The following is a 72,089-nucleotide window of genomic DNA, read 5'->3' as shown; positions in this document are numbered from 1 at the left end:
TAAACGGAATTATAGTAGTAAAATATCATTTGTTTGTATGTTTAACAGAATTTTTATAAAAAATTGTTTAAATTCCATTATTTATACTATAAATCTATTCAAAGTTTGTGAGATTTAATATTTTATAAAGTGTAATTTAGCTACGTAGTTAGATAAAATTGTAAAAAGTATAATGTCAGATTTTATTTAAAGCTTTGTGAACTTTTGTTCAAACTATACCAATTTCAAATCAAAAAAAATAGTTTCCAAAAACTATCTTAAAGCTTAGCCATAAACTTTAAAACTTTTGATTTTTTACTAAAAAACAACTTTATCATGCATATTTTGTATAAAGACTAATATATTAAATAGATTAAACAAAAAAGTAGCAAAATACTATTTTTTAATCAAGTCTCAATATGAAAAAAAAGGTTAAACGTACTTAAAAAAATTTATTTCGAATCTACCTTGGAGTATATTCGATTAAAAATTTATTAGAAAAAATTTATGCACATGCATTTATTTAATGACAACATATGTGTTTCCCTTTAATGTATAACTAAGCTCTCATAAAAGCTTCTGCTATGACATTATTCAGAAATATAATATTTCTATTTATTTCAGTAATGACATTTTAGTTTAATAAAAGTTATATAAGAAGAATGCATCTTATTCAACTTTAAAAAAGTTAATTTTGTATTATAACCTTACTTTTTGTACAGAAATTTATTGATTATTTATTTTGCATAGTCGTTGTGGAAACGTAATTTTTATTCAAAAGTATAGCAGAAATATCGATAAAATACTTGATTAAAAAACTAAAATTGTTTTCACTTTTCATATAACTTTACGTGTAGTAATATTCATTTTAAAATTAATTAAATGAGCAATAACGAGTTTATTTCCTTACTAAACGTAAATTGAGCTAAATTAGTGGTTAAAAACCTAAGAAACGTATAATAAAAAACTTGTCCTCGGTTATTTTTAATGGATAAAATTGAATTAAATAGTAATAAGTCTTTTATATTTATGTTTTGTGTTAAGAGTTATTTTTACTTCATAATTTTTAGAATTATTTTAAATTAATAAACTTTCTTAATAGAAAAGTTAGCTTGTTACATTATAGCGTAAGACACTATAATATGTACTAAATTTAATGTTCTTCATAAAATGTTTGAACTTAACTTTTTTAAGTAGTTATATATAATTAGAGTTTATCTTTTTTATACTGTGTTTTTTTTTATTTGTACTTATTGCTATTAACATTTATTACCTTCACTTTTTTGTTTGCAAAGAAAAAAATGTTTTTTGTTTGAGATATTTAAAAAAATACAAGCATATCATGTAGGATTTAAAAACGGCGGATTCCTGAAAACAAGCAAGTTTATGAGTTATTAAATTATGCTTAGAAAATACTTTGTCTCGTCATCACTTCGACTAATTTACTAATAGAAAAATAAACAACAACAAAAAAATCATAATCATTGTTACAAAGTCTTTTATTCAATAATGCTGACTGAACAATCTAACTCAGCAATTTCAAGTTTTTGAAAAGCAACTGCTAACAGCTGTTTAGACATGGTGATATAGTTGACAAGGCCGGAAAATGATAAATTTATTTTTGTATTGTTTATTTTTAAAAGAAAACGGGAGACTAATTAAAATAACTTCTACGATCAAGAACTTTTAGGACCAGTTGTCATTAAAAATGGAGGATTAAGTGTGGAGATAATTAACTGCTAATGTATACATTATTTGACATTTGAATATTTTTCAGACCTAATCTCAAGAGAATTAAAGTAGCGAGTTTCAAATGACTCTTCATGAAAAATATATTTTTTTATCAAATATTTTTTGTTTATGTATACTTGCAGTTGTTTAAAAGTCTAAAACTTTAAACATTAATCAAAAACATAAACAGAATGTTAGTATTAGTTTAATTATGAAACTTGAAATAGGTACAAGCAGTAATCCAAATCCAATAACTTTAAATGCTACTATATCAACAATAAAAATATTTTAATCTTTTATTACTATTTCTCTGTATTATTTAAGTGAAAAAAAAAATTATAAACATGATGCATAAGTGCATATATTTACAAAAATAATTGCATAAGTTAAGTGAGTAAGCTATAATTAAATATAAGCAATATGAAATTTATAAGTCTCGGTAAAAAAAAAACAAAAACAAAAATGAAATATAGATGACATAAGTTTTCTTATATTAATACTACGTAAAAAGAACGAGTTTTGGTAAATCAGTTTTAAAATTGATTTTTAATTTTAAAATAATTTTTCTTACTTTTTCTGTTTTTATACTAAACAATCTTTTTTGTAGTCTTAAAAAGTGACAACACATCTTCAAGTTTTTTTTTAATTTGTTTATTAAATGTAGTTTATTTAGGCTGTCTTAATAGAATAAATGATATCTTAAAATACTAATAGGTTTTCTTCACTTTGAAAACTTTGGTATCAACAAGTTGTTTTTATACTATTAACCTGCTTGATTTTTATTTTAATATCTTTATAATAAAAGAGACAGATAGTAGCAGTAATTTTGCTATCTTGCAAAAGTTGACTAGCTTTTAAAAAGCTTACTCGAGTGACAAAATAAACTTAGTTATGTTGATACTGTTGCACATAAAGTAATTTTAAAACTAAGTTTTTCTATGAGTAAGCTCCAATATTTTAAAAGGTAAAATTACTAACATGCTTTTAATCTTTTTTATAACTTTACTTATAAAGTTAAATTAGTAAAACATAAAATATTTAAAAAGCATTAGTAAGTGTGATAAAAATCAATTTATAAATAATTTTATACTATGTAAATAATAGGTGTTGTCTATAAACTTTATAAAACAGTTTTTATACATTTATAAAAACAGTTAGTGTATGTTTAATGAATATTTTATAACTACTAACTTATTAATAAGCTCTTAAACAGAACTATTTTTTATGTTTTTATTATTTGTTTAAATTCTCAGCTTAATTCTAATTGAACAACTTTAAAGACTGATATGGGCATACTTTGTAACGGTTTTTAAAACTAACCGGTTTCTTTGCCCATGATTATAATGAAAAACACTACCATGTTAGCGATAATTCCAACAACAGCGATAATGAAGTAAACTGCAGCGAGTGAAACATCCATCGGTCGAGGATTGTATGTAGTATTTGTAACATTCAGCTCTTCCAACAAACCATGCATTTTTAACTTGTTTATTGTTTCAATACCGGTTGCGTAGTACTAAAGTCAAAGCAAGTGTTAAGCAGCAGTTAAGTTAGTTAAACAATAACTAAAAAAACTAATACTAACTACAGAGAACATGTTGTCAAACATTATAATAAATATTGTTCATTCATATGTGTTTTTAGAGTATTTGAGAAACGTTGAATCAAATCTACTTGTTTAAGAAATAAAAAAATAGACTAAAATATATTTTAAAGTTCAAACAAAAAAAATTAATAAAACTGATTGCATTTCTAAAACACCTTAAGTTTAAACGATATTATTAAACCAGTGGACAAAAAAAATGACTTTTCGGATTTAAAAAAGTTCTTGCTTTTTATACTTTTTACGTGTTGTATTCATATACAATGCCTTAACAGTCTTGTCAATAGAACACTATATTTTCACAGTGGCACTTTTTTCTGATTTATGCAACACTCTCATATTAGCATGAAAACTTTCATGCTGCGAATTCGCAACCCCGTGATACAAAGTTCAGGTCACTAGGTTAGTAGCTTTTCGCCGCTGCGACCTTTTCATTAATTATTTAGTTTGTTATTCTTAGTTAACTTCTTAATTAAGTTAATTTATTTATTTTAACTTCTTTTAAGCACCTCTCATTTCCTAAGTTGGGTTATCTTAATCATATATCATGAGTTCTTGTAAAAAATATCTTATTTCTTTCGTGAACAACTTTGTTTTTTTTTTTGCTTTTGACCTTTTGTAAGTTTGTTTTTAACTCTTGAGTTAAAACCGTACTCAAACTACTGGTTGGTCAGAAAAACACTATTTTACGAAAATATAAGTTTAAAGTAGCGTTTGTGATGTGCAAGTTAATTTTTATCTTTAAAACAATTTAAACACAATTTATAAATTCTTTCTAACAGTAGTGTAATTATGATTTTAATTTCTTCGAACTTTAATTATTTTAATGCTTGTTAGAAACTCAAAAACATAACATTTAAAAGTAAGATAAAAAAGAATATACATCTGATTAGATAACATTAATTTTTTTATTAATTTCTATTGACTAAGCAAAATATATTTTTCCATTGAAAATTATTTAGGAAAACTGATTAACATACTAAATACTTAACTAAATAGATGACTTGTATTAATACAAAAAGCAAGATATTTTTTATCTGCCATTTTTAGTATCTATACTTTGAAAAAAATTGTGCAATCTTATTAAAATTCATAATAAACAGGCTTTAAAGTTGTGATAAAAAAAGTTATCTGAAATTTAAACAGTTAAAGTATTTATTCTCTTTGGATATTATTTAAAAATATTTTAGGAAACAAATTACTACAAAAACCATTTGTTGTAACAAAGATACATTATCACTGTCAAAGACCTAGCTGTTAAAAAAAGTTAAATAACAGTTTTTGTTGTGGCAAGGATCAATAAAAATAATATTTATAATACAAAACTGAAATACAACGGAGTTTGATGAATAAGAACTGTATTTTGATTGGATATAAATAAATTAATGAGTAGTTTGTATATTTGTAAGTTTAAAGCTAATCAAATTAACAATAGTAAAAAATGTTTAGATAAAAAAAAAATTAATAGTATAGCTTAAATGTAATATATTTTTTCCGCTTAAAGACTTAAAAATTTGTTTTAAATGAAAAAACTCATAACTTATTATTATTTTTTATACATTTTTTAATGTTTAAAATCATTCTATAAACCATATTATTCAGTTAAGTTCGAAACGTTCAAATATTAAGCCCTACAGATGTCATTAAAAACTTTAAAAGATGAATAAAGTCATATGCTTTTTTTTTTTGATGTTCAGCTTCTTTGATTCATTTCTTTTAAGCATTGACGTGAATTAAACTTTCTCAAATATCCAGGTTAGGCAAACTTTAAAGAGTCATTTGTTCTTAAATTTGTTTGATTAAGCATATGCTTGTTAAAATAATTATTGCATAACTTCTTAATAATTGATTAAAAGAAACAAAATCTGCTGTGAAAACCTGTTGTAAAATTTCAAAGGCGCATCGCACATTGCAAGTTTGTGAAAGTCTTACTAACAAAAATTTATAATTTCCGAATCAGGCACAGAAAAAAAAACTTCTTTTATCTCTTGTATCAATTATAAAGCCTTTAACTAAGCTAATAAAAACTATTTACAGTTTAGGTTGCTAAAAAAAAACAAGTATTTAGTTATGTTTACCCACATAAACTTTTTAGATATAATTCCAAAATAAAGTTTTTTAAATTTGACAAAAGGATCATTTTATACCATACTTTTAAATAAGATATTCTTGTTTATAGTTTAAAACATATATAAGTGCTTCTCATATCCTTAGACTTCTTTCATAAACAAAATGATTTTCTAATTTCGATTCTCATAACTAATAAAACATGCTACGCTAGTTAGTTAGTTCTGGGGCGTGTCTAGAGTCTAGACTTTTTTCGAAGGGGGTTCACAATTTTTGTTACTTCTTAATTTCCCGCTTAAGTACGCATTTCTTAGGTATGCACTGCCAGTAAGTACGCAATATTTAGCCGAAAAAGTGTTTGTTAAAAACGCATTTTTCTGCTTAGAAATAAGAAAAAACATTTAAGTAGTAATGGGAAAATATTATATATTTTTATTTTTTATACTGTACTAAATATAAATAAATTAAAACTAAAAGAGCCGGAAACTTATATTTATAATAAAAAATTTTTTTAAGTAATTTAAACTATAAATATTTAAAATTAAGTAAAAAAAAGGTAATTACCTAGGATGATATCACACCAATATCCAGCTGAAATTATATTAAACTCAATGTTGTTTTTTTACCATAATTATAGGTCTAAAACTTATATTTTATAAAAACATAAATAAAACTTATTTATTATAAACCAATAAAACTTAAATATTTAACTCCTTTTTATTTTAAAACAAAGCAAATGATACTTAACTTATATACATTACTATACTGTAAAATTAAATCAATTAAGTATTTTAATTTATAACAAATAAGTTTAATTCTAACTATGTATTTATATAGCTTGTTTAAAACGAAGTATAATTCTAGATCAAACATACAAGGCTTAAAATATTGATTTTAAGCCTGAAATCATGATTCAAAAAAAAATTAAACACAATATAATTTCAGCTTGATATTGGTGCGACATTATCCTAGGTAATTACCAAAAAATGTATAGACTTTTACAACTAAATTGAAATATCTTTAAATGATAATTAAATGTTTGCCTGATGGTGCAGTAATTCTAATAATAATTTTGAAATCTCTCTGAGTTAAAAATTTCAAAAAATCAAGAATAACATTTGTGGCTAACACATATACAAAAATAAAACAACTTAAATAAAAAAATATTAAAATAGCAATAAATGATAAAAGAATAAATTGGAAGGTCTAAAGATAATTTTGAAACCTCTATAAATTAAACTTTTCAAGGTTTAAACCCAGTTGGTTGACACATCAACAAAACTATAAATTTTAAAGTACAAAAGCTTCACACAACATTATTATATACAACCAAATAAGTAAACTTAAATTCTAATGATTATATTGGACATTTTTAAGTAAAAATGTACTTACTAGCTCAAAAACAATACTGTATTAAAAGTTATTTACACTAATTACCAATTTTTAGTGGAAACTAAGAGCATCATAGTAAAAAGTTTCTTAGAAAGAAAATGCTACTTTTAAACTTTTAACTATTATGACGTCACGATTGAAATTTTATTTGAAATCTATTTCAGCTGGGCAAAAAAGAGCATTTTTTGTTAAGGAAGCATTTTTATCTTTCAGTGTTATAAATTCAACATTCATTATTCAAAGTTTATCAAATAACCAAAACAAAGTCAATAAACAACGTTTTTAATGATATTCTAAGAACTTTTTTTTTCTTTTTTCTTTTCTTTTTTTTCATGGGGTTCACAGGAAACAGGAAACCAGTCAAAACACGCCCCTGAGTTAGTTAGTTAGTTAAAGTAAACAAGAATATATTTGAGAGAAAACGTTAATACCAAATAGTTTAACACACTACCATTTGTACACAGTTTGAAATTCTTAATATTTTGTTTTATAATTATTTTACTGTGACAAACGCAGTATAAAATTTATAAGTTTTTTAATGAAATTATGGAAGCTCAAACAAGTTAAAAACATTAATTATAAATAAGTAAAATGGCACATTTTGGTATTTGACGTTATTTTATAATTCCAGTTGAAAAGTTCTACATTTTTTGTATTATATAAACTTTAATTTATGTATGTTTACTTATATGAAATAAAAACTTTAATGATAGTTCAAAGCAATAACTCTTTTTTGAGGTTAGATTTGATCATAAATTTATTTTAGTAGTACTAACTATTAATCGATTCAAAAAAATGTGTTTGACTATAACCATATATACATGAAAAAATTTAAAAAGCTATTTAGGTTTCAAAAATTTAATTGGTATAAAGTTTTTACCAAAATAAAGAATAAAAACTTGTTTTACATAATATTAAGCCTTTAGTTTTTACTATCAAAATACACTTGATTTTCATGCAAACAGACTTTTGATACATGCATAAGCAAAGATTAACTTCAATAAAAAAACTACAAAAGCCATTTGCAAAGTAATCATGTTTAACATCAATAAAAACAGGAAAGGGCATGTAATGTGCAGAAATGTTTCATTTGGCTTACTAGTAACATTCATGTAGATTTGTTGTAAAATTTCGCAGCAATCGATCGATCACCCCGCATTTAACTTTCGTTTTCAAAGTTACGTAACAAATATTATTGTTTTAATAATTAACTTTGTCTAGCCTTTTTTTATTGATTCTTATTGTTTATGTAAAATTAAGCAAAAACAATAAATTATATATGAAGCTTTTTGAGAATTTTTTTTATCTTGAGTTAAGAGCTGTAAGCAAAGAATGGATTTAAAATGCTTGTACTTACTTTTTCTTACTTACGATTGATAAAATAAAATATCAAAAACTAACTATGCAAAATCAATTCACTTAAAGACCTGTAATTATAAAATTACAAAAATGAGAAAACTGTTTATGATTTTTAGTTAGTGTGCGATTAAAAACCAATTTTCAACTAAACTATATAAAATATTTCTAAAGCTTTAATGTTTTTGTAAATCAACTTTGCAAAAAATACTTGTTTACCGACTAAATTTAATTTAGAAAAGAAAGCACAATAGACCTAGAATCGACATTTTGAAAGTATTATTATTATTATTGAAATTTTAACTTAGATTGTTTTTATATTTGCTCTTCTTTTTAGCTAAGAAAAGCTATATTAGCTATATCTATCATATCCACTGATTATATAAAATACTAATTTTGTTTTCAATTTTCACTAATTTTAAAAATATTTATTTATTAAATATTTTTTTCATAAGTTTTAGGTGTATTAATAGCTTGTAAAAGCTGTAATCTTTAAAAGCTGAATAGCAATTACTTATTAACTATTTTATTATTTTGAATTACAAAAAAATTGTAATAATTTCTTCCCAAGCTAATTTTAATAGAATTATGAACTAAAAATTATTTGAGTAGTATTTAAATTAAATTACTCTTCTTTATAGCCGGTTTTGTGCTAGAGTTTTATTTTTACGTAACTAATTTTTTTAGCACGTATTACTGAAATTATTTAAAGTTTAAAATTTATTACGGACCTTAAAAAGTCATAGTCTTTCAAATGCAAGTCATATTTTAAGAAACTGCTTTAGTTTTTTTATGTTATTCTATATCAATAAGTATAACAGGAAGCTTTATCCTAAAAATAAATCGATTTTATTTTAGTTATAAAAGCTACATAGAATTTAAAAAAAAAAAAAAAAAAACATTTTTTAATACCTTTTTTTAACAAATAATTATAGTAAATAAGTATTACATAAAAAGTATTGTAAAAAAAGATGTACTACGTTTAAACTAACAAAATTATAGAAAATAATATGTATAAATCAGTACAAGTTTAACAACCAAAAAAACATACATTATCTTTTCTATTTTATAAATTTCGTGCAATTAAAAATTAATTTTACATAGAATAATGACTATAAACTTATCAACATCAGCTTAAAAGTAAAATGAAGTATGTTAAAGTAAAGTTCGACGTTAAATTATTTTAAACAACACATACTTTTCTTTTTTTGTAAATTTGTAATAACTTGACTTATTCAGTCTAAAAGGTATTAACCGTTTATAGAAAAATAGTGTTCAAGTTTTAGTAATATCTTTATTTTTGTTACTTTAAATTTAGTAGTGTTTGTTGATGTCTGTTTAATGATTAGTAAGTATATAATTATGAAGTTTTGTTATACTTTTAACTTATATAGTTTTTAACTGTTTAGAATATACAACTTTTTTTTTACTATGCACAAAACGATTTCAAAGTGTTATTTTTTAATCTATTATTTTAAAAATTTTAAGCATAATAAAATATTTAAAATTTAAACATCTAATGCATGCTCGTATTTAAAAGAAGGTGTATATATTATTATTAATGCTTAAAACTTATTTTTGTTCTATTAGTTTAAAAATAGTTTAAGTTCCTTTAGTTAGTTTTTCAGATTTAAAGTGTATAATATAACATAACATTGTTGTTTAACAAAAATACTTTTCATTGCCGCATTAAAATCTTACAGCATGTGAACACAAAAATTAGATGTACGATAACCTTTAGTAGCAAATCAGCTTACAGAAAACTGTGTTATAATAAAACAATTTGAAGTAAAAGTAAGCTTTAGCGGTTTTACACTGTTATATAAAAAAACACCTAGTTTAAGTTTACAAAAGCTCAGAAAAATAATACTTAATCGGGTTATGAATTTCCTAATACAATTTTACTTAATCTAAACCAGCTCTATAAAATATCAATACACTTACAATTTTTCTCTAGAATTAACATAAACTTTTTTTAATAATTTACCAGATTTTTATATAGTTTTTTAGTAATCACATTTAATTCAAAAATTTTGTGAAAACTTAAAACAAGACTAAGTTATAAATGCTTATTATATGAACATATTTACAGTTTTTTATCAGATCAAAGGTTTTTTTCAAAAGATTCTTTTTCATATTAATGTTTAAACTTCAAAACAAGCACAACTTTTTCAATGATAACTATTCCTTTATAAGTAAAATAACTAATTGATAACTTATTATTTTGTCTAATGCTAACAAATAAAGTTTAATACGTTAAAAGCTCAAACAAGTTTACTACAAAACAGTAATTCAGCTTTTTCTAAAGTAAAACAATAAAAATAAATTTTACAAAACTTTAGAACATTTGTATACAATGTTTTAATGTCAGTACCAATTTAAACTGTAAATTTATGTAATCTTTAACGTTAAAGACTAATAAAAACAATTTAGGTGCTTAAAATAAGTTATAGTTTTAACTGTATGTTTTTTAAGTTATTTTTCAAATCATTTTATAGTTTTGTTTTATTCTGTATTATACGCAGTAAAACTGCATTTATATTTTAACAAACATTTACAACGACAATTTAAAATAAAAGTGAAATGGTATATTTAGAAAACTATTTTTTGTTTATACAAAAATTGCAAACAAAATTTGGTAAATAAAAAAATTACACTTTTTATTTTACACAACATTTTTTTTACACAACATAATTTTTTGTTTTACTTAATCTTTTTTATTATTGATACGAAAAAACTTAACTGCATCAAATCAAGGTCTTCATCTACAAAAAAATAATTACTATGAAAAAATTACGAGATAAAAGACGTGATATTTCAAACAACTGTGCACACAACCGACGGTTCTTCTTCAAATAACACCTTGGCGCCTTCTCACCTTTCATACTTTTCATTCACCTTCCACATACACACACACATTCACTTAACATATATTAATATAATTATATATCCTAATTATCCTAAATATCCTAATATTATATATTTTTACATTTGAACTAAATCTGCTTCCTAATTCTATATAACTTTGATTCAATCATTACAAACATTCAATATATAATATACATGTTACATCGAGTTTCTGTGACTTTTATTGCTTTTCGCGTCGTTAAGTTTTATTAAGTTTTATTGATTCACTAACTAATGGTTAATGTTCTATTTTTGTTCAAAATAGATTATATAAAAACTAAATTAATGCTCTTTGCAATACAAATTAAATAGTTTAAATAACCTCATTTACATTGTGACGTAATTATTAGTTGTAATGAATGCATTTTTCATTAGTTAATAACAATAAAGTTTGAATTAGTTATTTTTCCCATTAACGTGAGTTGTTTGTTTACATTATGTTTTGTTGTGTAATTTAGCTTACTTTACTTATTTTAGACTTAATAATCACAAATATTATACAGTTTTATAACAGTCGGATTTTATATTAAGTATTTCACCTATTAATAACTTTTATCTGTAGAAAATATTTTATTTTAATGAAAACATGTATAAACCTACTTTATTCTATGCTTCTATTCTCTCATTACAGTAATTATTTTTTTACAGAACCCAGTTGAAGTGTGTTGATTCGTTGACACACAGAAACATATGTTGGTAGAATAAAGGAAGATTACTGTATAATTTGTTTTTACTATGAAAATACCTTTTTTAAAAGGTAAAAAAAAGTTTTAAGTCTATTGAAAACACGGGAAAATAAATTAATACATAATTTCTTAGCTTAGTAGATTAAGGTAAAAAAATAACCTATTATAATAGCAATTAAACTTTTTTTAAAGTAGGAAGAAAATTATGTACTTAAACACATATTCATTTAATTATTTTCTGCTTCAGAAAGTTTTTCCACTGGTGTCATTTCAGTTTCAAATCCGTATAAATTAGAACCGGGTCGCTGTTATTTTGTTTACTATTTAATTTTTACTAATTACTTTTTACTGGGCAGATAAAATAAAAATCAAAAAAACTGGTTTACTTTAAAATTAGATGAGAAGTATTTTGTTTTTGAAACAATGTTTTGGTTCATGAATCTTTTGCAAACTTTTAATATAATTTTTTTACAGCGTTAAACAACAAGATAAACTTTTTTTCTTTGTAATTTATTTTCAATCTAAGTTAACTTTTAGAATTAAGAACTTAGAATGTTTTAAATCAATGAAAAAAATTTAAAATGTGTTAATTTTTCATAAATTCTTAAACACAAAAAAAATGATAAGTTTAAACATTTTGGAAACTAGTTTAGCTTAAAAACTAAAAAAAAGTATTGACAGTAATTGATCAAGAAAATTAAACTTAGGTAATTAACCAAATTTATTTGTAAACATTACTCATTATACATATTTAAAACTTTATATAATGCTCAGTACAAAAAGACATATGAAAGACATTAAAACTATATCATATACACGAATAACTTTCTTTAACTCTTTTAAAATCAAGTTTAACGTACAACAGTAACAAAATGTATGTTTTGTTGTTTTTTAAACGAATGCCAGGAGCTTTAGACGATTGTTTATCAAATCACATAATAAAACTTTATCAGTGTTTGTTGTTGTGTTAAGTTAGCCATAAGACCGTGCGGGAAGCACATCAATTTAAAAAAAATAAGAGACTATTGAAAATTAAGAACTTTTTAATGATGTTCATTTTATAAAATATTTATGTTTATTTATATTATTGTATTGTGCTCAGTTTCGCCACCGTTGTGCAAGAAGCACAACATATATTAAGACTTTTTATTATTAGTAAGATCAATATCTCTATTTAGTATCATAATAGCAATTAGAAAATAAAATTTTAAGAACATTATTAAGAACATTTTTATTTGTAGAATTTAGTGTTTACTTGTTTTGTTTTTTTTTGCAGTTTTGTTCTACTGATATGTTAGCTGCTTTATCACTTCTACTTTCTAGTTGCCACTTTAATATCACTTTTTAAATAAAACTACTTCATTAAAGAAATTATATAAATTAAGTTTATTACATATTTATTAATCCTAAGTTAAATATAATGATTAAGATAAATTCAGTAAAAGCCTTGAGAGCTAAACGCTAATAGCGTTTACTACAAAAAAGGGGACTTCCCCCAATTAAAGATAGTTCCAACCATAGACAAGGACTACATAACAACTGATTCGTAAAAGTCGTAGATATATATTTTATACACAATTGAACCAACTGTACTTGGTAACCTAATCATTTTAGAAAGTTTAAATAAAAATATCATAGACCAAAATTATGTTGTTTTTGTAGCACACTGTTTGAGTTTATTGCATTTTTTGTAAGCTTAAAACAAATAAAAACATAAATAAGAAAGTTTTAAAAATATAGTTCGATTAAAAATATTGTTAGTAAAAGTTAACAAATATTACAAACTAATTTAGAAGTTTTCATGAATGCTTAGGCTAATTTTGTTACTTTTCAAGTTAGATGCCAGAAATTTTTTTTTGTTGTAATTTGTTTTTTTAGAGCTTTCAATATAAAAGTAATTTCTGAATATATTTTTAGAAAACGAATCATGGTAAAAAGCTGCATCGTTTTTATGTTTTAATAGCTAAGAGCTAGTTTAGGAAGATATAATAATTCGTTTAAAATTTAAGTTCTAAATTGTTTAACTTGATTGTAACGTTGTTTACGATTTTTTATATTTTGAGACTAAATTTCAAGCTTTAAACTTAGAGAAAACTTTTTTTTTTCAGTTGTTGCATACTCAAAGTATAGAATACTAATACTTTTAGATTTAATAAAATAATTATTATAATAACTTATTAAGTTTTAGATTGCTTTACTAAATACTTTTTTTTGTATAATCTTTTGGATTTTGGAACAGCTGTTTATGTTTGAATTTTTCCAAAAGACTTTTCTCCACCATCATTAAATTTTTGTCTTGTCTTCGCAAAAGAGTTTAGAGACGAAGTCTATTTTTTGTTAAAATTCAAACCGAAAAATTTCGCATAAATAACTGTCGAGTAAACTTTTTTTTTTCAATTTTATTGTATAGTTTACAAAACAATAAAACCTAATATTAGTACCAATTAAAAAATAATAAAACAGTAAACACCTTAAAAGCTTTTAATTATTTTCAATAGTTTATTTCAGTAAATTTATTTTAAACGATTTTGTTATTCTACTAGAATATTAACTAAAACGATAAATTTTGTCTCAAGCTTTGAACTTACCAATAACATTTTAAAAAATTACAAAAGTTAATAAAACGTTAGTAATTAGTTGCTAAATTAAAAAACTACTAACTGACTTTTTGTAAAAATTGAATGCGTTGTGTAATGATAAGTATATAGATTATATTGATCTCTTTGCATTTTTAGTATGATTAGAAACAAATTTAATGCTATAAGAACTAAAAAAAAAAACTTACATACACTTTACTCTGGTAAAAAAACTTTATGATTTATTAAAATCAACTATTTAAGCGTTTTGTTTCAACAAAAAAAATATTCAAAACACAAAAATTTTAAATTTTCAACTTAAATATTTCTTTAAATAACATAAACAAATTTATAAATACAATTTTCATTAATCACTTTTACTTTCTATACAAAACTAAAAAAGACCTTAAATTAAAATAATTTTTTGATTTAATTTTCTCTAGTTGAAAATTATGTTTTTATGCACTAACAAATTATGCTGCCTTCATACCTGCCTAAACTCACATCAAATATTTTCAAGCCAATAAATAGTCAACGTTTTAATGTATATTTACTTAATTGCTATTCTGTATTTAAAAAAAAGTCTAGTTTTCAAAAAAGTTTATAAGTTTTTTGCCCGAGCATAGACTGTTATTTACAATTAATGGACTAAGCAAATTTATATTCTTCAGAGTCTGTACTTTCTGCATATATTCATTTTTCTTTTCGTTTTCTGAGGTTGTAAGGAATGTTTTTCTAGTTTTTTCATCGTATGTCTCTAAATTTTCCCGTGAGATGAAGGCTTTAACATTTTTGAGTAAAACTTTGTCGCATGGTCCATGATACAGTGAATTTAGTTTTCTTTTATTGACTCGTTTGAGCCACACTTTCTTACACGTGTACAGTGTCGGTTCATAGTAGACGTTATTGTTCTCATAACTTTTGCTCTTCTTGCAAATGTTTGTAATTTGTTAAGGAAAAGCCGCATATCGGCTTGTTAAAAGTTTACCATTTCACCATGGGTTTCGTTAATGACTAATTGTCCGGTTAGACTCACACACGCTCCAAGTGCGTATTGTGATGGTGTGAACGGTGTCCCCTCTATGGGCGTGTTGTTGATAGCTACTGTTATTAGCGGTAACCTTAATGATCAGTTTGTCTAAACTGTCTCTGAGCGAAGGGCTTGATTTAGTACACGATGCTGTCTTTCAATAAACCCATTGGACTGAGAACTATATGGCGCTACTAATCGATGTTCTATTCCCAACTACTCACAAGCTTCTTCTAGTGAGCCATTTTTGAATTCCCCTCCATTGTCGCTAATGATATCCTGTGGGATCCCAAAGTATCCGCACAAATATTGAATGAACGCGTTTCTTATTTTTTCTGCCCGTTTATTTAATATTGGAGCTGTGATTAAAAAACACGTGCCCCGATCTTTAATTGTGAGAATATATTTGTTGTTTCCTGAAGCCACATCCATTGGTCCAACGGTGTCTAAGTGAACAAACTGGAAACGTTCTGTCCGCTTGGGAAAGAAGCCGACTTTTGGTTTGTTATGACGAGTTACTTTTATAACTTGACTATCGATGCATGAACGGGTCCAATATTTCACATCTTTTTTTAAAGTGGGCCACCAGTAGTTTTGTGCAACTATTGTTGTAGATCTGTCTATTCCTAGATGTAGTAGTTGGTGTGCTAAATTAAAAGCCCCCAGTCGTAATTCCTTTGATAATATTATTTTGTTGTTATTTTCTTCAACTATAACAGCAAGGTTTTCTGGTTGAATAAATTCAACTTTTTTATTGAAATTTCGGGCTTTTCTACAAGGTTGGGCTCGTTTTCTTGTAGTAATGCAATAGATTCGTTATTAATGATCTCTGGAGAGATTATTTCCTCATTGTCGTCTGTTGATTCAGAAAGGAACTCTTTTTCAGCTCCTGATTCTAGATCAACCAAGTCTTCGTAATCTGAGTCCGATTCATAATGTTTGAGGTACATTGACGTTGCTTGGGGTGGTCGACTGAGTGCGTCAGCCACATAATTTTCAGTTCCTGGTATATGTACGATTTCAAGGTGGTAGTCTTTAATTCTTTGAAGATATCTTTGTTCTGAAGGTAGTTGGCCTTTTAGCTCGTTTTTTACGGCTTTTACCAACGCTGAAGAATCAGATCTAATGATGATTCTTCGACCCTATATCCTTGCATGAAAGTGTTTCATACTTAATGAAAGACCTCGTAGTTCTTTATAAAAGACTGAGCGTACTCTATTAAGTCTTGGTAGGCTTTTAAAAAAACCCCTAGTTAAACATTTTTTTCCTCTTCTTTGTCTTGTTCAAGGGTTTGTTGTGATCGTCATACTCTAAAGTTGCTGCTTCGGCAAGTGCAAACTTTGCTTTTCCAAAGGACTGTACATGTGCTTCATTTAGTTGAAGTACTGTCCTGTTAGTCTTTTTGGTGCCCCCGGAGATCTCGCTCAACGGTGCTGTTATTTCTGCCATTCTCGGGATGAACTTGTGGTAATAGTTCATCAACCCGAGAAGTCTCATCAGAACTCTACGGGTTATTGGCAAGGGGTACTCCCTAATAGTTTTTACTTTTGTGCTTAAAACGTCTATTCAATTTACACCGACGCAGTGACCAAGAAATTCAAGCTGCGGTTTGGCAAAGGTAGACTTTAATTTGTTGAGGAATAACCAATTTTTTTTAACTACTTTTAATACGTCTTTTACATGCATGATGTGCTCATTTTCAGTTTTGGATTAAATGAGGATATTGTCCAAGTATACATGCGTAAAGTTTTCACAACCTCGTAGTAGACTCTCTACAAGCGCATGGGGGGCATCTTTCAGCCCAAACTGACAACGTGACGGGATAAAAATCCCATTGTATGTTATTACGAAGCGTACTTTCTAGAGCTGACCTCAATAGGTAGGATAAAGTAAGCCTCCTTTAGGTCTAGATTTGTAAAGAAGCTAGTTCCTCCTGGGATGATAGCTGATAACTTATATATCTTTGGAAGTTGGTCGTGTGAAAGAGTTTAGTCGGGTATAATCCACGCAAACCCGGATATTCTTATCTTTCTTTTTCACACAAGTGACAGGAGAAGCACATGTGTCTCCACTACCTCGCTTAACAACCCGTCTTTTTCCAATTAATACGTAGGTAAGGTTCTAAAGTTTCTGTCTTTAGGCGCTGTGCATAGAATATAGGCCGACATGTTATTGTTTAGCCAGAATTCGCGTAAAACCCAGTGTTTTTCTGCGTTATCAACTATGCCACGATCGGCCACGCGTTCTTCAAAGTAAAGAAAATTGTGCTTTTGCGTCATCAAATGTCAAATTTATATGACTTCAGCCACTTTAGTCTACTGTCACCTAAATTGATAAATTCTGGGTAAGATTTGATTTCCTTATTGAGTCTTTCTGTCTGAGTTATTGTTTGTTTCAATGTTTGGCTGTCTCTAGGGCTAGTTGAGTACCTTGGCGTTTCTGTGTGGCGAAAGGTTTTTCTTGCAGGGATGTACTGTGGTGACTCTATGTCATACCTAAATATATCCTGATTTCTCCTGAGTTTTTCTCTTTCGTAACGAATTCGGGCTTGTATGGCCTGTCTGTTAAATTCCTAATTTTGACACCTAAGCTCTCGTAGTTCGGCTACTAAGCTCGTAAGTTCACTAGTAATAGGAACTTCGTCCCTTACCGTGTTGAAAGATGGTAATCCTCTTCCTAACATTTGACTGTCACCTTGTTGTTCAGTTAAGGGGGGCCTATCAATACTATTTGAGCTAGCGTTGTTTGGCAGTGCCATGGCATCTAGGTTAACCTCTGTTGTATTACAAAGTCGTGTGTCCGGTCGTGTGTCAAGGTCACCAATAGTAGTACTAAGGGGCCTAAGGGAGCTACTGTTAATATCTACGGGGGTTGCGAGTCTAAGTTAGGGGGTAGTGAGCTAGGACTTGTAGGTTCTATGTGGGAGCTACTAGGTAAATAAGATGCTCTGCCTGCGTCTCTTTTTTCTGCTAAGTGTTTGAACCTTTTTAAACCTGGTGTCAGTAGGTTAATTACAATATTAGGAAATGGGTTTCCTGAGTTTCCTAAACTCATATTATTATTTATAGTTTTAATAAATTTATTAATAAACTTAATTAATCTAGTTTAAATGTGTTGTGAATTAATTCAAGTTAAAAAACACAGCTAAATCTGTTAGTGAATAAAAAAAACTGCGAATAAACGACAACAAACTAATAAATTCTGATGACAAAAATAGATTTTATTGTGACGACTAGAAAGTAGAAGTGAACTGCATTTTTAAAAGTTGTTTAAATTTTTAGTAAGAGATTACGTGGCCAAGTTAATATTGACCCTCTCGCGCCACCTGGCAGAGATTTTAATAACAAGAAATACAAATTTTGTTACAAGTAAATAGTTGCTAAATTAAAAAACTATCAACTAAATTTTTGTAAAAATTTAATGTGATATGTAATAAAAAGTATTAAAAAAATTGTTGGAATCCTAGTATAAAAAGTTACTAAGAAAATTTATAAAACAACAGTCTTGTTATTACTTGTTACTCTTACTATTTTAGAGTTTCTTTTAAAACAAAAAAAAAGTGTTCGTTCTAAAATAGTTTTATATCTGGAAGTTTCCACGTATCTATACGGAATGCATAAACATTTAAACACATAAAAATTTTTGCACCCCTTAAAGGAAAACCCAGTAACTTTTCATATGGCTCTAAATGTAGGTATAACACGTTTAAAGTTTTTCACGCTTTCTTGCAATCTCTCTTTGAAATTGTGGCCTGGGAAAGTGTACAGCAAAGGATTAATAGCAGAATTGGCATATGCCATGGCAGTGAAAACTTGTATTAAGTAGTCGCATGTTTTTAGGCTTAAATGTATTTTCAATATTTAATCATATAAACTTATTAATTAATTCTTTATATTCTAAGCTAACAATTATATTTTGTCTTTTTATATATCTTAGCAGCGTTTTTTACTTTAACAGTTTGTAACAAATATTTTAGTTATACAAAGAATCTGCTTTCATCTTTTATGTTTCTATCAGTAAAAACTTTATGAAGTTTAATCAAGCGTAACAAAGAACTTTCCTATCTATTACAACTTTTATAAGCAAAATATTTTTTTAGTTCAAAAGGTTTTTTTTTTGTTTTACCTTGTATTTGTATTTATTCTTTTTAGTACAGATAGTCAATGAAATAACAATTTATTATACTTTAAAGAATCATATTTTTAACTTAATAAATAGTACTTGTTATAGGTTGAAATCCAAACAGTTTTGATAGTTTATCTTTCTAAAATCTTTTACGATTTATAATATGTATGAAGACTTAAAAAAAGACTACAACTTTTTTCTTCAATAAATGTAAGTTTCATAAGCACAATTGTTTTCGCGCTTCTGTGTTAAAATTCTTTAACTCATGTTATTAAATAAAACTTTTTTTTTTTTTGCTCAAAAAATCACAAATAGTTTTAACAATATTTTTGCAATTTTATGAAAGCTTAACCCAGGTTTTTATAAAAAAATCTCATTACTCAAGAGAATAAATCTTTTAGTATTTTTACATATAATACATCCATCATTATTTCGTCTTACCTTTCAAACGCATTATGTCCAATACCGAGTATGGGAACCAGCAAACCAAAAAACAAACGACCAACACTGCTACCTTTCGTGTCACCCTTTTTCTCACAATTTTTGATTTTCCTCCGCTAGTTGTCGTATTTTGCGAAAATTTCCCCTCACTTACACGCAGTTTGTAAAGAATTGATAAGTAAGTGATTGCTGTCAAGTATTTTTATTAAGATTAGGAACAATTTAACACTAAATTATCCTAAAATAATTATAATTTTGGTTATGATTTATAGTTTCTAAACAAAACATGCTTGAGGTGATGGGTAAGTTTTAAATTTTTATTAAAAAAAAGTTTTTGATCAGGAGGCCCGCAGTGTACTTTTAATTGTTTTAGCTAAAAAGCTAACATACATCGCTTTAAAATAGCTATGAACTATCCTGGAACGGGTCTAATATGCACGAAGACAAAATTGCGCGAAGGGACAAATTTGCACGAGAACAAAATTACACGAGTGCACAAAATTACACGAAGCCAAATTTGCACAAAGTCAAATTTGAACGAGTTACACTTTTGCAGGAAAGTAAAAAATATATAGCAAAAAGAGAAAAATAAAAATAGTGGCAGTAAAATGAAGAATAAAGAAACAAATAATTAAAATTATTAAAATAAAAAAAATTTAATTAAAAATGTTTTCGACCGATGGTAAGGGTTAGGGGTAACACTGATAGTAAAAAAAATAATAAATATATAAAAAATTTAATAATTAAAATAAAAAAATAAAAAAAAATAAAAAAAAGCTACCAATCGAGGTATAGGTTAGGAGTAACAGTGATAGTAAAAACATTTTTTTTTTAAATTAAAAAAGAAAATATTATAAAAAAAAAAAATTATATATATTTAAGGGTTATTGGTAACAGTGAAAATAATCAAAAGGAAAATAATTAATAAAAAAATGAAATTATATATATAATAAAAGTTAACCCGTGCAAAAATGTGTCCGTGCAAAAGTGCCTCGTGCAAAAGTGACCCTTCGTACAATTTTATCTTCGTGCTATTTTGTCCCCTCGTGCAATTTTGTACGCTCGTGCAAATTTGACAGCTACCTGAACCATCTAATACACAAATAAGTTCATATTTCTTGTTGTATAATAAAAAACTGGATATGTTCAAAAATGTTGATAACATATTTAATTTTTGATTGTATTATTAATAGAAAACATAAAAATAGTGTGCATAGCGAAATACTTCTTGTTAAAATTAAAGTTTATAATCTTTGTTATAAACTAAATTAAAAATAGCGCTAAGTATTAATTTTAAAAATACAAAGGTCGTTTAGTTTGATTAGTAAAACAAACTGTTATTTTAAAACTTTGTGAAATTTTGCAAATTGTAGTTTTAAAAAAGCTTTTAAAAATTTGACAAAATTTATATAATTCTATAAAACATGTCAATTACTAATATTTTATTACAATTTGTTATTGAAAGATTTTTGTCACTAAAATTCTAAGCTTTTAATGATGTCTTTTTTAATAGAATAAATTTTTAAAATAAAGCGAAAAAGTGTTGCATGTTATGTGCAAGCATTTTGAACCGTGTTCAAAAACATTAAAACTAAATGTTTATGTTCTTTTTTTTCTCTGGCAAACTATCTTATTAAACAGTTTTATTTCTTAACCATAATTTTTTACATGTCGTTTGTAAAGTTTTATATCAAAGAGGTTAGCAAACATGTTGTCTATAAAAAATAGTGGCTCACATAATCAGGGAATTAAAGTTATTAAAAAACTAGCTACATAATTTTTAAACATTAAATTAAAAAACCATTCAAAGTTTTTATTAGTATTAATTTAATAGAAACAATTTAAAAAGAAGTTTGTAGTATCATTTTGTAATGTAAACATCCATTATACAAGGATTCTTAAAATCCTATTGATATGAAGAAAATTAACATAATGTTCGTGTTAAGATACTTTAAGTTTAAGGAATAGAATATGTTAATAATATTCCCTTTTATAAAATGTTTAGTTTTTATTTATCTTATATATGCTTTTGTATTCAATTTTTTTTAATTATTTTTAACAATAAATTTTGAAAGATTGACAAAACTTTTTGAAATTATAATATAGGTCATTTGAAAAAAACAAAAAACAAATTTAGTTCTAAAAATTGCTTTTGTACATCATTTACCTTTAAAACAAATCTTTTTAAAACAAGTTAGCGAAGTAAAGATGTTTATTAATTGTTTCAGCTGATGTCTGTTTTATTATTGTTTTTATAATCCAAAGTAAGGTATACTTAAATTATCTTTTAAAGCAAAAAGCTCTTACTAACTGCAATACACAATATTTTTTTAAACTTCCTTAATTTTAGTTCTCAAAGAACTAACCTGCATGTGTATTGTGACTTTATGCGATTTTAAAATAATAAAAAAGGAGTATCATTCTAACTTTCAAGTGGAAAGACAAAATTTTAAGCTTATACACCACTTTTTAATAAAATCAAATTCAATAAAGCTTTACACCCGTAAGTAAGGGTCAAACGAACAAGCTTGATAGTTAAAAAAATCATGTTTACTTATAACTGCGAAGGGAATGATGAAGGAAATAATGAACTTGATGACTTTCCAAACTTTTTCTGTTTCACTTATTTTAGCATGTTGACATAATTTGCCCTCCAAATCAAAATCATCATTTAAATTTTGATATAAAACTGTTTTGAATTTTAGACAGTTACTTTAAGATTTTTATAACAGAGTTTAATACAAAATAACAAATAAAAACTTAGTAAGTAAACTACTAGCAAGTAAACTACATTTTATTTTTTTTAGATTCAAGTATTACACAACAAAGCGTATTATCAATAACATTTTCTCTTTAACTTTGTTAAGAAAATACAGTGGTCAAAGTGCTTAAATTTTTGACAACATACTGTTTTTGTTCACAGTAAAAAAATAGTAAAAGTTTTTAGTAAGTAAATTTAGATTGTTTCTTTTTTTTTTGTTTTAATGTATCTAAAACATAGTTTTATTAATATTTTATATAAATATTTATCGCATTTAAAATTTATTTCTTCAAAATTGAACGTTAAAATACTTTCAAATTTTATGAAAACAAAATATAGTTTTCATACAAATTTAAAACTAGTTTTTCTAAATTGTTTTAATGCCAAGTTTAGTTTTTATATCGTCTAAAATGTAAAATATAATTGAAATTCAGCTTTCCAACGTTGTAGTAATAATCGGTATTCGTAAAGTTTGGTGTAAGGTCTGTATGAAAAAAAAAACTAGGTAGAACTCTCAGAGGACTAAGTACAAAGCATGACTTTATTAAAGGTGGCGCGTTCTAATTCAAGTTTAATAATTTTCAAAACGATGAACTGCTACTATTATTATAAACTACGAAGGTTAACTAGTAGATTAATCTAACTTTAATCTTTTTAATTAGTATGTGAAATAAAGAAAACTAAACATAAATATGCTTTTTCAGACAATAATACAAAAACTAGCTATTAAATATTAAAATAAATTTTAACTAACCTGTAGATTCTTCATACAGATAGTTATAATTTTCATAAAAGGTGTTGTTTTGTGAGTCACTGAGTTGAATAAAAAAGTATATCGATTTTGTTTAGATATAAAAAGTTTAAAACTGTGCTTTTTTGAAACTAACAACTTACTTAGAAAAAGTTATAAAAGCTTAGCTACTATTTACAAAAAAAAGATAGTTAAGTAATGTCGAAGTAACAAAAAATTATCAAGTTTCCAAAAAAAGTTAAATACTAATACTTTTCTTTAAAATTAATAGTTTGTGCAAACATAATAATATTAGCAATTTCAAAACAAGCTGGAATGTTGATAAATTACTTAAATTACAACTTAACAGTAAATGTTTATAAGTCTCAGTATTTAAGTTCATCGCCTATCTAAATAACGGAATGGAAATTATTTGTCCTTTTCTAAAATTCAAAACAATTTTTTTCATTAAACTATTAAAAAACCAGAAAGTCAAAGTAACTAAACAATAAGATATATTTTTATTAAAACTCTTAATGTCTGTAGTTGACTAAATAAAAGGAATGTTCGCTTTTTATGAACCTGATACAAGTTTCGATGGTTTTCATAACCTTTACATATAAATCAGATTTGATTTTGTATCATATTTTTGTAAAACACTTTTTAAATTGTTCAAAAACTTAAAAAAATAACATATCTACTTACTAATCACCAAAAATTTTAATTTCATTCAGTACATCAGACTCTGTGTTTCCATCTGGAAATGCTATATCACACAAAATAGTGTTTTGACCAAGAACTTCAGTTCTTGTATATAAAATTTGAGGTAAAGTCATCAATATCGATATAATCCAAATAAAAACACAGATAAACTTCGTTCTTTTTCTTGTTCTTACCTGCTTGTTACTTAACTGTATAAATAATAGTTATAAGTATTTGTTTCTATAATTTTTTAAATTAAATTAATTTCTACTTAAAATTAAAAGCTTTAAACTATCTAAAAGTTGGCATATTATTTTTTTGTCTATGTAACTAAATTTGATTTTTTTTTGTTATTACATTTATGTAACATTTATGTAACATTTATAAATTTTATTTATAGCATATTATGTACAGGTTGAATTATAAAGCTTTGTAATCTATATAAAAAACGAACTACAACTACTTTAGTCTGTTTACTAGCTGATAATCATAGTATACATTATATTTAAAATTGAAAAGCCTTTATTGTTATTATAGATTAAAATACATTAATTCTGATTTTGAGTTAATTGCTGCTATTTATTAAGATATGAAAAAGTTTTTTATTTCTTTATGTTTGCTAAATAATAAAATATGAAAGTCAATGAAACTTTAAAGCTCTACAATTATTTTTACTGAAGATCAACCTTATATCAAAAAAATTCCTTTAACAATAATAATAAAAAAAATATTTTATCATACAACATTAACTATGAAAAATGAACTTTTTTTAATTTGTTTAAATTTATTACTTTTTCATGCAATAAGATAAAATGTTTACCTTTCTCCATAGTTAAAAAAAGTCATTAAGTATAGAAATTATTTTTAAACTTTTGCAAAAAAAACAAATTTAGGTTTAAATCGAACTTTATTACTTTAAACTTTATTTTTAAGTTTTTTTTACTCAAGATAGCTTTTTAACTCTACTATAAAAAGTAATGGTAAAAAGGCATTAATTACTAACGATTGTATAAACACTTACTAGGGACTAGTTTGTAGTATATATTATCGGAAACTATAACTCACATCATTAAAAATATTTAACCAAAAACTAATTTTATCTTTGTTCAAGTTGAAAAAAGTAAAAATAGTCTATTTTCAAATTTTGATGAACTTAGATAAAAACCAATTGAAAGTATATTTAAGTAAAGATATACTACACTAACGAATTTAATTATTAACTTATTAAGTTTAACAAAGCTTGATATAAAGTTTATTTCTAATGCTATTTCTTAACAATATGCTACTTTGGATTTTTAATTAAAAAAACTGAAATTTACTGTGGAAAACAAAAAGTCAAAATATGAATTAAATGATCAACATTTTATTGGCTAGTTTACTATTATGATTTAATATTTGATTGTTTATTGTTAAAAACATCATTTTTAACTTATTTAATTACAGTTTGTGTTTACTCTTTAATCTTAAATACTCTACTTGGATTTAAATTAAAGATAAAAGGTAAGAAAATATACCTTAAAACTCGTATTAAAGTTTAAAAGAAGGCAACTAAATAAATTGTATATGGGTATGATAAAAAAATGTTATAACTATATTATAAATAATACTTAGTTTATGTAACTTTTACAAATATAGATAATAAAAAAATAATTGTAAATAAAAAATATTTAAATGTATCTTTTTCAGGCTAATCATGTAACTTATTTATTCAATTTTTAACGTTTAAGATAGGCATAGTGAAAAATTATTTATTTTGAAAGTATTTTCAAGAAAAAGTAATTTAAAAATAGTTCAATGAATCATAAGAGCTTTCCAAAATCTACGCAAATTCATAATTGACTGTTTATTACAATAACTATAGTTTTAAATATTTCTATGTGAACTAATTTTAAGACTAAAATGTCAATGCTGTTTTTTATCATAATGTACTTCATAAAACAATGTTGCAACAAAAATGTTTGGTACATAATTATTTGTTCGTTAGTATTAATAATTTATTTTTCAAATATTGTTATATAGTTTCTATAAAAATGTTGCAAATAAATACTTAAACAAGATTCGAATTTTAGCTTTAAATTCAACTTTACTAAAAAATAAAGTTTTTTTAACGGGTTTTATTGTATTAGTATGCATAAGCATTTTTTTAGTTCAAACTTTATTTTTTATATCAGAAAAAATACTCTATCATACTATTGAAATATCTAATCCATATGAATAACCTTTTTATTTTTATTTGTTATATTAAAAAGTTAAATGCTTTCTCCAAGTAGTACTGTGCTAGTTAACTAATGAAAACAAAGTGCATTATTTTTAAATACTTTTGCAAACTGTTTATAACGATTTTTTTAATGAATTATTTCGACTACGTAAAATTTTATAACTGGAATAATAATTACTATTAAATAAACTTACTGTTAAATAAACACATGTTATATATTTTAAGACCGAGAAAGTTGTTTAATTTAAAGTAAGTAAACTTTATTTTATAAAACAATTAAACTTTCTACGAAAAAAAAACTTTTATTTTTCTAGTTTTTATAATTATTAGTGAAACTTTTAGAACAGCCACTGCTCCGCAATTACTTTTTTATAGTTTACTTTAATTTAAAAAAAAAAAAACTTTACAAAACTACATAAATATAAAAATACATTTTACCTGTCGAGCTCTAGTAGTGTAAGCAACAGCTATGTACCGGTCAATACTCATTGCTGTAAGAAAAAACACGCTTGCTGTGTAATTAAGTGTTTGAAAAGTTCTTGCAGCTTTACAAAACCCTTAAAAGATAAAAAAACGTTTTCAAAAGTCTGCAGGTTGTTCTATAAAATAAGGAAAAAAATGCTAAAAAAACATAAGTATTTGTATTTTGAATGATTGTTAAAGTTTTTTAATCGTAATGTGTTAAAGTAAAAGTTAAAGTTTTTTTCAAAAATGTACCTAGTATATTGTTACAAAACTGATAAAAATATTAATCATCTATATGATATTGTTTATTGAACGAAAAAAAAAAGCGCTCAAAAATTTGGTCCAAGGAACTAGTGTACAAAAAAACCTTTCGGTTATCAAGTCATACACCAGGATACAGTTTAAAGTTATGTACAGGACAACTACTAACAAAACAATCAGTTAAATAAAATAAAAAAATGAAAAAAAATAATATTACTAAAATAAAACTGAACGAAAACTAACTGAATTTTGTGTTTAATAATGTCTTTAAATCTTGTTTAGTAACATAGGAACAAAAAAAATATAACTTTTAATTAACTTTTAAAAGGAGATAAACAACACTAATAGCAAACGTGTTGATATTTTAATTACAGCTTACAACCTCTAAAAAGAAAGTAAAATGTAATACACTGAAAGATTTTAACGAAAAAAAATAATAAAGTATTTTGTGCTAAAAAGGTAATTTTTATTTTATTTGATAATTTAAGTTCAAAATTGAAAACATTTCACATTTGAATAGTTAAAAAAACTATTGTAAATTTTTTTAATAATTTTAAAGAAGTGATTTTTACAATAACTGAACATAACTTTTATAAATGAAATATAAAGATAAGTACTGTAAAACTTATGCTTTCAATAAGAAAAAAAAACAATGATAATATTAACAAAAATAATTTTAACAACAACAAATTTCTTTCAATTAAAAAAAAACTGTTTTTTTTAAAACACTTGTCTAAGTCTTAACTGTAATAATAGAATGAAAACAACATTTGAAAACATAAAAAAGAAGAATTTTTCCTTGATTTGCTCAAAAAGAGATTTTTTAACATAAATTTTGCTATAAATAACTTTAGAAAAAATTATGTCTAATTACCTAAGCCAAAATTCCAACTTTTAGAAAGTTTATACATTGCAAAAACCGGCAACATAAACAAAAATGAGCTATCTGCCAGAGTGAGTTGTAGAACGTACATTGAAGTAACTGTCTTTGCTGAAAATTTAATAATTATATTTGTATTGATTTAAATTTTGAAGTATATACATAATTCTCATAGTATATGCTCAAATAAAATCGGTATAAAATTTTATTACTTATTTCATATACAAAAATGTCTTTCTAAAATATCAAAACAAAATATGTTGAGCTTTATTTTAATGAAAGGCTACATATGTCTCGTTCAAAGTAAATTTACCTATAAGAATTTAATGATATTTTAACGAAAACTTATTAAAAAATATTGAATGTATAAGTTTGTATTATATTTTTTTTGCATTTTTTTTTTGATTAGAAAGTATGATTTTTTTAATAAGTTTATGAATTTTCGAAACGCTACATTATTGTCAAAGTAAAATCAAGGGATTTCTGTTTAGTATAAAATGAAGTAAAATTTCGTCCTTAAATTGGTAAAGGTTTACAAGGTTAAGGGGTTAAAGAAATATTGATTCGAAAGTTTAGAAACACTTTATTTAAATATTTTTTTTCTATAGTTAATAACAGGCAATGTTTAATATTAAAAAAACAGTAAAAGTTAGTGCAAATTTTTTTTAAACAACGCAATTGCTCAAAACAGCTGTTTTCTTGAAACGGAATAATTATTAGGCCGGAATATGACACACTCGCTCTTAATACAGCTTGTTTTTATAATCAATACGAACGACTTTGTTGCACCTAGAGTTTCCGCAAACAAAATATTTGACATATGTTGTCATTTAAAAAAATAGATTAAGAAAGTCGAAACTAAAAGTTTTTATCAACCTACAACTGTTGTTTTTTTGCTATTAGGTCCAGACCTTGTGAGAAATCAACTAAGCTCTTTTGAATATTTTTAAACTAAACTTAACGTGTTTATAGACTATATTTTAGATGTCATACTAGTTTGAATACTTTTTTTATTGTAGATAAGTTTCTGATTGAAATTATGCTTGATTTACCTTTAATTATGTTACTTCTGAACTTAATAAAATTTTTAAAATTAAGCCAATTGTTTTTTGTTTATGGATGTTTTAAATACTTTTTATTCTAACTGATGTATCCAACAACTTAAACTATATTTTTACTTTTATAAAAAAATATGATTATTAACCTATTTGAAATACAAACAAACATTTATAAGTTGTCTAAAAACGTTTCCATGTTATCGCAATTTTTCAAAACAATTTGTTGTTTTTTAATCTAATTATAAAACTGCCTAAAAGCTTCATGTTTATATTATTCTACTACTATCGGGAAATTTAAATAAAGTTATATTTAAAAGTGAAAACTTTACTTTCAATTTTTAGTCGTGAAAAATCAGATGTTTGTTGATAAAAAAAAATTAAACTAAGATTCGTGACATTTAAAATAACATTTTCAGTTGTTGAATTTCTAAAAACAGACTTTTAATTTTTTTTCTTAATTAAGTAGTTAATAAAAGTTTATAACAGTCAATTCAACTCAACACGTCTAAATGAAATAAAAAGTTATAAATATAGTTTAAAACAAAAAGAGTAGTTTTTAAGTTTTGTGTCAAAGTTATAAGTAAACATTAAAGCTACATTAAATAAAATTCAATAAAACAGTATGAGACTTTTAAAACTTTAGACTTTTAAAACTTTTAAAACAGTATGAGACAAACTAGTTACCACCTATTCTGTGATATAAAAAACTTAATCTTCAAGTTTAACAAATTTAAAGATCTGGTTTATATGAGTTTATTGTGGGAACGGTTAAAATATGCATGAAAAGTCATATATGAAGATATTTTTGCACGAAGGGTCAATTTTGCACGAGAATAAAAAAACATAAATATATATTTAAAATTTGAAAAGATTAACCAAAAAAATTAATAGTGAAAAACGACCTAAGGGTAAGGGTTTGGGTAAACGTGGTAGTAGAAAATAAATAATTACAATAAAATATGGTACAAGGGTAAGGGTTAGGAAAACAGTAACAGTAAAAAAATAGTTAAAGTATAAAAAAATTAAATAATAATAAAAAAAATTTACCGACCAAAGGTAAGGGTTAGGGTTAGCAGTGGAAGTAAAAATAAAAAAATTGGAAATACAATAATAAATTGATAAATTTTTTTTTTTTCAATTCGTGGAATAAAGTTTTCGTGCAAAAGTGACCTTTCTGAAAAAGTTTCTCGTGCTAAAGTGACGCCATGCAAAAATTTCTTCGTGCAAAAGTGACCCTTTGTGCAAAAATTTCCTCTTAAAGGATATTTGACACCTACCCATTTTTAAGTATAGGTAAGCTTTAAACTCTTTAAAACTAGTTTTTGCGTGTAACTATTTGGTAGAGAAAACTTAGCTATGTATAAGAATTACTGAATGGACTTTATTTATTGATTTCTAAAGCTAGAATAACTACTTAGAAAGCTAAAAAATTATTGTTCTGCAATATTAATATTCTTAAGTTAGTTTACAAAAGTGTTTATTAAAACTAAATTTATCTACTTAGCTTCTAGGTGTAATTTACTGTGCTTGTGTTTATCTTTATATTATACAAAAACTATTGTTTAATAGTTATAAATTAACGCAATTGTACATACAAAAAAAAAATTAAGAATAGTCACTAAATAATATAGAAATGTCTTGAGTTGATTTTTTTTAATATCCTTAAAAGTCTTATTGTAAAGTTTCTATAAACTAAAAGTTTCTATAAATAATTTTATCAAAAAATTTCATTTAGTTAAGAATGTAACTGTTTATAGTTAATAGTACTAACAGGTTTCTTTTCCAGCAGTAATAATGAAAAACACTACCATGTTAGCGATAATCCCAACAACAGCGATTATGAAGAAAACTGCTGCGAACAAAACATCAACCGGTTTAGGATTGTATGTCGAATTTGTATCGTTCATCTCTTCCACATAATCATACATTTTTAACTTGTTGCTAGTTTAAGTTAGCAACCAGTAAAGATATAAAATAAATATAGTTTTTAGAATTTGTAAATAAATTGTTGAAAGAAAATCATAAGTTTTTATTTTCTGCTAAAGCATATTTTTGAAGTTTTACTCTACTCTAAATTTAATTTTAAATCTGTATTTAATTTGTTTTTTGACCGTTGTTTCAAATTGCTGTTATTATTAACCACTTGCAACTGATGAAGTCAGTTTAACTGTTAACGTTATTTGACCTTGTCGTTATAGTTTTATATATATCACTATTATAACATTTTAACTTTTCTTATAGTTTTGTTGTTTTAGCTAAATTGCAATGTCGTTTTTCATCTAAAGATATTTAAGCACTAGAATGAATGTTAAGTTGTATCACAGTTGTATTCAAGCTTAAAAAGAATTTATTTAGACTAATTAAATTGGTTAAAGTAGGTATAAAACATTAAAACAAAGTATGAACATTATGAATTTGCGGTAATCTGCTTAATTAATAGAAACGTTTTAATTTTTGTTTTATTGTTTTTTATTTTTTAAATGCTTTTTTGTACAGCATAGTAAAACATCTTTAATCTACACTTACTTTAAAGTATCGAACAACTGTAAATAAACAATTTGCAATTTAAATTCTAAAAGTTTGCCTTAGCTAAATAAAAATTTGAATTAAATACTAAATTTAGTTAATAACACAGTTTAAATAGTTTAAACTGTTTTACTAAAGTATAAACAAAACTAAAAATAAATTAAACAAACTATATACAATGATTAATTTTATGAGGGTTTGAATAACTTTTACCATTCTAATAAATAGTTTGTATTTTTAGTAACAATTAATATGTTTTCAACTTTTCGACAAAAACTAAATATTTGATGTTTTACACATGACTAATACTAAAATAGAGAATTAATTATATAAAAAACTTAAATATCTAAAACTTTAAAAATTTTACAGTTGTTTTGAAATTTACGTTTTTATTACTCTCTTTTAGATTTTATATTTTCTTCTTGTTTTACATCATATACATTTAGTATTTAGAAACGCTTTTTTCATAAAAAGCGTAAACATTTCATTACACTTGCTTTAGTTCATTAAAATAAAGTTCATCATTTTAGAAAAAGAGCATTAAAAGAGAAAAAAAATTGTTGAAAATTTTTAAGCAGTACCTGCTGTAAAAATAAAAATCAAATACGATTGAACTTTAAATGTCATTTTTGTAGTGAGTGCATTGCTAGAACCTGACTAATGTTTAAATAAAAATATTTTTAGAGTTTTGAAAAGCTATATAGTATAAATGTTTGTAAAAAAAAACACATATTTTAACATTTTGATAATTTAAATAGTACACTTACATTAAATTTACTGCTTAAAAATAGAGGAAGCTTATACAACGTTGGTGCTTTTGAGTTTTAAAAATTATTAAAAAAAAAACATGTGACTATCAGTTAGTGTAAGTATAAACATATTAAGATTACATTAAATTTAGTTTGTAGTTACTTTAATATTCTATATTTGTGTTTTTATTTACATAATTTAATAATCAATCATTCTATTGTGTTACGTATTCGGCTACTTTTATAGTAACTACTAAATAATGATAATTTCGACAAAACCAAAATTAAGAAGTTTAGTTATCTATAAACTATTTTTAACTTTTTCATACCATACAAACAAACCCGCCTTCTTTATTTTTAGTTTAGTTTAGTTACAAAAAAACGTATTTGAATGCCCTCTTATTTACTATATACTTATATATTAAAAAAACTAAAATACACAAAATAGACTATTGCTTGGAACAGCTATTTCTGCGTTTAATACGCGTCTTCAGCCAAGTTTTATTGAATGATATATATCTTTTATATATATATCTAATTTTAAATAATAGATAAACATTAAAAATTTACAAATATATGCCTTTTTAGTACAAGTAACTTTTGTTTATTTACTAATAATAAAAAGTTAAGTTTTATCTTATTCATGCTACTTTTTTGTCATATTTTTAGCAAAGTTTTAAACTAATGGCTTTTGAACATAATCTTTTGAAAACTATAAAAACTTGATAAATAAAAAGAATGTGTTTATAGTATAAAGTATTTTTTTTTTAATTTATAGAAAAACACTAAAAAAGTTAATACGAAAGTTGCACGAATACATATACTAAATTGAAAAAACGTTGCTACATCATCAAAAATTTTTTAACACTAACAAAAACCTCATGAGTATTACAGTATGTATTTTATTAAGAAAAATATTAAAATAGTCTTATTATAAACGTTTTAATTGAAAAAAAAAAAAAAAAAAAAACATAAAGAGCATTTTCTCTATATTTTTTATTTATATTTTTACTATTTTCTCTAGTGATCATTTAACTATTTGTAAAGCTGTACTAAAGTTGTGTACAAATTTAAATTATTGAAATTAATGAGTAGTTATAAAAAAAATATACATATAGTATAAAATCAACGCAAGGTACTTAGAATATTAAGATTATAAAAGTTAAAATAACTTTAACAAATAATCGTAAGAACTTTGCACAAATAAATCCTTATAAATGTTTCAAAAAACTGTTTATTTTGATTATGTTTAAAAATACTTAATGTGACTAATATTCAATTAAGAATGGGATAGTTTAAATAAAAACCATTATAAAGTAATAAAATTATTTAGAAAAAATTAACTTGTACGTTTATGAAACATGCTTTTAATCAGAGGTAATCATGTTCAACATCAATAAAAACAGGAAAGTAGCATGTAATGTGTAGAAATGTTTCCTATGGCTTACAAGTAACATGCATGTAGATTTGTTGAAAACTTTTGCAGCAATCGATCGACCACCCCGCATTTAACTTTTGTTTTCAAAAATACATTTTTTTAAAGTATTTAATGTTTCAGCAATATAACAGTAAAACTTTTGCGTCGGTAAACAATTGATGCAACGTAATTAATTATGTTTTATCATTTACTATGTTTTATCATTTATTGTTTTTAATTAAAAGTTTATCATTACCTTGTGCGAACTAAGTTTTTGTTTTAAGATGAATAAAAAATGCATTTTATACGCAGTTATACAAATTTTTGTTAAACAATTCAAAAGCGCTTTAACTATTTTTTAAAAACATTCTAATACTACATTATGCTAAGATTTGTTTCTCTTTTAGAACAAAAATGTTTATCATCAGTAGTTTAACTGTCATACAATTTATACAAAATTAAATAAAAATGATTTTATCCAAGTTGAAATTTAGGGTACGAATTCTTATGGCCTTGAATTAAAGTATTTTACTGCAAACTAAAGTAGTAAACATGTACTCTACTACATTGTGCTTAAGTTCTATTGATTTCTGCAGACTGCTTGCAAATATAAAAGTTTACTTATTGCTCATATATTCAAGTCTAAAATGTTTAAAGTACAAACACATTTACAATTCTTGATGTGCCATAAATTTTATTCAACTTATTTGACTTATGATACTTTTGACAAGTATACACATTTGAATACACATGACCATATGCCATCTTTATATAGAGTCAAGCTGATTTATTGAGTTTACCAGTTTTTTTTTTAAATAAACTAAGAAAAATATCAAACGTAGCAACATTCTTATAGTAACATCAAGAAACTTCTTTTTATTGATTTAATAATTACAATAGCTGTTAGTCATACAAAGGTAAAACGAAGATAGTTTGAAAAGAACTGTTCAATGTAATAAAATTAAAAAGTTAAACTTTGTACATATTTTCTAAACTACACGTGTAAGTTTTTTCTTTTACTTTATAGAAAACTATTAATATTATTAATTATTATAAATTAAACTGTAATCAAAAAGTTGTAACATACCCAGTTATTTTAAAGCAACTTTAAATGGTATAAAATTCTAGTGATAGCAAGAAATACTAGTAGAAATAATTTTTAAATCGTTTTCAATAGTTTAGACATTATCACTGTGGATTATTTCTGAAGTTATTAAAACAAATTACAATAAAGTTAACAATCTAGACTAGAAACAAAGTTTAAATTCTCTACAATAAAATTTATTCCTCTTTACACAGGGCCCTATAACTAATATTTTTGAGCGCTGTTTTGTTATTTATTAAACAGTTAAATTTAACAAAAGGGTTGATCATGCCAATTCGATCATCAGACCACAAGTTTCGGTAGACTGAGACCGGTTTCGTCCTTATTAGGACTCATCAGTCTGATGAGTCCTAATAAGGACGAAACCGGTCTCAGTCTACCGAAACTTGTGGTCTGATGATCGAATTGGCATGATCAACCCTTTTGTTAAATTTGAGCTTGTCTCACGGCAAACGAAAGTCCGGACTTGTTCTGCAGACTTTCGCCGATTTTGTTGATTAAACAGTTAAACGAAATAGTTAAATATAATGTAAAACAGAATGTTTTTTCCTGTTTTTTTTTTAAATAAAACTTCTAAAATTAAAAAATGATGTAATTTTGTATTATACAATACATCTTCATCAGCTTAAATTTGTTCAACATTTGTTTCTTATTGTTTAAAACTAAATAGTAAACTATAAAAATTTAAAAAAAATAGAAAAGGATTACTCTATCAATACAAGCTGTTTAAAACCTGAAATAAGTTATTTTTTTATAAACTATATGTTCTACCTTGTAGGGGCGTAGCGTAGATAGGGAAACTGGAGCATGCGTGCTTCTTAAAATTACAGAAGAAAAAAGTATAGTCTGTAGTACTTTGTACAATAATTTTACTAAATCGTATTCTAGTTTCTGGTTTTAATAAAAGTTGCTAGTCATATAAAAAAGTAAGTGAAAAATATAAATTAATATGTTAGTTTCATTATGACGAATCTTAGTTTAAATTTGTCTGGCATCAACTACAAAAAACAAATGCATTTAACTAAGTAAAATTATTCAGTGAACTTTAGTTAATGTCTTATAAATTAAAAAAAATAGTTAAAAGGTTAGGTTGCCACAAATAGTAGTTTTCTAAATTCAGAATATAAAAAGTATATTGTTTTTTACATCTAGTTTGCTATGCTTCCAGCAAAACATTTTAACTGCAGGAAAAACTTAAATCAATATACTTAGACAACCTTATTTAATAGGGGCCTTCTTCTTTTTAAAACAAAGTCACATGACTATCCAAGTTGGTATCTGTCGGAAACAATGCTTAGATGGTTTATTATTAAAATTATTTTTGATCTATTGTTACCTTTTGTTAGATATAGTATTTGTTAAACTTACCAATTTATACTAATAACAAAAATTGCCTATAAAAACTTAGTTTCGAAACAAAACTTGTAATAATTTTAAAAGCTCTTTAGAATTTAAAGATTTTTATAAAATTATTACAATTTGAATTTTTTTCTTAGATATGCCATGCAATACTGCGCAAAAGGTATTTGTAGTTGAGTCTTATTTTCGACAAATTTTATTATTTTTTTTTTTTTTTCTAAAAACAGTTGAGAAGTCTTTAGTTTACTATTTATACAATTATTCACAGATATGTCGACATGCTCAGAACTATTGAAACACTTCACAACTGAAATAAACATTTTAATATTAAAAAACATTTACGACTACAGAAATCATTATCGACAGTTTTTTTGTGGTTCAAATGTGCTTATTTCGAGCATATGTTTAAAGCACTAAGTCCAGCGGTCATCAAAAACTTCATGATTTAAAACACTATATGTTTAAATTGATAAAAGAAATTCAGATTTTATCAATATCTGAAAATATTTCCACGGGAGTCATTTCAGTTTCGTATCCGCATATTGCAAATTCAGGTCTCTGTTTTAGTTTTGAATAATAATCAAAAAAATTTTTTTTTTTTTTTTTTTAATTTGTACTTTTTCTTTTTTCAATTTATTAGGACTTTGAACTTATTTTTAACAGTAATCTTAAAGATAACGTAAATTAACACAATTTCAAGGCAATTGTAATTAAATACAAAATGTTACTCGATATATACATTCTTTACTGTTGAGTTTACAGAGGACTTAAAACTTTACTATAAAACATTAAAAGTAACAAGAAGGTGTTTAAATATATAAAAAAAAATTACAAAACTTTTTGTCATACCAATAAAGGGTGGGTTCTTGAAAATAAATAACTATTAGACTAATTTTATTTATTAACGGTAATAAAAGTTGTTTTAGTGCAGGGTTTTTCAAAATGGGCTATTTTGTCTTTCAGGTTAAAATAGCTGGAAAAAAGTTGAAATATAATGTAGGTAGTTAACTTATAAACAGCCGATTACTACTTAAACTGTTCCAAATTGGGTGACTATATAAATGAGTTTAGAAAAATCAGTTTTACAATATAAGGTAAAATTGATTAAAATTACTTTATATTTTTTAGTATGTAAGTTAGATATGCATAGTTTTAATAAAATTTAAAAATATATATACCATCGTAAAATTTAAAAATGATTAAAAATTGTTAAATTTGGTTTTAAAGCTTTTGTTTTTTTACTGTCTGAAAATAAAACTCGTAAATAAACTTTACATTAAGCTTTAATTACAGAGTACAGTTAATATTCAAACGTGTTTTCAACTTAAAGTTTAACTATATTTCTCTATGGTTAAAATAGCTTTTTTATTACCTTTTTCTTTGAATAATTGTGTCTGTATATAATCTTTTTATTTTTATAGCTTTTAAGTAGAACTTTTTCTTTATCGTTATTGTTCGGATGTTCGATAACTTCACATTTGGTCTTCGACAAACTCTACATTTATTATTGTCTTTTTAAAACCACTTTTTAATTGTTTAAACTTTAGATTTTAAAAAATGATGTAAACAGATTTGAAAAATTAGTTTATAATTTCTAACTAAAATAACTGAACAAACTTTAATCTTATTTATAAAGGTATAAATTTTAATGAATGTTTGGTGTAGTTTTTAAGTTTGTTTTATTTTTTTTTCAAGAAATCTGTTTAGTGAAAAAATTATTTTGAAATCACTTCAATTAGTTAACGGTAGTTTTCTAAGCACTTATTTTATAGTAAACTTCTGAAAGAAAAATTTCTTTATATACACTCTTTTAAGAAGTCTTTCAAAAACTCAAATAAAGATTTTTGTTTTGATTATATCAAGTTTCAGGATAAACAACAAAAAAATTAATATATTTTTAAAATATTATGTTTAGACTAATTATGATAATATAGTAAAAAATAAAACGAGAAAAAAAATATTTTTGTACCTAAACAATAAAATAAACACGTTTAGCAATATTAAAAACAGTCATAAGCACTAAGTTTTTAAAAATTTAATTTTTAGATTTAAATTTTAGATTTTTATAATTTTAGATTTTTAGTTTATAAATTTATAATAAAGTAGTTTAAAAAAAAATTAAGAAATATTTAGAATGCTCCGAACAATCATTAAAAAAAAAATTTAAGCTGTGCTCTTTTTAAATTAAACTATATAAAATATACATAACAGTTCTTTAAACATGTTATTTTAAAGACCACACTATAGACAAGATATTTTAACTCACTTGTCTGCATTTTTTCAAAGAAGTACCGGACATCTTTTTAATGGCTTTGTTAGGTAACAAAGCACGTTTAGTGTTTTTCACGCTTTCTTGCAATCTCTCTTTGAAATTGTGGCCTAGGAAAGTATACAGCAAAGGGTTAATAGCAGAGTTGGCATATGCCATGGCAGTGAAAACTTGTACTAAGTAGTCGCATGTTTTGAAGGTTAAGGAAGTTCCTGTTTTACAATAAAATGTTTGCTGCAAGTTATATTAAATTAAACTTTAAATTATATGGAGCTATATATATATATAACCCTGTCAAACATTTTTTTAAATATTTTTAAAATTTAAACGTTTTTTATTTAACTAACTACAAAATTAAAACTTGAATAATTTTGTTTGCTAAAAAGCAACAGATTAAAGCGTTTTTTATTTTCTTAAACATGTTTTTAAGAAAATTTTTCAAAGTTTTCAAAAGTTTAAAGTTTTCCAGTATAAACATTTTAAAACTTAGTCGAACAGTAAGTTTCTAATGATTAGATAAAATTTTAACTTTATAAAAATTAGCATACTGAGCTTGTAATTATATATTCTAACTCTTTTTTAAGCTCAAAGTTAAAATATTAGTTTATGCTTATTAAGTTCGACATATAATTAATAGCTTTATTAAGTAAATTTGTTTGGTAAATTATTAAAGCTTTTTATTCAAATACGGTTTTTTAGAACTTTAAATTACGTATTATACTATTAATACTCAGGCTAAAAAACGATCGATATCTAGCTTTATACTGTAATATTACCATTAAAAAATATTAGATTACTTTTAAGAAGAAAAAAAAAGATATTTTTAAAGTAAACATTTTTTTATGAACTTAAAACAAACTAGATATGGGTTTCATATTAATAAAAAACTAAAACTTAGTTTAGATTTTAATTATCTGTCAAAATATTTTTTTATGTAAACTTGCTGTTATTTGTTTCCCGAAAAATGTTGTAACTAAAAAATAAATTATAATACTATTGTTTTTTCTATTTTGAAAAAATACATAAAATAATGTTTAATAAATCAAGTATTGTTTTTGATTTCGAACTTTTTAAATAGAAATTTAAAACACTTACAGTATAATTTATGTTCTTTCCCTCTTATGATAAAAAGTAAAAAGTAAACATTAATTTTAAATTTTTGAAACTTTGTTTTACAATGAAACGTATTTTGAAACATGCCTATTAATCATTATAATAATATTTATTGTTAAGTTTCATAAGGATTTGTATTTGAAAAATTATGTATTAAATTTTTAGCGGTTTTTTACTTTACTAGATGTACTATAAAGAGTAAGTGAAGATTAAACTTTTAAAATTAACTATTTTGCATTTAATTGGTTATACTTATAAAGTATATACTTTGTGTGTCTTACAGTAATATGTATACGTTTACCTAGACTTAAAGCATTTAAATTTACTTAAACTATTTAAATTTACTTAAAGAATTTAAATTTATCTAACTTGTCTTACCTTTCATACGGATCATGTCCAATACAGAGTACGGGAACCAGCAAATCAAAAAACAAACGACCAATACTGCCACCATGCGTGTTACCCTTTTCCTCACAATTTTTGATTTTCCTCCGCTAGTTGTCGTACTTTGTGACATTTTCTCCTCACTTACACGTAATTTGTGAAGAATGAATAAATAACTGATTGCTGTTAAGTAGTATTGTTTGTGTTATTTGTCATTATTTTCAATATATATTTTTGCTATTTATTATAGCTCAATAACTATTAGACTAATAAGACAACTATGTGCAACTAACTATATAATTATTCATATTCATATATATAAATTAAGATAACCATTTTGTGGAACTCAATTACATTCATATTGTAAAACTGTTTTTCTTTCGTCGAAACTGTAGAAATAAGGATTAAATTTTTTTAAATTAAATGGTCCTTTGAAGTTTTTATTTTAAAAATTAAAATTGTTTTGTTCTAACGTTTGGTATTTCGATATTTTCTAATTCAGAAAACTTATAAACTAAAAATATTGTACTTATATAAATTTCTATATTTTGTCTTCTTGTTATCAATTAAACTCTGTATTCAATGCAAAAAAAAAACTAAAGATATCATTTTAATGTACTTTATATAAACTTCTATTTTAAAATTTGTTAATTTTATATTCTTTTTCAAAACAAAAGTACAAAAAATTTAAACATATGTTTATACAATTAAAACACAATAATAACTATGCATGAAATATATTTTTGTCAAGAAAAGTTTAGAAAACTATATATTTTCATTATCTTGAAAAATACTTTGTATAAAAATTGTACAAAGACATGATATCTTTTTAAAAGGTTTGTAAATTATACGCTTTTAAAATCCTAACTCACAAAGACTTTGAAATAAATAGTTTACGTCGAGCTGCTTACAATAGATCATGTTATTTTTAAATATTGAAAATAGTATATTTTACATAAAGAAACTGAATGTTTTTTTCAAGTATAACTGTTGTAACTATAGACAGGCATTAATCAAAAATTTCCTGTTTGAATTCAGTAGATTTTTAAATCAAAACTTTCTAAAAATAACTTTTAGAGATAGTTTTTTAGGTGTTTAAATGGTTAATGCAACAATTTTCCTATTTTTATAAATGTACGAGTTCAAATAAAGTTATACTTAAATAAGGACTAGAAAAAGTATATAATCCATATAAGTAAATATTTAGGTTTAAATAGATAAATTAATCGATATAGGTTAAGTAATTGTTCTATTTTATTTTTAGGAAAATTGTTACGAATAGTCTTAGTTTTCCGCGTAATTTTTCAAAATTTTACTAAAAATATAAAACAATTTTTTTAAAGAAAAATTGAAGCGAAACTTATAAAATTAAGCACGGATCTTTAATAGCTTTTTTCTGGTGCATAACTTATTTAAAACATATATAAAAAAACATTTTATTTTTTTTCCTTAAATTTATTTGAGATCAATTATTTCCTCAACACAATTCCTATTGAATAAATAATAGACAATTTAATCAATAAATAGAAAAATATATTTGCTCCAATTACGATGTTAGTTAGTTTTTTTTTTAGTTTTTCTATGAGATTCAAACAAAGCTTCGTAAATGAAAACTGATCATTCTGTTTGTTGTTTTTAAACTAAATTCAATGTGTGATATGAAACTTGAATTATAAAAAAAAAAAACATGCTGTTAATTAAATTTTGTAACGAGGAAATGAAAGCTTAAAATATATGAAATGTTAAGCTCGTAATTATTTTATTTTTTGTATTAAGAAAGTTCAATTGATTTTATTTGAGATAATGTATAAATTTTGTGTAAATTCTTACCTGCCGAGTTCTAGTAATGTATGCCACAGCTATGTACCGGTCAATACTCATTGCTGTAAGAAAAAACACGCTTGCTGTGTAATTAAGTGTTTGAAAAGTTCTTGCAGCTTTGCACAACCCTTTAATGTTATTTGTTTAATATAAATTTTATAAATTTTTTCGTCGTAAGCTTTAGATAATTTTACCAAGTTTTTTAATACTAATACATAATTACTTTATCTTCTAAAAACTCTAATGATTTTTCTAAATTACGAAACGGTAAAAGCTTTTAAAAAAACAACATAAACTTCAATATTTTAATTGATTTAAATTTAGTTGCAGATACGAAAAAATCAATTTACCTAAGCCAAATATCCAACTGTTAGTAAGTTTATACATTGCAAAAAACGGCAACATAAACAAAAATAAGCTATCTGTCAGAGTTAGTTGTAAAACGTACATTGAAGTAACTGTCTTTGCTGAAAATTTGATAAAATTATATTTAAAAGTTAATTTGCAATAAATAAATTAATTTACAGAAAACATTAACAATTTATTTTCCAAATTAACAGTATAGTATTGAACAAAAGAAGTATAAACTAATGATAAGTAAATGCATACAATATACCTATGTAATTAACGATTTACTTGTTATTTCTAAAACTAAACGGAACTATAGTTGTAAAATATAATTTGTTTTTATGTTTAACAACCTTTTATCAACAATAAATTAACTTCCTTTTTTTTATACACTATTTATCTCTTCAAAGTTTTTGAGATTAAATATGCTATAAAGTGTAATTTAGCTACGTAGTCAGATAAAAACGCAAAAAAAGTATAATGTCAGATTTTATTTAAAGCTTTGTGAATTTTTTTTTAAACTATACCAATTTTAAATATAAAAGAAATAGTCTCCAAAAAACTATATTAAAGCTTAGTCATAAACTTTTAAAACTTTGGATTTTTTACTAAAAAAGACTTATCCTCCATACTTTGTATAAAGACTTTTATATTAAATTGATTTAACCAAAAAGTAGTTAAATAATATTTAATAATCAAGTCTCAATATGTATAAAAAAGACGGAAAATGTACTTTTATAAATCTATTGCGAGTCTACCTTGAAGTATATTCGATAAAAAATTTATTAGGAAAATTTAAGCACATGCATTTATTTAATGACAACATATGTATGTCCCTTTAATGTATAATTAAGTTTTTATAAAAGCTTCTGCTATGACATTATTCAGAAATATAATGTTTCTATTCATTTCAGTAATGACATTTAAGTTTAATAAAATTTATATAAGAAGAATGCAACTTATTCAACTTTAAAAAAGTTAAATTTGTATTATATATTCTTACTTTTTATTCTGAAATTTATTGATTATTTATTTCCATAGTTGTTGCAGAAAAGTAATTTTTATTCTAAAGTAAAGCAGAAATATTGATAAAATATTTGATTAAAAAACTTTTTTTTTTCAATTTTTATATAACTTTACGTGTAGTAATATCTTATTTTTTAATTAATTAAATGAGCAATAACGAGTTTATTTCCTTACTAAACGTAAGTTGAGCTGAATTAGTGCTTAAAAATCTAAGAAACATATAATAAAAAACTTATACTGGCTTATTTTTAATGAATAAAGGTGAATTAAAAAAAAAAAAGTTTTTTATCTAAATTTTTTTGTTTAAAGATTTACTTTACTTCATAATTTTTCAAATTCATTTTAGATTATGTTAACTTTCTTAATAGAAAAGTTAGCTTGTTACAGCGTAAAACATTATAACATATATTTAATTTAAGGTTCTTCATACAATGTTTAAACTTAATTTTTGGAAGTAGTTGTATTTAATTAGAGTATATCATTTTTATACTGTGTTTTTTTTATTTTTTACTATTGCTTCTTAACACTTTTTATCTTCTTTTTTGTTTGTTAGCAAAAAAAAAGGAGATATTTTTAAAACATACAAGCATATCGTGTAGGATTTAAAAACGGTGGATACCTGAAAACAAATAAGTTTATTAATTATCGTCAACTATGCTTAGAAAATACTTTGTCTCGTCATTACTTCGACTTATTTACTAATAGAAAAATAAGCGACAGTACAAAAATTTATAACTATTGTTATAAAGTCTTTTATTGAATAATGCTGAGTGAACAATCTAACTTAGCAATTTCGAATTTTTAAAAAAGCAACTGCTAACAGCTGTTTAGACATGGTGATATAATTGACAAGGCCGGAAAATGATAAATTTATTTTTGTAGAATTTATTTAAAAAAACGGGAGACTAATTAAAATAACTTCTACGATCGAGAACCTTTAGGACCAGTTGTCATTAAAATAGGGAGGATTAAGTGTGGAGATAATTAAGTGCTAATGTATACATTATTTGACATTAGAATATTTCTTAGACCTAATCTCAAGAGAATTAAGGTCGCGAGTTTCAAATGACTCTTCATGAAAAATATATTTTTTTTCAAATATTTTTTGTTTATGTATACTTGCAGTTGTTTAAAAGTCTAAAATTTAAACATCAATCAAAAAAATAAACAGAACATTAATATTAGTTTAATTATGAAACTTGAAATAGGTACACAGCAGTAATTCAAATCCAATAATTTTATATGCTACTATATCAACAACAAAAGTATTTTAATCTTTTAATATCAATTTTTTTGTGTTTTATAAATAAAAAACAATTACTTAAGTATTTTGCATATTTAACAAAACAAAATTGCATAAGTTAAGTTAGTAAGCTATAGTAAAATATAAGCAATATGAAGTTTATAAGTCTCGGTAAAAAAAAAAAAACAAAAACAAAAATGAAATATAGATGGTATCAGTTTTCTTAAATTAATACTACGTAAAAAGAACGAGTTTTGGTATATCAGTTTTGAAAATGATTTTTTAATTTTAATATTACTTTTCTTACTTTTTCTTTTTAAACTTTTTAGCAGTTTTTGTACTAATACAGTCTTTTTTGCAGTCTTAAAAAGTGACAACACATCTTTAAGCTTTTTTAAATTTGTTCATTAAATGTAGTTTATTTAGGCTGTCCGAATAGAATAAATAATATCTTAAAATATTCATAGTTTTTCTTCACTTTGAAAACTTTGATATTAACAAGTTGTTTTTATACTATTAACCTACTTGATTTTTATTTTAATATCTTTATAATAAAAGAGACAGATAATAGCAGTAATTTTGCTACCTTGCAAAAATCGACTAGCTTTGAAAAAGCTTATTCGAGTGAACACAGTAAACTTAGTCATGTTGGTACTTTTGCACATAAAGTTTTTTTAAAATCTAAGTTTTTTCTGTTAGTAAGCTCCCATATTTTTTTCATAAAATTACTAACATGCTTTCAATCATTTTTATAAATTTATTTATAAAATTAAATTAATAAAACATAAAGTATTTACAACGCATTAGTAAGTATGATAAATATCAATTAATAAATAAATTTATACTATCCAAATTATAGGTGTTGTCTATAAACTTTATAAAACAGTTTTTATACATTTATAAAAACACTTCGTGTATGTTAAATGAATATTTTATAACTATTAATCATATTAATGAACTATATTTTTATTTTTTTGCATATGCTTAAATTCTCAGCTTAATTCTAATTAAACAACTTTTATAGACTAATATGGGCATACTTTGTAACGGTTTTTAAAACTAACCGGTTTCTTTGCCCATGATTATAATGAAAAACACTACCATGTTAGCGATAATTCCAACAACAGCGATAATGAAGTAAACTGCAGCGAGTGAAACATCAATCGGTCGAGGATTGTATGTAGTATTTGTATCATTCAGCTCTTCCAACAAACCATGCATTTTTAACTTGTTTATTGTTTTAGTATATTCGCGTAGTACTAAAAACAAAGCAAGTGTTGAGCAGCAGTTAAATTAGTCAAATTATAACTAAAAAAAGCTAATACTAACTACAGATCACATGTTGTCGGATATTATAGTAAATGTATATAATTTATTCAAATGTGTTTTTAATGCATTTAAGAAAAATTGATATCACATTTTTTGTTTAAGAAGTAAAAAAAAAACTATAAATAAATTTTTTAACTCAAATGAAAAAAAAAAATAATAATAAACTAAATACATTACTAAAAGACCTCAAGTTTAAACGATATTATTAAACTAATTGAGCAAAAAAAACTGAACATTTGATTTTAATAAATGTTTTGCTTTTTATACTTTTCACGTGTTGTGTTCATATACAATACTTTGAAAGTTTTGTCAATAGAACACTATATTTTCACAGTGGCACTTTTTTCTGATTTATGCAACACTCTCATATTAGCATGCAAACTTTCATGCTGCGAATTCCCAACCCCGTGATACAAAGTTCAGGTCATTAATTTAGTAGCTTTTCGCCCCTGCGGCCTTTTCATTAATTATTTAGTGTAAAAAAGTTTGTGTATATCTCTATGATTAGAAACATCGTTTTATACACAAACAAAGCATTTTTGCTTAAATTTTTTTTTTTTTCGAATATAAAACATTTTTGTTTAGTATTTAAGAACAAACCTAAAACAAATTATAATGGTTTTCAATAAACAGTAGTTTTAATTTCCTTTGTAGGTATTAATTTGTTATACAACCATAATATACACAAACATAATAGAAATTTAATAAAAGAAAACTTTTAAATTGTCAAAAAGATGCATACTTCTCTAATACCTTAATTTTATGGTATACAAAAAAAAGCATTTATAACATTTTGTTATTCTTAGTTAACTTCTTAATTAACTTAATTTATTTATTTTTACTTCTTTTTAACAGCTCGCATTTCCAAAGTTGGGTTATCTTAATCATATAACATGAGTTCTTGTAAAAAATATCTTATTTCTTTCGTGAAGAACTTTGTTTTTTTTTTACTTTTTGTTTTTAACTCTTGAACTGAAACCGTACTCAAACTACTGGTCGGTCAGAAAAACATTACTAAACGAAAGTATAAGTTTAAAGTATTGTTTTGTGATGTGGAAGTTAATTTCTATTTTTGAAACAATTTAAACACAATATACAAACTCTTTCTAACAGTAGTTAGATTATAATTTTAATGGCCTCGGACTTTAATAATTTAAAGCTTGTTAGGAACTAAAAACATAACATTTAAAACTAAGATAAGAAAGAATATACATCTTATTAGAAAACATTAGTTTTTTCATTAAATTCTATTGACTATGCAAAAAATACTTTTCTTTTGAAATTTTTTTAGGAAAACTGGTTAACATACTAAATACTTAACTAAATAAATGACTTAAATTAATACAAAAAGCAAGGTAATTTTTAGCTACCATTTTATGTATTTATAATTTAAAAAATTTGTGCAATCTTATCAAAATTCATAATAAACAGGCTTTAAGAGTTGTGATAAACAAAAGTATCTGAAATTTAATCAGTAAAAGTATTTATTCTCATTGCATATTATTTAAAAATATTTTAGGAAACAAATTACTACAAAAATGATTTGTTGTAACAAAGATTCATTATTACTGTCAAAGATCTAGTGGTTGAAAAGTTGAACAACAGTTTTTATTGTAATCAATAAAAATAATATTTTAATTAAAAAACTGAAATACAACGGATTTTGATGAATAAGAACTGTATTTTGATTGGATATAAATAAATTAAAGAGTTGTTTGTATATATGTAAGTTTAAAGTTAATCAAACCAACAATAATAGAAAATGTTTAGATAAAACAAAATTGTAATAGTATATCTTAGGTCTTTTTTTTTTTCTTTGTGCTAAAAGACTTTTAAAATAGTTTTAAATAAAACATCTTATGACATATTATCATTTTTATACATTTTTAAATGTTTAAAATCGTTATGTAAACCATATTATAAAACTTCTATTTAAAATGTATATGTACAAAGCCTTACAGATGTCATTAAAAATTTAAAAAGATGCATAAAAAGAAATGCTATTAGTTTATTAATATTCAGCTTCACTGATTGATTTCATTAAAGCATTGACGTAAGTTAAATTTTCTCAAATATCCAGGTTAGGCAAATTTTAAAGAGTCATTTTATCTAAAAATTGTTTGATCAAGCATATGCTTGTTAAAATGATTATTGCGTAACTTATTACTTATTGATTAAAAGAAACAAAATCTGCTGTGAAAACCTGTTGTAAATTTTCAAAGATGACACGCGCATTGCAAGTTTGTGAAAGTCGTACAAACAAAAAGTTGTATTTTCCGAATCAGGCACTGAAAAAACTAAACATTTTTTTATCTCTTGTATTAATGATAAAGCCTTCAAAGAAGCTGATAAAAAGTAATTAGAGTTTATGTTGCTACAAAAAAGTGAGTATTTAGTTATGTTTACCGATAGAATTGTTTTTATAGATAATTTCAACATAAAATTTTTAAGTTTTACAAAAGGACCATTTTATACCTAAACTTCAAATAAAAGCTTCTTTTTTAAAGTTAAAAACATATAAAAGTATTTATGATCTCATTAAACTTTTTTCATAAAGAAAAAATGACTTTTTTTAATTTTGTCGTCATAACTAATAAAATATGCTAATCAGTTAAAGTAAACGAGAATATTTCTGTGAGAAAGCGACAAATAAAAGTAGCTTAACACATTACTACTTATACATAATGTAAAATTCTTAATAGTTTTGTTTTAAAAGTTATTCTATTGTGACCAACGCAGTATAAAATTTATAGTTTTTTAAATTAAATTATGGAAGTTCAAATCATTAATAATTGATAGGTAGAATGGCACATTTTGGTATTTGACGTTGTTTATAATCCCAGTTGCAAAATCCTACAGTCTTCATATTATATAAAATTTAATTTATGTGTTTTTACTTATAAAAAAAAAATTAAATGATATTTTAAAGAAACAATTCTTCTTTGAGGTTAGATTTGAGTTTATTCATAAGTTTATTTTAGCAGTACTAGCTATTAATCGATTCAAAAAAAATGTGTTCGACTATAATCATATCCACATAAAAAAATTAAAAAAGTTTGTTAGGTTTCAAAAATTTAATTGATATAAAGTTTTTACTTAGGTAAAGAATAAATACTTATTTTACAATGTACTAAACATTTAGTTTCTACTATCAAAATACACTAGACTTTAATGCAAACAGACTTTTGATACATGCAATAGCAAAGATTAACTTCAATAAAAAAACTACAAAAGCCATTTGCAAAGTAATCTTGTTCAACATCAATAAAAACAGGAAAGGGCATGTAATGTGCAGAAATGTTTCATTTGGCTTACAAGTAACATGCATGTAGATTTGTTGTAAATTTTCGCATTAATCGATCGACCACCCCGCATTTAACTTTCATTTTCATAGTTACGTAACGAATATTATTGTTTTTGTCATTGTTTTTGTTATTAACTTAAACTTCGTCTAGTCTTTTTGTATTGATTCTCAATGTTTTTGTAATATTAAGCAAAAACCACAATGTATAAATGAAACAGTTTAAGTACTTTTTGTTTAATTTTAATTATTTATTTCAGCAAAGAATTGCTAGAATGCAATAATCTAAAACATACCTAAAATATATACCACTCAAACTAAAATTTAAATTTTGCTGTATATTATCGTGTAATATTTTCAAAATAGTAGTTTTTATTTAATTTTTAGTTTATGTATTAAGTACTAACAAAACAAGTAGACTTAAATACTTGTTAACAACATTATTCTCATACAAGAAGTAATCTATGTTTTGGTTTAACACTTTATTTTTTATTAGAAGAAGTTTAAAAATATTTTTTATAGACAAACTTTACATACACCTTAAGAAATAAGACTACTTTTTGTATCACTAATTTAGATAGACTAGGGTTAGATATAACCTTAACATCTATCTTAAAAACTTTTAAAACTAAGCATTTTTGCTTTATAAATATAAAACATTTATGCACATACTATCTATATATTTTTCTTACAATTAGATTTAGGTTTAGTTGAGGTTTTTATTACTAAAATGTGTTTTAGTCATAAAAATTATCACAACTAAAGCTTATGTTAAATAGTACCAAAACAATCAATCGGCATTATCTATTTACTTATTTACTTTTTAATCTATGAGCACAGAATATCGATTGCATTGTACAAATTACTTGTTCTTGAACTTTTCAACTTTATATAAAACACTTTACTTCAAATGCTGTATAAGAATACGTTTAACCCTGTGTCACTCCTCTCTTAAAATTAAAATCAATATTCGTATTTGAAACAGTTTAACTTCTATAAACCATTATATTTTTCATGTAAGTATTTTTAAGGTATAAAAAAAAGTTCTTTTATAAATACATATATACTTGATGTATTTTGGAAATAAAAATATTTCATTTTACAAAATGGATTTAGTGCAATGAATAATTATTTTATTAAAAAAAGTTCTTTTAGACTTACATAGTTTTAAATAATTTGATAATATAAATTAAAATTATAGAAAAGTTTGTTCTGCAAAGTTTAAATCATTTTAAGTTAGATGTTAGTTAGAATCTTAAAAAAATACCAAAACAATTAGTGCAAGTATACTGAGTAGTTTTTACTATTGAAAGTGTATATAAGGTAAATCTTCACCGATAGTTTTTGCAAAACTACTGGGTTTTAACTATAATACATTACTCTTAAACGATGCTAGTTTTGCGACACGTGGTATTAAATAGATTAATTGCATTTTTAAATGCTTTCAGTTTTTCTGTTTAGTATATTATTGGTAAATATCAAACAAAAATAAGTATTTTACTACTGTTTTTCTTATTATTGCATAAACAATGCTATTCATATTAAAAAAAGCAAATTACGTAAATCTAAAAAACTAGCGTTGTCTTTTAGTCTAATTCCTTAACGATAGAATTACCTGTTATAAACTTGTTTAAAAGTATTGTACTCATAAGTAAAAAATAAAATATATATAATGAGTTCAATAAATGAACCGTTATTATGTTTTTTTTTTTATCATTCAACATAAATTTTCATTTTATAAGATTTTAAAGACTTAAAAAAAAATTTTAACTCAAAATAAAACATATATTTTAGTATTTACTTTATTAAAAGAAATCTATACTTATTTTTTTTTTATTACATAAGTTTTATATATATTAACAGCTTGTATAAGCTGTAATTTTTAAAAGCTCAATAGCAATTACTTATAAATTATTTAATTTTGTATTACGAATTCATTTTTATTATTTCTTTGTAAGGTAACTTTAAAAGCAATATCAATTAAATATAACTTGGGTAATATTTAAATAAAATGACTTTTCTCGAATACTACGATCGATATTACGATATGATATTACGATAAAAGTCGATATTACGATATGGAATTGAACTTTATTTTTACATAACCAATTTGTTTAACACGTATTAATGAAGGTATTTATAATTAAAAATTTATTGCGGATGTCAAAAAAGTCATAATTTTTCAGATGCAAGTTATATTTTTAGAAACTTCATTAGTTTTTTATGTTATTCTTTGACAACAAGTACAACAGGAAGTTTTTTCCTAAAAATCGATTCTATTTTCATTTAGTTATAAAAGGTTCATAGACTTTAAAAATAAAAAACTGTTTCCATTTTTAAAAAATTTTTAAAATTGATAATGATAGCAAATAAGTCTTACATAAAAAAAAGATATAGTACGGTTAAAGTAACAAATAGTACAGTATATAAATTCTAATAATCAGTACAAATTTCAGAATATAAAAAAAATACATTATCTTTTCTGTTTGATAAGTTTCTTGAAATTAAAAAATAATTTTATAGAGTTAATGACTATAAACTTATCAATATCAGCTTAAAACTTAAATGAAGTATGTTAAAGTAGATTCGACATTTAATTATTTTACAAAACAAATACTTTTTTTGTTTTTTAAAGTTGTAAAAAATTGACTGACTTTATAAAAAAAATAGTATCTATATGTTTTAGTGACTTATTTTTTTAAAGGTGTTTGTTGATGTCTGTTTGAATATTAATAACTATATTATTATGAAGTTTTGTTGTACTTTTAACTTAGGTAGTTTTTAAGCGTTTATAATATATTTTTACTTTTTTTAATATGTAAAAACATACTTCTAAATGTTGATCTTTCTAGTCTATATAAACATTTTAAGCATAATAAAATATTTAAAATTAGAATGTTTAAATGCATATTCACATCTTTGAAAAAATGTATATGATTATTATTATTGCTTAAAAATTGTTTTTTTTTTTTTTTTTGTTTTTTTTTTTAATTCAAATTGTATATATCTATTATAAGAAACATGTATAACTAAATATAACATTTCTATTTAGAAAAATACCTTTCACTGCCGCATTAAAATCTTACAGCATGTGAATAACCTTAAGTAAAAAATCAGCATACAAAAAACTATGTTATACTAAAAACATATTAAACTAAAAGTAAGCTTTTGCGGTTTTACACAGTTATGAAAAAACGTATTAAGAGTTTATAAAAGATTAAAGCAAAAAAAACCTAATACTATATCGGGTTATAAATTTCATGGTACAATTTTACTTAAACAAAATTAATTTAAGTAAATATGATAATACCTACAATTTTCATCTAAAACTTACATAAATGTTTTCAACAATTTTCGGAATTTTGTATAGTTTTTCAGTAATCTCATTTAATGATAAAATCTTGTAAAAATTTAAAACAAGATTAAATTATAGATTCTTCTTATAGCATCATATTTGTTAACAGTTTTTGTATTAGATAAAAGTTCATTATGCTAAAGATCTTCTTTTCAAAATTTTGTTCAAGCTACAAAAGAATTAGAACTTTAAAAGGATAACGAATAATTTTTAAATAAAAAATAAATTGATAGCTTATTATTTCATCTATTTATCGTAAATAAAATTTAATACGTTAAAATCTCAAACTAATTTAATACAAACAGTACTTTAGTTTTTTCTAATTTGAAGCAATAAAACCAAATTTTGTTCAACTTTAGAACATTGTATACCAGATTTTAATTTCATTACCATTTTAAACTTTAAATTTATGTAAACTTTAATTTTTTTAGACTAATAAAAACAAATGAGATATTTACAACTAGTTATAATTTCAACTGTACGTATTATAAATTAATCTTTAAATCATTCTACTTTTTTTTTGTGTATTATTGACAATAAAACAGAACATTTATTTTAACAAACTTATATAACAACGTTTTAGGAATAAAATGTAATGGTATACCCAGAAATTTTTTGCTTATACAAAAGTTATAAATAAAATTTGATAATAAAAAAGATTAATCTTTTTATTTTACACAACCTTTTTTTAATACTAATTTTTACAAAACACAACTTATTTTTATTGATACAAAAAACTTAGCTGCATGAAATCAAGATTTTATGAACAAACAAACTAAGATAAAAATAACCTTTTAAAATGTTTTAAGAAGTAATTTTAAGCATATTGAAAACAGTGAAAAAAAAAGACTATTATTTTCTAGTTTGATAGATGATAGTTAAAGAATAAACTGTTATAATAGCAAAAAAAACCTATTTTAAAGTAAGAAGAAAATTATGTTAAAAAAAACTTATTTAATTTTCATATGTTTCAGAAAATCTTTCCACCGGTGTCATTTCAGTTTCAAATCCGTGGATCAAGTTAGAATTGGGTCGCTGTTATTTTAATAATTAGTTAGTTTTTATTAATTCATTACTTTTAAACAAAAAATCATTAAAAATTTTTTTTTTACTTTAATATTAGTTGAGAAGTATCTTGTTTTTAAAAAAAAAGTTTTGGTAGAAAAATCTTTTGCAACCGTGTGATATAATTTCACTACAGTTTTAAACAGCAAGATAAACTTTTTATTTTCTTAACTTATTTTTAATCTAACCTAGCTTTTAGAATTAGGAGGTTGAAATTTTTTTTAAATAAACAAACAATAATTTTAAACATGTTTATTTCTCATAAGTTCTTAAGCACAAAAATACAGATATTTTTTTCAACATTTTTGAAACAAGTTTAGCTTAAAAACTAAAAAGAAATATTTACAATAAAATAAATCAAGAAAATTTTAATTAGGTAAATAATTAAACTTATTTATACTTATTACTTATTATACATATTTAAATTTTATATCGTGCTGAGTACAAAAACACATTTAAACAACATAAAAACTATATCATATACACGAATAATTTTCTTTAACTACCTTAAAATCAAGTTTAACATATAACAACTGATTCGTAAAAATCGTAAAAACATATTTTTTACACAAGTAAACCAACTGTACGTAATAACCTAATCACTTTAGAAAGATTTTAAAAATATATCTTAGATCAAAATTCTCTTGTTTTTGTAGCACACTGTTTGAGTTTATTGCAACTTTTTGTAACCTTTAAAAGAAAACAAAAAAAATCAATAAAAAAATTTTAAAGTTATAGTTTGATTAAAAATATATTTAGTGAATATTAACAAATATTATTTACTAAGTTGAAAAGCTTAAGCGATTTTTTTTTACTTTTTTAAGTTATATGCCAGAAAAAAAAAATTGTTAATTTTTTTTGTAGTGCATTCAATTTCGAATTAGTGTAACAATAAATTATAAGCAATAAATCATGGTAAAAATCTGCTTCGTCTTAATTTTTTGAATAGATACGAGCTAATTAATGAAGACAGAAATCATTTAAAAAATATATAAGTTTTGAATTGTTTGATTTGATTGAAACATTGTTTACGATTTTTTGTAGTTTTAAACTAAATGTTTTCTTTTACTAACGATCATCTTTTATTTTATTTTATTTTCTCTTTTTAAGCTATTTTTTGTTTACATAGTGAAATAGACTAAGTGTTTTTAAACAAAATAATTTTATAAAATTTTAGTAAAAACTGATCAACTTTTAGATTGATTAAATAAATACCTTTTTTCTGTAATCGTTTGGACTTTGGAACTGCTGTTTATGTTTAAAGTTTTTCAAAAGAACTTTTTCTCTATCATCATTGATTTTTTGTTTTGTTTTCCCAAATGAATTTACAGACGAACTCTATTTTTCGTTAAAAGTTAAATATAAAATTTTGGCATAAACAACTGTACATTAAATATTTTATTTACAATGACTTCTTCGTATAGTTTACATAACAATCAAAACTAAGTTTAAAAACAAAAAAAAATTATAAAACAGCAAAACACTTAAAAAACGTCAAGTTATGTTTAACCTCTTAAATCAGTAAATGTATTAAAAACGATTCATTCTTATATATACTAGACTAAACACTGAGAAATTTATTTTTCGCTGAAGCTTTGAACTAACCGATAAACATATTACTAAGTTAAACGAAACTTAAGAAATTAAATGGTAAGCTAATTTATTTATAAACTAACTGTTTGCAAAAATTAAATATGTTATATATTAAGTAGTATAAAAAACAAATGTTTCAAATCCAAGTATATAAAGTGTTTGAGAAAACTTATGGACTGACAGTTTTTAATTTTTAGTAACTCTTAAAATTCTAGAGCTTGTATAATAATAAACATAAGTATTCGTATTAAAATAATTTTACTTTTGGATTTTTCCTTCTATTTATACGTAGATCCATAGGCATTGAAAACTTTTCGCTAACCTTTTTGCAGCCCTTAAAAGAAAACCCAGTGACTTTTTTTATGGCTGTAAACGCAGGTAAAACACGTCTGAAGTTTTTCACGCCTTCTTGCAATCTTTCTTTGAAATTGTGGCCTAGGAAAGTGTACAGCAAAGGGTTAATAGCAGAGTTGGCATATGCCATGGCAGTAAAAACTTGTACTAAGTAGTCGCATGTTTTGAAGCTTAAAGTTGTACCTAAATTTTCTTTTTCAATTTACGATGTAAATTTATTGATTTTTTTTTTGTTTTAAGGTAATAATTAGCTTTTTATTTTCTAATATCGTAACAGTCTTTTTTTTATTTTAAGAGCTCATGAGAAATTTTTTATTTTTACAAAAATATCAAAAATCTTTTTCCTTTTTATGATTTAATCACTTGAAATTTAGTTGAGTCAAAACAAACGTAATCAATAAGTAGCTTATTTTTTACTCGTTTTGTCTTGTATTTGTAATTCACTTTTATAAGTATAAACTTATACAAAGTAATTAATTACTAATTATTAATTTTACTCGAAAAAACTTAAAAATTAATCTAAATATTATTTTTGTTATACTTGAAAATCAAAAAAAGTTATTCTTATTTAATATTTTTACGATATATAACTTGTACTACCAATCAAAAAAAAATTAAGTTTTATTAATGTATAATATTAATTTTTTCGTGTTTTTAAAATTACACATTTTAAAAAGTTATAAAAGCTTAAACCTGGTTTATTTGTAAAATCTCACAACTCTTTAAAATTATTTTTACATAAAGGCATCCATCATTATTTCGTCTTACCTTTCATACGGATCATGTCCAATACAGAGTATGGGAACCAGCAAACCAAAAAACAAACGACCAATACTGCCACCATGCGTGTCACCCTTTTTCTCACAATTTTTGATTTTCCTCCGCTAGTTGTGGTACTTTGTGACATTTTCTCCTCACTTACACGCAATTTGTAAAGAATTGATAAGTAACTGATTGCTGTCAAGTAGTTTTATTGAAGTTAGGAACTATTTTTCACTAAATTATCTTAAAAGAGCTTTAATTTTAGGTATGATAAATAGTTACTAAACAAAACATGTTTGAGGTGATGTGTAAGTTTTGAATTTTGATTAAAAAAAATTTTAGTTATCGATGAGGATGAATTTTAAGGCCCGCGATGTACTTTTCATTGTTTTATCAAAAAAGCTAACACACTTGGTTTTAAAAACAATATGAATTATCTAGTACACAAAAAACTAAAAATTTTCTGTTTTTTAATGTTATATAGAGTATGTTCAAAAAAGTTAAATAGTCTTTTTTTGCATTAGAAGCTAAATATAAAGTAAATTACTTAGTTTATAGCGAGAATTTTTGCGTTTCGATAAATTTTACAGCATTTATTATAACTTAAACTTAAAATGAAGCTGAATATTAATTCTAACCATACATAAATTGTCTAAAAAAAAACTTTTATGTTGTAACTTTGTTTTATATTGCAAGTTATAGTTTTTAAAGCGTTTAAAACTTAAACAAGTATTGCTAGTTTAGTAAAACACGTAATGTTTTGAAACATACTGTCATCATTTTGTTTATTGTTAATATAACTCTAAGGTTTTAAGTATGTTTTTTTAACAAAATATATTAAAAAATAGAGTCACAAATTTTGTACAAATGTATGCAAGCATGTTGCACTGTTTGCAAACAAATTGAGATTAAATATTTATTAATTTTAGATTCTTAGTTGTTATTTTTCAAACCTTTTATTAAACAGTCGTTATGTTTCGACAAAACTTTAAATATGATGTTTGTAAATTTCTTTATTAAAAAGGTTTGCAAATAAGTTCTACATGAAAAGTATTCATTTATATATTCAGGAAATAAAAGTATTTAAATAATTAGATTTCAAATATTAAACTAAAAACCATCCTAAGTTGTTTTCTTAGTTTTTAAGTTAATAGAAACAACTCCAAAAAAAATTCGTAAAATTTCTTTTTGATTTAAACATTCTCATATATTGATTCTTAAAATCCAATTAATATGGAAAAAATTAACAGAATGTTCGTGTTAAGATACTTTAAGTTTAAGGGATACGGTATGTTTCATGTAAAAACAAAACTTTTCGTATTAAAATATTCCCTTTAGTAAAATATTTGAATCTATATATATCTTAAACATTCTCTTATATAAGAATGTTTATTTTTGATCTTTTATAATAAGATTAAATATATCTAACTTTAGCATATTAACAAGAATGTTTAAATTAATAACACTGTGTCATTTAAACATAAAAGGAAAGCATATTTAACTTTAAATTTTGTACAATAAAAATGTAAAATAATTTTGTGAATTAGCTACACTTACAATAAACCTTTGAATACAAAGGTGTTAAAGTTAAATGCTTTATTAATTTTCTAATAAAGTACCTTATGTTTTTTTATTAGCTTTTTTGTCTAAAGAAAGGAAAGCTTATTATTCAAATTAAAACAGTTCTTAAAAATGCTATTACACTTTTTTTTTTTAATTTTTAGTTCTTAAGGTTTAACCTACCTGTTGTTTTATAGTTCTATACATTTATTTAACAGCAATTAAGTTTATAAAATTCTTCAGAATTTAGTTTTTTTCGACTAACTTAAAAGTGAAAGAAGAAAATATTAACAATAAATATTACACTTGAATAAAAACCAACTCAAAAAGCAATAAATCCATAAATAAGGGTCAAACGAAAAAACTTATAAGTTAAAAAATAATAATGTTTACTTATAACAGCAAATGGAATGATGAAGAAAATTATGAATTTGATGATTTTCAAAACTTTTTCTGTTTCTTCCATTTTATAATGTTGACATGATTTACCCTCCAAGTCAAAATCATTATTCAAATTCTGATCTAAAACTGTTTTAAATTTTTAACAGTTACTTTAAGATTTAAATAACAGAGTTTGATACTGAACAACAAAAAAAAAAATCGAAACTAGTTCTACTGAAAATAAGGTTATGTACTAGAGTTCAAAATCTAGAATTTGAAAAGTTAAATTTCTTACCACCTTAAAAAACTGATTTCGAATAAATATTTTCGTTGGTCGGGTTAAATTGTACTTTTGTAAATATTGTTTGCTAGTAAATGAACTACATCTTATCGTATTTAAACTCAATTAATTTAAAACAAAGCGTATTATCAGTAACAATTTTCTCTTTAACTTTGTCACAAAATAACAGTAATCGAAGCATTTAATTTTAAGATAACAGACTGTTTTTTTACAGTAAAATGTTAAAAAAATTATTAACTAAAGTTATATAGTTTTATGTGTTTATTTCAATGTGTAAAAATATAGTTCTATTAATATTTGATATGAATATTTATAGCAAGTAAAATTTAGTATTTCAAAATTAAACATTAAAATATTTTCAAGTTATGTTAAAAACAAAGTATAGTTTGCATACAAAATAAAAACTAGTTTTTCTAATTTTTCTATGACTCAGTTTAGTATAAAATATCGAGTGACAATTAAAATTCAGCTTACCATCTTTGTAGTAATTATCAGTATTCGTAAAGTTTGTATAGTCTGTATGAAAAAAAAACTAGTTAGAACTCTCAGAGGACTAAGTACAAAGCATGACTTTGTTAATGGTGGCGCGTTCTAATTATAACTTAATAAATTTCAAAACAATAAACTGCTAGTATTATTATCAATCTCGAAGGTTAACTAGTAGATTATTCTAACTTTAATCTTTTTAATTAGTGTGTGAAATAGAGAAAACTAAACATAAACATGCTTTTTCAGACAAAAGTACAAAAATTAGCTATTAAATATTAAAATATATTTTAACTAACCTCTAGATTCTTCATACGGGTATTCATAATTTTCATAAAAGGTGTTGTTTTGTGAGTAACTGAGTTGAAAAAAAACTATTACTATTTTGTATTGATACAAAAAGTTTAAAGCTATGTTTTTGTAAAACTGAAAACTTATTTAGAAAAAGTTATAGAAGCTTAGCTAAAATTTACAAATAAAAGATAGTTAACGAATGTCTAATTAAAAATAAATGTTCAAGTTTCTAAAAAAACTCAAAATTTAGTTTTTATTTCAAATTAAAAGTGTACGCATAATAAGACTAGTAATTCCAAAATAAGCTTGAATGTTGATAAGTTAGTTAAATTACAACTTAACAGTAAATGTTTATAAGTCTAAGTATTTAATTCTTTCGCCTATCTAAATAGTTCGAATGAAAATTACTTGTCCATTTCTAATATTCAAAACATTTATTTTATTTATAAAACTAATAAAAAAACTAGAAAGTCAAAGTAACTAAACAATTACAAATAATATTAATTTAACTCTTAATGTCTTTAGTTTTTTAAATGAAAAGGGATGCTCGCTTTTTATGAACCTGCTACAAGCTTCGATTATTTACATAACGTTTACATTTAATCAAATTTTGATTTTGTATTAAACTTTTATAATCTAATTTTTTTTTTAATTGTTCTAAAACTTTCAAAAAGAACATATCTACTTACTAATCATCAAAATTTTTAATTTTGTTCAGTAAATCAGACTCTGTATTTCTATCTGGAAATACTATATCACACAAAATAGTGTCTTGATCACGAACTTCAGTTTTTGTATATAATATTTGAGGTAGAGTCATCAGGACCGATATTATCCAAACAAAAACACAGATAAACTTGGTTCTTTTTCTTGTTCTTACCTGCTTATTACATAACAATGTAAAAAGTTATCATAAGTATTTGTTTCTATGAATTTTTAAATTGAATTCATTTCTACTTAAAATTAAAAGTTTTAAACTAACTAAAAGCTAGCATGTTTTTTTTTGCCATTGAAACTAAACTTTTTTTTAATGTTACATTGATGTAACCTTTATACATTTTATTTATAGCAAATTATGTATAGTTTGAAGTATAAAGCTTTGTAAATTATATTAAAAACAACCTACAACTATTTTAGTCTGATTACAAGCTTATAATTATAGTACACATTATAAATATGTTTGTAAAATCTATATAATTATTTTAGATAAAAAAGTTTTTAAACTCTAATTTTGAGTTATTTTCTGCTATTTATTAAGATATGAAAGAACTATTGTATTTCTGTATGTTTACTAAACAATAATATAAAATAGTCAATAAAATTTTAAAGCTCTACGTTTTTTTAATGGCGATCAAACTTATATCAAAAAAATTCCTTTAACAATAATTTAAAAGAAAATATTTTATCTGTATGTTATCTGTAAGTATAACTCACGTCATTAAGAAAATAATTAATTAAAGTATAATTTTATCCTAATTCGATAAAGGAAAAATTGTACACTGTTTTCAAATCTTGATGAACTTAGATAAAAATTAATTCAAAGTTTACCTGAAAAAGATTTACTATAATACGTCGTTCATAAGATAACTCATTAAGTTTAACAAAGATTGTTATGAAGTTTACTTCAAACGCTATTTCTTAATAATATACTACTTTGGTTTTTTAATTTAAAAAACTAAAAAGGACTGTGGAAAACAAAAAGTCAAAATATGAACTAAATGTTTAACATTTTGTTGGCTATTTTACTATTATTACTTACTGTTTGATTGTTTATTGTATTTTTTTGTATATTTGTACACACATGGTTTAACAAATTTACAATAAAAGACATCTTTTTTAATTTACTTAATTACAGTTTAATTTTACTCTTTAATCTTAAATACAATACTTGAATTTAAACTAAAGATAAAAGATATAAAAACTTGTTTATAAAATCCTTATCAAAATTTAAATAAAGCAAATAAAAAAGATGTATATGTGTATAATATGTAAATTCTGGAACTGTATTATAAGTAATATTAATAAAAAAAAAATGTGTCTTTTTCAGGTTAATCATGTAACTTGTTCATTCGTATTTTAACATTTAAGGTAAGCGTAATGTAAAATTATTAATTTTGAAAACATTTTCAAGAACAAAAATCTTAAAAATAGTTCAATGAATAACTAAAGCTTTCAAAAATTTACGCAAATTCAAAATTGACTGTTTATTACAATTACTATAATCTTTATACTTCTACGTGAATTTATTTCAAGACTAAAATGTCAATAGTGTTTTATATCATACAGTACCTTATGAAACAATATTGCAATAAAAGTTTTAGTTACATAACTATTTGTTCGTCAGTATTAATAATTTGTTTATAAAATATTAAACAGAAACTTGAGACATGATTTATTCAAAAATACTTTTATTAAACAAACAAATAAAATCGATATCAGCTAACACTTGTTAGTTATTTTGGTAAGCAACTAATTTTAAAAATAATTTTTGATTAAGCAAACAGTTAAATGTTTTATCAGAATATATTCAGTTAATACCAATTAGCATAATTAAGCTAAGTTATTAAAGATAGATTATCAATTTATAAATACACTAATATAAATAAATTAGTTAGCAATTAAACTAAGATAAGCAAACGTAAAATTATAAAAACAAAATACATAATAAAATAAGCGACAAAGACAAATAATAACAATAGATAAAAGTTTTAAAGTAGTGTTATATAGTTTATTTTAAAACATTGCAAATAAATACTAAAGTAAAATTCTAAAATTAGTTTTAAAATCAATTTAAATTATAAAAGAAAAATTTATAACGGTATTATTTTATTAGTGTGCATAAGTATTTTTTAGTTCAATTTTTTTTTATCATAAAAAATACCCTATCAAACGATTGAAATAACTAATCCATATAAATAATCTTTTTATCACTATTTTTTAGTATTAAATAGTTAAATACTGTGCAAGTTAACTAATGAAAATAAAGTGCATTATTTTTAAATACTTTTAGCAAACTGTTTATAACGACTTTTTAAAAGATTTAAACAGTTTCGACTTAGTAAAACTTTATAACTAGAATATTAATTAGTAAACTTACTGGTGAATAAATACATATTATAAATTTTAAAACTAATTTAATTGTTTTTTAACTATTAATTTAATTAATATTTTTTTTTATAATGAGTATACTTTGTTTAATAAAAAAAGAAACTTAATACAAAAAAATAAAACTTTTTTTTCTTAGTTTTTTAAATATTAATAAATTTAAAGAACAGCCACTGCTCAGCAATTAATTTTTTATTGTTCACATATTCATAAAAAGGTAACAAATCTCTGCAAAACTTTATAAATATATAAGCACTTTTTACCTGTCGAGCTCTAGTAGTGTATGCCACAGCTATGTACCGGTCAATACTCATTGCTGTTAGAAAAAACACGCTTGCCGTGTAATTAAGTGTTTGAAAAGTTCTTGCAGCTTTGCACAACCCTTTAAAATTAGAACAATTTTTAATATACAGATTGTTTTATAAAACAAGGGATGATATACCTATAAAACTATATTTCAAGTATCTATATTTTAAGGAATCATTAAAGTTTGTTAATATTAATGTGAAATTTAATGGTAAAGGTTAAAATTTATTCAAAAGATGTACCTAGAATTTTCTAATAAAAGTAATGAAAATATTTACTATATTTTTAATTGAAATCTAAAAGAAAAATGGTTGAATACCTAAGCCAAAAGTCCAACTGTTAGTAAGTTTATACATTGCAAAAAACGGCAACATAAACAAAAATAAGCTATCTGTCAGAGTTAGTTGTAGAACGTACATTGAAGTAACTGTATTTGCTGAAAATTTAATAATTTCATTTATATTGATTTATATTTTATAGTATGTAGATAATACTCATTATCAGTTTACTTGTAATTTTACTTTAATTTAATGTTACATTTAGAGTAAATTTAGTAAAACCAAAATAAAAGAGATCAGATATATTCATTTGGAGCAAATAATAAACCTTAAATACTGCGTATTTAATTTATTAAATACTTTGTTTTATTTTTAGCTTTAGGATCTGCTAAAACTAACTTATCATATTACAAAAACTTTTATTTTAACTACTTTTAAAAATTTAAATATGTATGTGTTGTATACTCTCAAATAAAATCGGTATAAAGTTTATTAACCGTTTGTTATACAATAAAAGTCTGTCAAAAACAAGAATTATGGGCTTTATTTTTATAATAGCTACTATGTCTCGTTTTTAGTAAAACTACGCTTTGAAATAAAATGACTTTTTTATAACAAAATCTTATTAGAAAATATTAAACGTTTATTTATATTAGTAAGTGTACTTTACATTAATGTTTTTATGATCATAAAATATAATTTTCTTTGTAAGTTTATGATTTTTAAATTCTACATTAAAAATAAAGCAAAACTAAGGAATTTATTTTTAATATAAAAAGCAATAAGATTTTGTCATGAACATAGTGAAAATCTACAAGGTTAATGGGTTAAAAAATATGGATTCAAAAATTCAGAAACACTACATTTAAGTTGTTTATATAGTAGTTAATAGAGGCAAGGATAAAAAGTAATAATACAGTGAAAACTAAAGCGTATTTCTTTTTAAACAACGCACTTTTCAAAACAGTTGTTTTCTGAAACGGAATAATTAATAAGGCCGGAATATGACACACTCGCTCTTAATACAGCTTGTTTTTATAATCAATACGAACGACTTTGTTGCAGCTAGAGTTTCCGCAAACAAAAAATTTGACATAAGTTGTCATTTTTTATATAAATAAAAAAATTAACCAAGGCATAATTTCTAGAGATTTTTATCAACCTATAACTGTTGTTTTCTTTTTATTGTGTCCAGGCCTCGTGAGAAATCAACTTAGCTCTTTTGGAAATTTTATAAACTACACTTAACGTGTTTATTTATTATATATTTTAAGTGCCATACTAGTTTGAATTTCATTTTTATTCTACATAGGTTTCTTATTGAATTTATGCTGGATTAATTTGTTAAATTTGTCACTTTCAAACTTATTTTAATAATGAAATTGAGTTAATTATTCTTTATGTAAGGAAATTTTAGATATTGTTTTATTCAAACTGATGTATCCGAAAACTTAAAGTATATTTTTACCAACATTTATAAAACATTTATACTTATTAACCTATTTTAAAAACAAAAACTGTTTTTGTGTTGTCTTCTTACGTTTCAATGTTAGCGCTTTTTTTTAAACAAATTATTTTTATTTAAACTAATTATAAAGCTGCGTAAAAGCTTTTTGATTATATTACTCTACTAGTACCGGGAAATTGAAATAAGATTTTATTTAGCAGTAAAAACTTAAGTTTTACTATTTAGTCGTGAAAAAGCAGTTGTTTGTTGATACTAAATTGTCTAAATTTGTTATTTGGGTCATTAATTTTTTTTTAGTTGTTGAATTACTATAAATTAACATTTAAGTGATTCTTTTTGTCAATCGAAGTGTTAACAAAAGTAAATAATAGTGAATTAAAATCAACACGACAAAAAAAACCAAAAAGGTTATAAAAATAGTTTAAAACAAAAAGGAGAGCTTTAAAATTTTGCATCAAAGTAAAAGTTAAACTATAAAATACTACATTATATATTTTATTATACTAACCCGTTTTATCTTCAATAAAAACCTACGAAAAATTATTCAAAAAATAATAATATGAGACAAATTAAATACCATCTATCCTGTAGTAAAAAATACTGTCTTTAATATTTAAGTTTTATGAATTTAAAGATCTGGTTTGTATCAATTTATTGAGGGACGGGTGAAATATGCATGAAATGTCAAATATGCACAAAGGGTCACTTTTGCACGAAGGGGTAATTTTTTCACGAGTACTAAAAAAGTATATATTAAAGAATTTAACAATTAACCAAAAAATTTAACTTAAAACATTACCGACCAAGAGTAAGGGTTAGGGGAGAACGGGTCTAATTTGCACCAATATAAAATTGCAAAGGGTTACTAAATTGCACGAGAACAAAATTGCACGAGTGCACAAAATTGCATATCAGCCAAGTTTGCACGAAGCCAAATTTGCACTAGGGCACAAAACTGCACGAGTTACATTTTTGCACGAGAATAAAAAACTACAGAAAAAAAATTTAAAATTATAAAATAAAAATAAAATAAAACACATAAAAATTATAAAAGTTATAATAAAAATAAACTATTTAAAAAAATGCGACCGACCGAAGGTAAGGGTTAGGGGTAAGAGTGATAGTAAAACTAAATTAAAGAAAAAAAAAATTAAAAATAATAACAAATAAAAAAACAAAAATAACTTACCGACCGAGGGTAAGGGTTAGAAGTAACAGTGGTAGTAAAAAAAAAACTAAACATAGACAGAATAAATTTTTTAGAAATATAAAAATTTTAAAAATAACCCGTGCAAAAATGTCTCTGTGCAAAACTGTCTGCTCGTGCAAAAGTGTCGTTGTGCAAAAGCGACCCTTCGTGCAAAATTATCTTCGTGCAATTTTATCCCCTCGTGTAAAAGTATCTTCGTGCAATTTTGTCCTCTCGTGCAATTTAGATAGCTACCCGGGTTAGGGGTAACAGTGATAGTAAAATATAAATAATTGTATTAAAATATCTACCAAGGGTAAGTGTTAGGGTAACAGTGACAGTAAGTTATCGACCAAGGGTAAGGGTAAGGGACAATAACGATACTAAAAACAAAAAAAATAAGGAACAACAATAATAAATAAACATTTTTGAATGTTTAAAAGTGTCTTCGTGCAAAAGTGACGCCATGCAAAAGTGTATTCGTGCAAATGTGAGACTTCGTGCAAAAGTGTTTTTGTGCAAAAGTTTCCCTTTGTGGGTAGTTAACAACTACATATCTATTGGTGTAGGTAAGCTTTAAATTTTTTAACACTATTTTAATCGTGTAAATATTGGGTAACGTAAATCTATCTGTGTATAAAAGTTACTTATCGAAGCTTATTGGTTGAATTTAAAAAGTTACAAAAAATGTTTAAAAAGCTAAAAAAATATTGTTCTTGAGTGCAATTATTCTTAAATTAGTTTAAATAAAGGGTTTATTAGACTGTATTTATCTATTCAGTTTCTATGTGTAACTTACCGTACTTGTACTTCTCTTTATATTGTACAATAATTATTGAACTATAGTTATAAATAAACAAAAACATACAATATAAAAAATATTTGAGAATAATTGTTTAATGATATAAAATTTTCTAATTTTTTTTTTTTAAACAGCATTAAATTTTTGGTACTTTTTTTAAGTCTAAGTGTACAAACTAAAAGTTTATAGAAGAAAAACATTCAAACAACTTCATTTGATTAAAAATGTAAATGTTTTTAATTAAAAATACTAACATGTTTCTTTTCGAGCAGTAATAATGAAAAACACTACCATGTTAGCGATAATTCCAACAACAGCGATAATGAAGTAAACTGCAGCAAGTGAAACATCAATCGGTTTAGGATTGTATGTAGTATTTGTAACGTTCATCTCTTCCAAAAAGTCATACATTTTAAAATTTTTGCTAGTTTAAGTTAGCAACCGGTAAAAATATAAATTTATCTAGTTTAAAGAACTGGTAAATAAGCTATACTTTTTAAATGCCTAAAAGATTGTTAAATTTGACTACGGTAGTGTTTCTACTTAACAAAAAGTCATTTAGGCTAATGAAACTAGTAAATATAGGTAAAAATTATCAAAATAAAATATGAAGCTTATATATTTGCGATTATTTTCTTAGATATAACAGAAGTTTCAATTCTTGTTTTAATATTTTCTTATGATTTAAAACCTCTTCTGTATAGCATGATAAAAAAGCTTTGATTTAAATTTACTTTTAAGTACACTTAAATAACTGTAAATAAACAACTTAACATTTAATTTTTTTAAAGTTTGACATAATTAAATAAAAATTTGAAGTAAAAAGAAGTCTAGTTATGTACAAAGAAAAAAAGCTAAAATTTCTTTGCTGAAGTATAACCAAAACTAAAACGTAAGTTAAAATATATTAACCAGGACGAATTACATGATAAGTTGAACACCTTTAACCATTCTAACCTTATATAGTTATAAATATAACTATTATGAAATTTCAACTTATTTCGTTGTTTTAGTTGAAATTTATTGTCGTTTCATAAATAAATGCTAAGTTATATCACAGTAGTAGTTCAACTTAAATAAAAATATTAAAACTAATGAAACTGGTTAATATTCTAAAAAACATCGAAATAAAATATGAAGCTTATAAATTTGCGGTTATCTGCTTCGGTTAAACAAACGTTTTTATTTTGTTTTAATACTTTTTGCAATTTAAAAACTTTTTTGTCTAGCATGATAAAAAAACTTTGATTGAAATTACTTTAAAGTATCGTTAAATGACTGTAAATAAACAACTTAAAATTTAAATTCTAAAAGTTTGTCTTAGGTAAATAAAAGATTTAAGTAAAAAAATAAGTTTAGTTATTAACTCACTAAAAAAATACTTGTGCTAAAGTATAACCAAAACTAAAGCATCAGTTTAAAAATTATATGTACCATGATGAATTTCATGAAATTATGAACAAATATATTATTCTTTAACACTTTAGTATTTTTAGTAACACTTAAAATAAGTACAATTTGTCTTCAAAAACTACATTTCGACGTTTTACACACTAAGCAATACAAGCCCGTTTTGATAAAAGGCTTAAATTACTGAAAAGTTTTAGGGTTGTTTTAAAATTTACAGTTTTACTCTTCTCTTTTACACGATAAATAAAAAATTTTTGTATCATATACATTTGGTATTAAAAAATTTTTTTTACATACATACCGTAAACACTTTGTTACAATTGGTTTATTTTATTAAAATAAAAAACACTTTAATAATATATATTTTTAACTTAATTATTTTATTCAAAACTTTATAACTAAAATGTTTTCCATACATCCATACTAATGTGCTGCTTCGATTTATCAATATGAATTGATAATTCTAAGGATTTGTCAAATAAAACATTATTTTGTTTGAATGCGTCTTTTTACTTGACTTTGTAACTCTCTCATCTTACAACTCAAAACTACAAGACTGCGGCGGAAGAATGAAATGAAAATCGGTTTAAAAATACTAGTTCATATGGTTAAAACTTTGTCTGTGAACAATCTTTATCGTTATACCGTTTATTTCTGTGGTGTTTTAAACACAAAAAAGCTTTAAAGAAGGAATTGTATAATAAGTTTAAAACAAACTTATAGTACAAAATATTTATGGTTATTACTGTAGCAGGTCTATAAACCATTATTCAACACATAAAAGTAACTTTTACTATTAAAGATTATTTTAGAAAAAGTAAATTTAATATGAAACAATCTTTAGCACAAAAGTGCATCAAATTTTTTTATCATCACCTTTTTGTTCAAAATTACTAATGGTTAATTTTTTTTTATTTTAGTATTTAAACAAAATATATTACCTATATAAAAATAAAATTCTTAGTTTTACTGTACTGAGGTATTTAACTATTGGTTTTGTTTAACAAAAAGTAATGTTATATTGTTTAATTTAATTTTTAATGGAAAGTAGAACAAGATGAAAACAAAAGGTATAAACAAAATGATCAGTTATTAGCAAAATATTTATTTACTGAGCGCATTTTCTATTCTAATTCTATGCTTTTTATACACCTGTATCAAATAAATATTAGCTATTCTATAGGTTTACCTTTGGGACTTTATCTCTATTATACTTCAAAAATTTTTATTATTAAACTTATTTAAACCTTGTTTTTATTTTGATAGATATTTGTAGCATTACAGTATTTCCTTATCTATTAAAACTTAGCTTTATAATATTTTCTAAATTTTCACAAAAAAAGAACGGCAGCCTAAATAAATTATAAAAGGTGCAGCAAAACTAGTTAAAAGAAACAAAAAAAAATTTATCATTATAATTAAAAACCTATAGAAACTGAAAAAATTACTAAATTATTATTTTTTTGTTCAAAATAACGTGTCTTAAGAATTAACCACTTTCAGTTTATTCCACCATGAATAGTCTTTTTTATCGATAATAAGATAAGTTTAAAGTGTATTAAGAAAAATATTCAGTTTCTTTAGCAAATGTTGTATGCAATTTAACTTAAACTTAAGTTTGAACATTTAAAATCGTTTTAAATCAAAAAGTTTTTTTAAAAACTGTTAGTTAGTAAAACTTTAGTTTTAGTTTTTTTAAGTGGGCACGGTAGCTTTTATTAAAATATTTAAATTTTGAACAAATATGGTATGTTTTTTTGTTGTTATATTTTTTATTAATTTAAGAAATTATGCAAATGACTTATACCATATATTACATTGAAGTATACATAGTTGTGCTAATTTGCTGTTTCTTTAATTTATTAGCTTTTTTACATTTAGGTAACGTATTGTATATTAGTCCTTAGTCATTTTTTTTATTAACGTCCTGGACAAGACGTTAAAAGGTATCCATGAGGTGTGCGACTCGATAACCAAAAGGTTCTTCAAGCAACAGGTCCTTAGATTAAATATTTTGAGCGCCTATTAGTTTTTTTACATTTACGTAAAGTATTGTATAATATTTTATTTATTTTTAAGCTTGTTAATCAATTATTTTTTAACTTTATAGATTTAATGAGTTAACTTTCTCGAAAATACCATACTATTTTAGAGAAGAAATACTTCTAATAAATTTTCAACTACATTAAAATTCATATTAAAAGCCGATATGCTGCAATCGATGCTTCATAACGAAAACTACTTTAATATTTACACTTAATTACAAGTAAGAGTTAAAAAAATTCAAAATAAGTATTGTTGACTTATTAGTTGTTATGAAAGCGCACTCCACTTAAACTTATTTTTTTAGTATTTAGCATTTAAACTAAATAAACAAAATGTTGGAATTTTTCAAGTTGTAACTGCTGATCCAATTAAACATCAAGTAGAATTGAAATTAAAATGTCACTTTTATAGTCAGTGCATTGGTAGGTTCTGACAAAAGTTTTTTTCAATAATAATTGTTTTTTTTTTGTTTTAAAAAACTAAATATTATAAAAGTTACTACACAAAAAGCACATGTTTAAAAACCTTGATAATCTAAAATAGTACATTTACTATAAATTTACTGCTTAATTAAAGAGAGGAAGTTTATAGTACGTTGGTACTTTTGAGTTTTTAGAATTAATAAAAGAAAACATGTGATTGTCAATTAGTTTAATTATATAAGTTTTTAAAATACATTAAATTTAGTTTGTAGTTACTTTAATGTTTAGTATTTTTGTTTTTATTTATGTACTTTAAAAATCAATCATTCTGTTATTTTATATTTTTAGGTAATTTTATAGTATTTACTGAATAGTGATAATTGTGAAATTAAAAAGTTAAGAAGTACAGTTCTCTATAAATTATTTTTAATTTTTTCATATCATACAAACAAATCCGCCTTCTTTATTTGTTGTTTAGTTTAATTACAATAAACGTAATTGAATGCACTCATATATAAATATTGCTTTTTGATAATGTATAAACATTAAACATTTGAAATTATGTGCTTACATTATTAGCACTAAAAACCGTTGTTTAATTATCAATAATAAAATTTTTTGAATATATACAATTTTTTTATTATTTTTTAATCAAAATTTTAAACTAAGGCTTTTAAACATAAGCTTTTGAAAACTATGAAAGAGAGGAAGTTTATACTACGTTGGTGCTTTTGAGTTTTTATAATTAATAAAAGAAAACATGTGATTATCGATTGGTTTAATTATTAAAGTTTCTAAAGTACGTTAAATTTAGTTTGTAGTTACTTTAGTATTCTGTATTTTTGTTTTTATTTACATCACTTCAAAAATCAACCATTCTGTTGTTTTACGTATTTAGCTAATTTTAAAGTAACTACTGAATAGTGATAATTTTGATAAAATTGAAATTGAAAAGTTTAGTTCTATTATACTAACAAATCCGCCTTTTTTTAGTTTGGTTATATAACAAAAAAAAACGTAATTGAATGCCCTCTTGAGTTTACTCTATACTTAACTTACTTCTATACTAATAATACAAAGTTAAGTTTTTTTTTCAACTATGCCACTTTTTTATCATATTTAAAAACAAACTTTCAAACTTATGGCTTTTCAAACATAAACTTTTGAAATCTATGAAAATTTTATTAATAAAAAAAATGAGCTTGTAGTAGAAAGTAATCTGTTTGTTAATTTCTAAAAAAAATACTAAAAAAGTAAATACGAAACTTGTACGAAAATACATACTAAATTAAAAAATTGTTGTCACATCATCAAAAATTTTTAAACACTAAAAAAGCTCATGAGTATTACAGTATGTATAACTTCAAGAAAAAATATTAAAATAGTCTTATTATAAATGTTTTACTTGAAATAAAAATTTTAAAAAAATAATAAAAAGCATTTTCTCTAGTGGTCATTTAGCTTTTTATAAAGCTCTACTAAAGTTGTGTACAAAACTAAATTAAATCAATTAATAAGTAGTTAATAATGAAAAATATATATAATCTAAAATCAACGCAAGGTGCTTACAATATTAAGATTATAAAAGTTTAAATAACTTTAACAAATAATCGTAAGAATTTTAGCACAAATAAACCCTTATAAATGTTTCGATAAATTGTTTATTTTGAATATGTTAAAAGAACATTAAATGTGACTAAAATTTAAATAAGAATTGGATAGTTTAAATAAAAACCAATTTAATGCAACAAAATTATTAAAAAAACAGCTTAACTTGTTCGTTTATGTATCATACTTTTAATCAGAGGTAATCATGTTTAACATCAATAAAAACAGGAAAGTAGCATGTAATATGCAGAAATGTTTCATTTGGCTTACAAGTAACATGCATGTAGATTTGTTGTAAATTTTCGGAGCAATCGATCGACCATCCCGCATTTAACTTTCGTTTTCA

General features: G+C 23.6%; 2 protein-coding genes across 2 annotated transcripts; both read right to left on the bottom strand.

Annotated features, from left to right (window-relative positions):
* Positions 1–36,604: 36,604 nt before the first annotated feature.
* On the bottom strand, positions 36,605–45,549 carry LOC145841341 (somatostatin receptor type 2-like). The gene is made up of 7 exons (XM_082948703.1): positions 45,393–45,549; positions 42,062–42,178; positions 41,721–41,839; positions 41,485–41,512; positions 39,885–40,073; positions 38,391–38,605; positions 36,605–36,682 (listed from the first exon to the last, which is right to left on the bottom strand). The coding sequence occupies exons 1-7, from the start codon at positions 45,547–45,549 to the stop codon at positions 36,605–36,607; spliced, it is 903 nt and encodes a 300-aa protein (XP_082804829.1).
* A 7,718-nt stretch (positions 45,550–53,267) lies between these two features.
* Positions 53,268–66,668, bottom strand: LOC145841340 (somatostatin receptor type 2-like). The gene is made up of 8 exons (XM_082948702.1): positions 66,512–66,668; positions 62,840–62,956; positions 62,478–62,596; positions 59,799–59,989; positions 59,115–59,173; positions 56,094–56,282; positions 55,294–55,517; positions 53,268–53,348 (listed from the first exon to the last, which is right to left on the bottom strand). Exons 1-8 carry the CDS (start codon positions 66,666–66,668, stop codon positions 53,268–53,270), a joined length of 1,137 nt encoding a protein of 378 aa, XP_082804828.1.
* Positions 66,669–72,089: the final 5,421 nt, after the last annotated feature.

The sequence above is a fragment of the Thalia democratica genome, chromosome 7 (assembly GCF_965202585.1).
Source record: "Thalia democratica chromosome 7, ktThaDemo2.hap1.1, whole genome shotgun sequence".
Classification (NCBI taxonomy): Eukaryota; Metazoa; Chordata; class Thaliacea; order Salpida; family Salpidae; genus Thalia; species Thalia democratica.
This window is presented reverse-complemented; position numbering and strand designations above follow the sequence as displayed.

Bases quoted from the DNA above. Each gene is read 5' to 3' on its own strand.
- LOC145841341 (XM_082948703.1), bottom strand. From the start codon at position 45,549: ATGCATGGTTTGTTGGAAGAGCTGAATGATACAAATACTACATACAAT. The intron at 41,840-42,061 runs GTAAATTGATTT...ATAACATTAAAG, and splicing joins CAGTTGGATATTTGGCTTAG to GGTTGTGCAAAGCTGCAAGA. The intron at 36,683-38,390 runs GTGAGTTAAAAT...AAACTAAAACAG, and splicing joins CTTTGAAAAAATGCAGACAA to AGACCTGAATTTGCAATATG.
- LOC145841340 (XM_082948702.1), bottom strand. From the start codon at position 66,668: ATGTATGACTTTTTGGAAGAGATGAACGTTACAAATACTACATACAAT. The intron at 59,174-59,798 runs GTAAGTAGATAT...TTTTCAACTCAG, and splicing joins ATTAAAAATTTTGATGATTA to TTACTCACAAAACAACACCT. The intron at 55,518-56,093 runs GTAAGACGAAAT...AAATTGAAAAAG, and splicing joins GGACATGATCCGTATGAAAG to AAAATTTAGGTACAACTTTA.